The 59,257-nt window shown below is 37.9% G+C and overlaps 3 protein-coding genes across 3 annotated transcripts; all 3 read left to right on the top strand.

The window, feature by feature from the left end:
* The first annotated feature begins 4,000 nt into the window (after positions 1-4,000).
* mrs2 (magnesium transporter MRS2) lies at positions 4,001-12,954 on the top strand. The gene is made up of 11 exons (XM_053630869.1): positions 4,001-5,082; positions 5,326-5,399; positions 7,275-7,311; positions 7,412-7,524; positions 8,159-8,332; positions 8,544-8,674; positions 10,865-10,981; positions 11,153-11,305; positions 11,477-11,594; positions 11,775-11,888; positions 12,487-12,954. Exons 1-11 carry the CDS (start codon positions 4,887-4,889, stop codon positions 12,556-12,558), a joined length of 1,299 nt encoding a protein of 432 aa, XP_053486844.1. The 5' UTR covers positions 4,001-4,886; the 3' UTR covers positions 12,559-12,954.
* Positions 12,955-13,999: 1,045 nt separating this feature from the next.
* On the top strand, positions 14,000-28,519 carry LOC128611405 (syndecan-2-like). The gene is made up of 5 exons (XM_053630882.1): positions 14,000-14,327; positions 22,580-22,691; positions 24,618-24,784; positions 25,347-25,467; positions 26,507-28,519. The coding sequence occupies exons 1-5, from the start codon at positions 14,271-14,273 to the stop codon at positions 26,668-26,670; spliced, it is 621 nt and encodes a 206-aa protein (XP_053486857.1). The 5' UTR covers positions 14,000-14,270; the 3' UTR covers positions 26,671-28,519.
* Positions 28,520-32,173: 3,654 nt separating this feature from the next.
* Positions 32,174-58,995, top strand: LOC128611392 (carboxypeptidase Q-like). Its single transcript, XM_053630856.1, has 8 exons — positions 32,174-32,264; positions 32,812-33,250; positions 33,453-33,660; positions 33,769-33,976; positions 47,453-47,564; positions 49,315-49,406; positions 50,449-50,650; positions 55,207-58,995. The coding sequence occupies exons 1-8, from the start codon at positions 32,238-32,240 to the stop codon at positions 55,365-55,367; spliced, it is 1,449 nt and encodes a 482-aa protein (XP_053486831.1). The 5' UTR covers positions 32,174-32,237; the 3' UTR covers positions 55,368-58,995.
* The last annotated feature ends 262 nt before the right edge of the window (positions 58,996-59,257 follow it).

Here is a 59,257-nt window from a genome sequence, read left to right as displayed (position 1 = left end):
AGTGAAAATACAAGAAAGACGGCGCCCTCGCCTCGCTACCAACTTCCCACACCAAGGTCTTGGTAGAGTTTGCCAAATGACATACAGACACAAAGTTCAGGGGGGGGGGTGTTATCTCTCTCTCTCTCTCTCACTCACACACACACACACACACAGGATGTATGCACTTCAATATCCAGTCTAGAGAACTCTATAACACTACGAAATAACTTGCCTTTCATGCTTGGTATGGACTTCAAATTTCTCCACTTTGAGCAGGAGTGTGTGCGCAGACTCATCACTGGGATCCAGCGTCGAGTACACGCTCAGCTTTTACATTCAAAACAGTGCGCTCAGATTACAACGCAGTCCATGCAGCATCCGAACATCATGTTTCTGTCAGACTTAATGTGAATGTGTTTACCTGGAGTCGCGGTTTAGCAGTGAGATAAGATGTAACACAGTCGTCACCTTTAGCGCTGTCACAGGCTTTAGTGTGCACGAAGCCGTATAAGGCCCAACACGTATGAAGCACATAAACCACCAACACCCCAAACAACACTTTCGTGTACGACATCTTAAACTGAGAGCCATTCTTGGGCTTAGAATAGCACGAAGGAAACATTTTTCAGTCAAATAAACAAACAAATGAATCCAAATGAATTAAAGTCGAAGATGGGTAGTAGGCGGATGCAGGTGCAGGACTTCACACACTAATGCTCACAAATAACGTCGCCGGATCTGTCTCATCCCCCGGGGCAGGCTTTTGGTGTCAGGTAGAAGACTAAGCTCCATTATTTCTCATCGTCAGTGTTCCGAGCTCTGTGAGTAAATCTTGAGGGAATGACAGGACGATGCGCTATCAGTGCGCCAAGAAGAAATAAAAACGCACTGGATGGATAAAGCAATGAGAATTTTCTTACTCTTTTAATCTATGCAAGGAAACGTGAGTTCAATTTTCAGCTGTCATCACTCCCTCTGTTATATATATAGATATATATATATATATATATTTTTTACCGGTTTCCAGATGCTAGCTGAACGTGATAACCTGAGAACGCCATTTTGCAGGTTTCGGTCACTCAGTAAATCTGGGCCAATAACGTTTATAGCATCAGCAGATCGCGTGCACTGAGAGCCCGCCCACCTCCTAGTCACCCTAATGTAGCCTAGCAACATTCCTACAGCACAGAGTGCTGAGGCTAAGCTACAGAGTACACACCGTGGTCCTGACTTCCTTTTAAATATCATTTATTGAGAATATTTCAAAATATAATACAGTTGTCAGCAGTATATACAAGCATCAACACAGAGGTTCACCTTGTACATATACAAATACAAAATCTGTCAACAGTATATATACATTATCACAAGCTTCAAAACAGAGGCTCTCCATTTGCAAATACACAAAGTTTCATGCAGCATTAACAGGTCTTAAGAAATATTTCTGTCTTAAGAAATATGACCTGTCTTAAGAAAGGGGGGGGGGTTGTCAAAATTCATTATTTTTTCAGCGTTTCACGTATGTCCAAGGGTACTGCTTCCTTTAAAAAAAATAAATCTTTGGTTTTGAGTCTTTTCAAACGATTTACAGTCTGAGACTAATTTTGAGAATCCTAAAAGATTCCTATAATCCTAGGCCAAAATCTGTAATCTTTGATCGCTAGTTTGACATGTTCTCTGACAGCCGATTAATTTGTTGTTGCGATCAAATATTTCCTATGAGTAAATTCTGGCAGTGTCAGAAGATTTTGTGCACAGTCCTGTAGCGTGGCTTCTCCTACTCAATACGAGTCTTATTGTGTGCGTCAATTTTTCATGTCTTGACTGTCGAACAGTCTGACATTAATGACAACTGAGATCATACAGTGTGACATGGTTTACAGCAGGGATCATGTTCTCACAGTCTGACAGGCAACAGTTGCAAAGGACTCTTAAAAATCGCACAGTGTGCACCCAGCTTTAGGGATGCTAATCAGCCTACAACACATCTTTGGACTTGGGGAGGAAACTGGAGTACCCGGTGGAAACCCCCAAGGCACGGGGAGAGCATGCAAACTTCATGCACCCAACACCCAACCCCCGAGGTGCGAAGCAAGTGTGCTAACAATTAAGCCGCCATGGCCCCCCATTTTACATCTTGTTCTCCAAATTTTACAACTAACAGTACAAACAACTAATCAGTATAATAAGTTTTGTGGTACACTATCAAATATTCCATGCATAACTTTCTTCATTGTAATGTCTATGTTTAATTCTATTTTTGAACTTATTTCCATATGTCTACAGATCTACACATAACATTAGTAGGTGTTCTATTGTTTCATCATGATGAGAGTTAGGTATGGTCCTGACTTCCCTACTCTGGGGTAGCCTACTCCAGGACCAGGGTTGGGAACCTGTGGGTTAGGCACACAAAATGTGAACCACCTATAAAAAAAATAGCCATTAAAACATAAACAGTGTATTATATACATATTAAATGGACAATCATTCAATTATCAAGTTACAAATATCTGCCAAAATGCTTCAGTGCTTAACTTCTACATTATCAACTTCCAAGTTAAAACTTTCAGTTGCTTAGCTTACAGATTACAAGCTTTACTAACACAAGGCTTCTAATACACATTCACTTTTTATAAGTACTAAGTCTTCTTTGTGCGCACATAGACTACTAATTTCTCACTGTTAATGTTCAGCAAGTCATCAGAAGGTGGCAGGGTGCATATGAATATGGACAAGCCATTGGCAGAATGAGCCATTTATTTAAAATTCTGAATAGAAAAACACAAACATTGGATGTTTTGGACATCTACTAAAATAAGCACCTCTTCATGGGTGAGCTGATGTCATGGTTATGGCACTCGTGTCTACATCCAACATTTAAAACAAAATAAATTATGCTAGCAGTATACTAAACTATGGGTACTGATTATATATTTCTTTAAAATAAAATCTCCCTAGTTACCCTTGAAGGCTTTGTAAAAAAAAAAAAAAAAAAAAAAATGCATTGAGGTATACTCTAGAATTAAAACATTTTTTTCTACAGCTATGGGCTTCTATGTGGAAGACACCATCACTGCAGCTACAGGATGCTGATTGGCTTCCCAGCTGAATGACACAATAAGAACACTGATTCAACATCCCAAAAGTGGAATTTAAAATCGCCAATATGATTTTGTCAGTTATTGTGTCAGTTTGTGTTGATGGTGGCACAGATGACTTAGTGGTTAACACGTTTGCCAGGCAACTCCAGGGTTGTGGGCTTGAATCCTGCCTCCCCCTGTGTGTGTAGTGTGCATGTTCTCCCTGTGCTTTGGGGACTCTTCTGGGTATGCTGGTTTCCTCCCCTAGTCCAAAGACATGTGTTGTAGTCTGTTGTATTGGCATTTCCAAATTGTCCATAGTGTATGAATGTGTGTGCCCTGTGATAGTTTGGAACCCTGTCTAGAGTATCCCCTGCCTTGTCCCTTGTGAAGGACAAGCAGCATGGAAAATGGATGGATGGATTTTGTGTTGAGAAAAGAAGTGAAACTATTTGTTTAAAAGGTCTTTGCAAATTACATTTTAGTGCATCTCCTATTCATTTTCAAACCTTTCGCGCCAGCGCCCTCTAGCAGAAAAACAAAACCCGGAAGTATTAACAGTGGCGAATCTCTGGATTTAAAAATAGGTGTGTTCGACTTGGGCTGCGGCTGGATGTAACCAATCGGGGAGGGTTAACATTTGCAGTTGGGGGAGGAGTTGAAAACGGAGCCGTTAACTCGGATACGTTCTGCTGCCCGTAGTGACGCTCGCGCGGTGTTTGTTTTCTTTATCACAGACGAAGTGGATTAGATTGGATTGTAATATTTCTCAGATAAACAGACGTCTGAATTTGACATGTAGTAAACAGAAACATTTTTCACTGAATAGGTTAAGTTAATGCCTGTATGTATAAGAAGAAAGTTCAACATAAGCCTGAATGATTAAAAATAATAATAATAATAATAAATTGTGCTGTATAGTTTTTAAAAAATCAGTTTTATTTTGATAAACATGACACAATATAACATTAAGATTACGTGTAAAGGGTTTTTATAAAAATACGGATTTGTGAGCCTTAGCGGAACGGAAGCTGTCAGAACAAACATGTAAAGCACGTCATCGTTGTCGTCTCTGTGTCTGGCCAATTAGAGTTCGTGCAGCCGCTCTGGAGAAGCTGTGCTGCCTGAAAGAGCTGGCTGATCTCGTATCGCTATCGCGATACTTTGATGCTATACGTCACTGTGACGTGGCGTTTCAAGTCGGAGAAAAATTCTAACCGGCATGCACTGCTTCAAGTCAGCCTCGGACCGTTCCGCGCAGCGCCGCGTGAAGTCGAACACACCTATTGTTTCTCGCACCACGTGCTGAAAGCACCGGCAATTGCCCCAGTGCATGCTGGTTATTTTGGTCATAACCTACAACCGAAAACATTTACAGCTTTCTGGCTTTATACACGTATTGACACGTTCCGGAAAGATTTAGATTTTAAAAATAAGAATAAAAATACATTTATAAATGTGGTAGTGAGGCGATGAACAGGAGTTTATGAAGAGCCGTTCTTCTCCATTCGTCCATACAGCTTAGCAAGAGAGCTGAAGATTTGGCTTACTGTTTGTTTTTAGAATCAAGATTAAGTCGTTTTGTTCGTCCCTGATGCCATTTTGTCCAGTGCTGGTTAGTTTACAAATAAAATAAGCAAACCACGAAGGATTTATACCAAGTCAAAACTTTTTTTTACTTTTTCTTAAAAAAAAAAAATAAAGCCACTTGGACTTACACAAGGCTGTCTGGATACATATGGAGGACGCAGCTCTGTTTAAAGTGACTGATATGTCATAGAAAAGGCACTTTTAACAGGGTCTTGGCCTTGTTCGGTTAAAATGGAGGCATGTGTGAGATTTTTATATCGAGAGGGTCCGCGGATAGTCTCTACAAGATGTTGGATTCGTGGGATATTGAAGGGGTCGAGATCACCTCTGGGGCGTCCTCTCAGTGCTCATCGTTCAGCAGCTGTGTGGACATACAGACATGTTCCTCCAGACACAACACGCCTCACATGCACACCCGGCCACAGCAGTAAGTGTAGGAGACCCTTCAAACTCTAACACATTTGGGAAGTAAAGCAGGTACTAGACTTTTTAAAGGGTCTTGCTCACTTAGCAGTAAAGTGAATTTTGCTGTCTCATTGTTATTCTTATGAAAATCTAACTGCAAATGCAAAACATGTAATAACACCCCTTGTCACCCAAATAACACCCAAAATATAATCACACGCATGTAAATGCATATGCACTTACCCTGATTGTCCCCCCCCATCAGCCCTCCTCTGTCGTGGCAGTGTTACAGACTCTTCACATGCAGCTCTGTCCAGTGTGGCTCCTGTCTTCATCGTGGTAAGTTCACAAAACATGACAAATATGTTATCCCAGGAAAACTCCACCCCGAAACACATTAAATACATTTATATTCTAATACTTCTGACTGTGTGATTCCGGTGCTGATTTGTTGGTTGGTGCTGTAGATTTCTTAATCCCATCAGAAGTTAGTGATTGCGTGTCACGTGACATGACAGGGGGACATTGCTGGTGCAGAGTTACAATGGAGGAAAAAAATGTCAGTAATCCCAAACCTAAGGGATATCAGTCAGTGTCTGGTATTGGCCCCTAAAAGCAAAAGAGCAAGAGGTTCTTTTCTCAATATTCTAGTCATGTTCAATGACATAATGATGACAACCCAACAATGTCAAATAAATAAATATATATATGTATGTGTGTGTGTGTGTGTGTGTGTGTGTATGTGTATATATATATATATATATATATATATATATATATATATATATATATATATATATATATGTGTGTGTGTGTGTGTATATATATATATATATATATATATATATATATATATATATATATATATATATATATATGGCAAATGGTCTGCACTTAGTTATTTTTTTTATATTATATAAGCTTTTTTTTTTTTAACCTTAGTGGTTTTACGTTGTGTCTCATTCACCCACTCTCGCACATACACACACCAATGGTAGCAGAGCTGCCATGCAAGGCGCTAGGGAGCAACTTGGGGTTGGCTTGTTAGTGATGGACAAGATGACATTTGAGGACACTTCGGCATGTGGAGTCACGTGGGCCGGGAATTGAACCGCCAACCCTATGATTAGTGGACAACCCACTCCACCACCTGAGCCACAGCCGCCCCATAGATGACACAGTGTTTCACTGATGGATCCTCGGCTTGGCTCGCTAGTGATGTACACAGTGGCACAGATGGATCCTCGGCTTGGCTCGTTAGTGATGTACAAGATGACAAGCACAAAGGTGCTTATTGGTTCAATATTGGTGTGAAAGTTGAAGCTTTGGAAACCTTTGTATTTGATCAGAGAATACAGATTAGGAGGTGAAAGAGCTGGAAAGAGTAAAGGACCAAAGCTCTGCTGCATTGCTCGTGTTCGGTAAAGGTGAATTTCCATAGTTTTCAGTCCTACTGTCAGTTTGAAGTTGAAAGGCATAACGCGTAATTTAGGAAAACGTTAGCCGAAATAAAAGCAGACCAACACGTTGATCCATCCATCCATTTTCTATACCACTTATCCTGCACATGGTCACTGGAAGCTCGGAACCTACCCCAGGGGACTCGTGGCACAATGTGGGGGACACTCAACGGGGTGCCAATCCATCGCAGGGCACAATTGCACACCCATTCACACTCTACGGACAATTTAGAGATGCCATTCGGCCTACAACGCATGTCTTTGGACTGGGGGAGGAAACCAGAGTAACTGGAGGAAGCCCTCAAAGCATGAGGAGAACACGCAAACTTCACACACCCTGGGCAGAGGCGGGAAACGATTCCCTGACCCTGGAGGTGCGAGGCAAATGTGCTAACCCCTAAGCCACAGTGCCCCTTACCAACATGTTGATGAAACTTTAAACCATATTTAAATAAAATAAATTTTTTGCACAATTAAAAGTCATGTGGATTATAAATATTGTGCATGTCATTCAGGGTTGGTTTTGCAAACCTAATCCTAGTTGTTTTCAGTAAACACATAACTATGTAATACCTGTGTTGGTATATCAACAATGATGTTTGTAGTTCTGCATATTACCATGTCACCAGTTACAGCGAGAGTGAGAACAGAACCAGCACGCATCATTATACTCTTAAAGAGCATGATTAAGGACAACACGTCTCTGTAACTCTTTGTCTCAGTAATCATATCTCACTTGTCTTTTGCTTAACAGATGAAATTCGATCCTGAGGGGAATGTCACGTCATTTGGTAAGTTTCATGATTCACTTATGATCAAGAAATGTAACCGGAGTATTATTGGAAATGAAAAATAATGCATTGTCTCATATAGCTTTTTTCTTTTTTTCAGAGAAAAAGAAAACAGAGCTTTATCAGGAACTTGGGTTGCAGGCAAGAGACCTGAGATTCCAACACCTCACCAGCATCACATCACGAAATAAAGCAATCATCATACGCATGGAGGTAATTTCCTTTTTTAACCACATTTAGATATTGTTCTCATTGGATAAAGGCCATTATACCACAGCGTAGTTGAATGCTCAAATCTGATTGGTCAGAAGGTGTGCATTATTTTCGTATAACAGCACAAGTAGTTCTAATACATTATTGTTTCTATAGTAACAGCTCAAACACAGGGACTTGTACAGTGGACACTCCACATAATCTAAGACTAATCATTAACAGGTTTGAAATGGGTTGTTCTTTAACAAAATAATTCTTAGTCATTGATGCGAAGTTTTTTTGTTAGGAGGCATGTATTTAACATTTATGGAACGAGTCTCGGTTCCTGTTTTCTCTGAGTATTCCGCTTGTGTGTCATGTAACAACCAGCGTGTGTTATTTTCATATAATAGCACAGACTGTTGTTTTTTATTCCTTATTTATCATTTGCGGAAGAAACATACTGCTTTACAATACAGATGCAATACAAGACACTGCTTTGAATTGTCACGTAACATGATAGATGTTGTAAAAAGGACTACAACTGGCTGCTTAACCTCATCGTTTCTGCTCATCATTTGTTGCCTTTGCTTGATGGTCTATATTAAAAGAATATGCAAATTTGTATTTTTTAACCAAACCCATCTGTCTTCAGTCCCTAAAAGCAGTAGTAACTCCAGAGTGCCTGCTGGTGTTGGATTTCCGTGGGCTTGGTTTGGAGAAGTGGCTGGTTTTGGAGCTGGGGCCACAGTTAGCAGGAGATGGTGCTCTGGCCACCTATTCACTACCTTTCGAGTTTAGAGCCTTGGAGGCCATTCTACAGCACAGGGTAAATGCTGGATCTTTAGTGATGTTCACATTACACTTCATTTCGGTGCTAACAAGCAAGTAAGCAAATTGTTTTAGTGAAATGTTTTTGTCAAAAGAGAATTACTTATTTGTCATAGATTTATAGCATATCACTATATTATCTTTCCATCAGTGTAACATCAGAATAAGGTTCAAGAAGTAGTCATTTGGGCCTGTGTGTTTACATGCAGATAAACACCCTCCAGGCAAGGCTAAATGAGGTTCAGCCCCAGATTTTAGATTGCCTCGAATCATTAGTGGATCCCAAGCTTCTGTCTGCAGATCGTAGTAAACTACACATGCTTCTCCTCAACAGTAAGAGGTAAGCGTTTGGTGAGGAATATCAACTGTCTTACACTCTATATGTCATAAGTGTTATTTATTTTCTTGAATCAAATTTGGATGTAGTTATTGCCTTAGGTTGGAATAAATTGTATTTACAGTTGCAATCACAATGATTCAACCCCCATTGCAAATCAGATTTATTGTCAAAATTTACAGACTTTCAGCTGTTTGCAATGAACAAATCAAACAAAAGCAACTGAAATAGTTCAACACAACGAATGCTTCAAGTGGTTTCCCCAAATTCAACTGAAAATGTAACTTATAATGACTTCTCCAGTTTCAAATTATTCAACCCCTTTATGGCAAACATCTTTAGTACTTAGTAGAGCACCCTTTTTCTGTTATGACCTGCTGCAAACGAGATGCATAGCTTCTGGCAGCGTTCCTGACGAATCTTAGCCCATTCCTCATGAGCAATGGCCAGTTCAGTAATAATCTTGGGTTTGCGTGCTGCAACCGCTTTCTTCCGTGTTCTTTCTTCATTCTTCTTCCTCCAGACATACTGCTGATCCATCATGCAGAAAAGTTCCAGTTTTGTTTCATCGCTGCACAGAACAGAATCCCAAAACTTCTATGGCTTATTTATATGATTATAAATCATATAAATTATTATATAAATATAAAGACCCCCCCCCCCCACGGCAGCAATAACCTCATCCAGGTGCTTCCTTTAGCTGTGGATCAGACCTGCACATCATTCAGGAGGAATTTTAGCCCATTCTTCCTGGCAGAACTGCTTTAGCTCTGTCATATTCTTTGGATGTCTCATGTGTATGGCTCTCTTCAAGTCAATCCATAGCATCTCTATTGGGTTGAGGTCTGGGCTCTGACTTGGCCCCTCCAGAAGGTGGATTTTGTTTTTCTGAAGCCGTTCTGTTGTGGACTTGCTCCGGTGTTTTGGGTCGTTGTCCTGTTGCATCACCCAACTTCTACACAGTTTCAGCTGATGTACAGACATTCTCACATTATCCTGAAGAATTGTCTGATATACAAGGGAATTAATCTTCAGCTCAGTGATTGCAAGCTGGCCAGGCCCTGATGCAGCAAAGCAGGCCCAAATCATGATGTTTCCTCCACCATACTTTACGGTTGGGATGATGTTTTCATGATGATATGCCGGGCCCTTTCTACACCAGATGTAGTGCTATGTGGTTTTTCCAAATAGTTCAATCTTAGTTTCATCAGTCCACAAAACATTTTGCCAATACCGCTGTGGAGTGTCAGTATGCTCTTTTGCAAACTTCAGGCATGCAGCAATGTTCTTTTTAGTAAGCAGTGGCTTCCTTCGTGGTGTCCTGCAGTAGATACCCTGCTTGTTCAATGTTTTACGTATTGTAGGCTCATGAACAGAGATGTTAGCCAGTTCCAATGATGCCTTCAAATCTTTGGCTGTCATTCGGGGTTGTTTCTTTACCTCATTGATGAGTCTTCGATGTGCTCTTGGTGTCATTTTGACTAGGTGCCCACTTCTTGGTAGAGTAGCAACTGTCCCATGTGTCTCCATTTGTAAAATGTTTGCCTAACTGTAGACTGGTGAATTTCTAAAGTCTTTGAAATCCCTTTGTAATCCTTGCCAGCATTATGTAAATCAACAATTCTTGATCATAGATCCTCTGAAAGCTCCTTTTGGCGAGGCATGGCTCACATAAGCGTGTGCTTCTTGTGCAGAGCAAACTCCAAAAGTTTGAGGGGTTTTTATCAGTCAAAGTAGCTGTAGTCCACAGCTCAAAACTCATTTTCTTAACAAGACTCCAATTAGCTTTTTTGAGGTCATTAGCTCAAGCGTTCACATACTTTTTCCACAAGCACTATGAGGTTTTTTTGGTTGTTCTCAATAAAGACATGAGGGATCAGAATTTTTTTTGTGTTATTATTTTAGACACATTATATTTGTCAATACCCTTGACTTAGATGAAGATCAGATCACATTTTATGACCAAATTATTCAGAAAACCGTGAAATTCCAAAAGATTCACATACTTTTTCTTGCCACTGTATTTCAATTTCTTTTGTTTGATTTGTTCATTGCAAACATCTGAAAGTCTGTCCATTTTGACAATAAACCTGATTTGCAATGGGGATTGAATAATTCTGATGTGCATAATGCACATGGGATCTGATCTTTCTACTTTCAATGGCATATAACACCAATTGTATTTTCCTGTAGTCTCTCTGAACTGGAGACTGACATTAAAGTATTTAAGGATAGCCTGCTGAAGATTCTGGATGAGGACGAGCTGATCGAGGAACTGTGTCTCACCAAATGGACTGACCCCCGTGTTTTGTAGGTGAAATGCTTGCAATTTTATTGTAGTTTTGGTAATCTACTGAATTAAATACCTATAACAGTGATATGTCTAACCATTGATAAAATAACCAGTGTGTGTTTTCAGCTTATTTCCATTTGCTTTTATGTGCTTGTGGGTGTGCATGTGTTGTTTGTGTGTGGAGGCAGTGAGGAGAGTAGTTTGGGGATAGATCATGCTCACGAGATGGAGTTACTCTTGGAGAACTATTTCATGCAGGCAGAGGAGCTGGGAAACAAAGCTCGAGAGCTGAAGGGGCTCATTGATGACTCAGAGAGTGTCATCTTCATCAACCTGGACAGGTACAGGAATGTAAATGCCACCCACCATAAAATAAAAATAACAATGACAGACAGTTCTGGATGCTGGAGCATTCCATTTACACTCACTTAGGATTTTAGTATTTTTCTTTCAGTCTTGACATTAAGAACGAATAGTCACTTACTGTGTCTCTGTTGCTATATTTGCACTAGTCATCGAAATGTGATGATGCGCCTGAACCTCCAGCTTACCATGGGAACCTTCTCCCTTTCCTTATTTGGTTTGATGGGAGTGGCCTTTGGCATGAATCTGATGTCTTCATTTGAAGAGGTATATAGATTTGCTAGCTTACAGGTTCATGTGCTTAGAATGGCAGCAGTATGACACTGCCTAATTCATAGAACTGAATAACTATAGGTGTAAGGCAGCACATTTATAATTAATGCATTTTTACAGTAGTGGTTGTTTTTTGGACGATAATGGACTCATTTTGCTTGTGTGTGTGTGTAGGATCCACGTGCATTCTGGTTAGTGACAGGAGTCATGTTCTTAGGCAGTGGACTCATCTGGAGGCGACTGCTTTCTTTCCTGGGACGACACTTAGAGCCCAGCTCTCCTCCTCCGGTAATTACAGAACTACAAAACACAATTCACATTCTCGACCATAATTTTGATTACTCCTTTACAGCACTGCACCCCCTTCTTATTCTCCATAATAACTTGAAATTCTGTGCTCTCAAGAAGTATTAGCACACTGTTATCTTGAGCTGTAGTGTGCTTCAGATTTTCTTCTCCAGATTGCATTAACAATGTTGTTCTTGATCAGTGAATTACTATGTGGTTTGCTGTGCCCATGTAAATCAGTTATTTTCATAATTGTGTACATCACCTATGCCAGAAAGTGCCTAGTTTCCAAAATGTTCAGACAATAAAATCAGCACCTATGTAGATCAATATCAAGTAACAACCATTAACTTTTAATGAAATGTTTTATGCAAATTTAGGGTTAATTAAAAAAATAAAATAAACCTATGTTTATTGTATTTGTCCATTTTGCCTCATTATCACATCAATTACAACAATTACCATATGTTAGTAAATCCATTAAAGTTTATTTGTTTTCTATGCTTGTAATACATTATGATAAAGTCAAATTTGTTGATGTAAAATAGAAAGCTTTTGATTCTGTTATGATCATTCTCTTATTATCTTCCTTTCACAGATCCCACCTGTTTGGAGGAAAAGCCAACTCAGCACATTAAAAGGCACAGACCTAAAACCTGGAGTTAGATGATAGTGTGACCCCATGTTGTTCCCTCTGTTTTTCTGTGTGCAGTAAATCTATTCTAAACTGATATATTGTGCTTTTAATTGTAGTAAATACTTAAAAAGCAACCGGCAATAGAATTGACATATTTTCCTCTTCGTGTCTGTTACAACATCTTAAGCATTGAAGACAGAAAGCAATCTGATTTTTACCCACTATATTTGTAACCAGGGATTTTAACTTTTTCAGTTTACTTGTTGGTAAGTCACTGATTGATGTGATGTTATGAACACACCTCTTGTTGGTTTTAAGCTGTTAATCTTAATTAGGTTAGCCCTTAAATACCTATGTTACGGGTTCCATATGCTTTAAATAATAGATCATCCATACTGATGGGTACATAACTTAAAATAAAGAGTTTCAATATAAGTTACTTCCTTGGGGTTTGTGACTGCTAAACGATTTGAATATACACTTATATTCTTACACTTACACAGATTAGTTAACTGCGTGAATGTACAGGTGTTCCCAACAAAGTGCACGGTGCGTGTACAGTACATTGTCAGTTCATATTTTCACGTTACATCGAGTATGTATATAGCAATGCACAGTTAGTCCAGCAGAGGGAGACATACCCCATTCGACAAGTTTCATTTCTGCGTGCATAGTTGAGTAAAACATGTTAAAAGTGTCAGCGTTGTATTGCAAATACACTGAGGTTTACAGTATGTCATTGTGGCTTCAACTGTTGTAACAGTGTTATTGAATTATTTAATCTCTTATTTATTCAGCTGGTGTATTTGAATGGCATGTTAGAAGGGTGATTCCTTTTACAGTCATGTAAAGAGATATTCCTGATTGCTGAAGTCGCAGTGCTTATGATGGACTCTGCTTTAAAAAAAAAAAAAAAAACTGTTCCAACTACCACTGTAAAGGTTTGCGATATGTCTGTCTGAGGGAAACCCTAAAGGTGCTATGTAGAACAATACAACACAGGGGTTTCATTCAGCAAAGGCACCGTTTAAAAGAAAGGTTAGAACTATTAGGCTAACTGTTTAACTATCACTACGAATTTCGGTGAAGGATTTCCAGAAATCAAGGGTTTTCGTTAAAACTAAAAAAAGAAACTACATATTTTGGTGAGGATTTGCTTAATTACAATAACTTATCAACGCGTTAGGCTACGTACAGAAAACATTTACATTTCTTGTTTAATACTGAATTCTGGCTCCACACAAGCGCTTGTGTCCTGCCCTTGAGCCTGAATGAACCTCTACAGGAGAGCTTTTCCTCTTCATCTTCAACGTTTTACAGTCCAGTGTAAGACTTGCACTGCGGCTCACTTATAGCCGAAATAAAAGAAAAAAAGAACTGCGCGCTTCAGCCTCCGCACGCGCTCACCCGCTGTATTGACGTCACCATCGCCAGGCGCGCGCGTGCTCGCACACACCGCCCACGGTTCAGTTCAGCCTCATCCCGCTGAGCCACATCTACTGAGACACAAACACACACGCACTACAGCAGATCCTCTGCCATGGCCTCCTTCTAGCATCTCACCAATTGGAAAAGGAAAGTGGAGGAGATCCTCGAAGACGTCATTCAACACTTAACGGTCCGGACATCACTGAGATTCAAATCTGAAAAGGAGAGAATCCTGTAATAAAGAAAAAGAAAGCGAAATAACGAGTGCGATCCGAGATTCCTTTACAAAAAGCCCAGCAGACTTGTGAACAGGAATAATGAGGAACGGCTGGGTGTTGCTCGCGCTTTCAGCACTTTGCCTTCTGGGAAAAAGGGTGAGTTTGATCAGATCTGTAAAACTTAATGTCACTCCTAACTACTGCTGTTATCGCAGAATAAAATAATGTTTGGTCCACTGACGATTTCAACGTTTGAAGTGTTGAAGTCCTCATGTCTAATTTCTGTAAAATCATTTTTAGAGAAGCTGAACATGTTCACAGTGTAGAGTGTGTACACTGTGTGTGCACTGGTAAAACTTCTTCAGTGCCCAAAGTCTGATTAACCCCGGGGTGATGATGATTTCTGAAGCTGTCCTGTTAACACTCGGACTGATGTTCATGGGGATGTGTACTTTTATTTTTCCTTTGCTTTTGCGGTTACCTCGCTGAACACAGTCCCACGCAGTTTAGTGATTCATTACCAGAAATGGTCTTGGAAAACAAATAACTCGAGCTCCTTTACTGTAAGCTCCATGACATCTCTTGTGGGGAAAAAGAAATATAAAATGACACATACAGAATGTAGAATAGATAATAACACACACACACACACAAAGTCTTACTTTTATTCGTGGTATGTTTGATACTGGTCCCAAATGAAACTCTCATTTGTGTTCATTTAACATTAAAGTTTTTCCAGTGTATCTTCTACATACAGCCAACTAGTTTCATCATCAAAGTCATTTAAACAGTTTTATATAAAGATTATTATATTTAGATACCCTGAACTTAAATAAAGACAGAAAAAGAGAATCTTTTATAGTGGTCACATAATTACTATGTGTTTAGATGTGTATCTTTAGCTTTAAGTGATGTCACAGTTTGTGTCTGACCCTAAGCAAGTTACAGCACCATTATTGGCTTGCTAATCATTTATGTTGAATAAATAGTCTCTATTTCAACGTTCAGAAGTCCAAGAATATGCCCCCCCATCACCCCTACGGTAAACACCCAGGGTAGACACATAACTCTATAACTGGTCTTTAGCTTTGGGTGTCCTGGTTTGTTGCGTCTCTAAAATACGTTAAGACTTTTATAAGTTTTGAGTAGCATTAATTAAAGATTTTTTAAAAATATGGTTTAACCCCTCAACATGTGTTGGTTCTGGCTTATCCATTTTTTTTTATAATTGTGCAATAAAAAGAAAAGTAGATATATAAGAAAACACATCAATTTCTTCTGGTTCTTTTTTTGTGCTTATTAATATTTCCTCTATTTTATTTGAATATGTTATTGTTTATGCTTTCATTTCTCATCCCACATTCTTTTCTTCTGGATGAGTAGTTCAGTAGAGCATGAACTCTAACCTAAAGCAACTAGTTAAATAAAACCAATAGAAATGTAACTAATTAATTGAACCTTCAAGGAGCATCTGAGGACAGCAGCATCACCCAGGTTAATCATTCAACCCCACAGAAGAATATTGCATAACCAATAAGCGCTAAAGACTGAATTTGCTCCTATTTACAAATATTGGTATAATGTTTGGTTGATGTGGAATTTGAACCATATTGACAAGTTTGCATATGTGACACTGTTTAGCCCTGGCACTTTAACCTCGGTCTGTCTTTTTCATATTTACTTAGCAACGGTTTACCAAAATTATGAATGAAATTGTTTTGATTCTTAGATTTAAGTAAGAAATAAAACAATAGGGTGATGTGATGCCTTTTGCACCCCAAAGTTGATTATTTTCCAGTAAGAGCATACCCTAAATTGTCCTCTTATCCCACAGCAATTTGTCATTGATTAAAGTTTTTATACTTATATTTAATACTGTGGAACACAAGATAAGTTTGTTTCTGTTATTACTTATAACAGAGGTAAACAGTTGTTCGTTCAACAGTTTCTATTTTTTTTTGAAGAAAAAAAATGCTTGTCATGTTACTGAGAAACCATGAAGTCCTCCATCCTAAAGACTTTCCTGTGTCAGAAAACTTTGCTTGTTAAAAATGACACTTTATATGCCTTTCATAGTTACAAAGCACTGACACTGGTCTCCAAAATGCTACATAAAGTCTCTTGGAGCTTCAGCTATACCTGTCACTGTGTAGGTTATTACTATAGAAAGGCATTAAAAACGTATTTAAAAAGAGCAAAGCATTAATAGAAACCTGTGATTTGCCATGCCACCGAAACCATTGTCTGAGCTGTTTTGTTATAGAAAATTAATGCTCACCGTCTGACTAGTTAGATTTGAAAATTCAGGGCTGTGGTATAACAGTTATCAATACATTTGAAGACATAGCTAACACTCTTTATATGATCCTTATGCTGTATGTCTTTTTTCATTCTTCAATGTGAAACAGGTAGTTTAAATATTATAAAGATTACATTCTCTTTAGTATTTTATATAAGTGTGCTTGAAAAATAAAAATAAAATAAAAAAGCTTAAAAAAATAGGCTTGTTTATTTGCCCCAGTATTACCACACCACTCCATCACTTTATCTGTTGTCTCACTTTGTTCTGGGAATCATTGGAAAATTCTTCCAAACTGACATCACAGTAAGAAAAAAACATACTAATTTGTGATTTTAAAAAAAGAAGAAAAAAAAAGAAAAAAAGGAATGTACCATCAGTGTCATTCAGTTTACACTTATTCCTGAGTGGAATGTAATAGACACCCATACACTTATATGCAACATCTTTCATAAACAGAAAATGAGCCTTATTAGCCTTTTCCTAAACATATTCCACTGAGGCAAGCATCTGGAAAAGGGTGACAACATACACAAAGCATGATGGAGAGTGCTGTGAAATGGAGATGTTGGGAAATGGAAGGATTTTTTATGGTGAAAACAGTAGTACAGAGCAAATTCTTAAGCTCCCAGGCTTTTGCTCCTCTAGCCACTTGGTTAGATGAGCAAATGGAAAGTTCTTTAGGGATGTTTTGGGGTCTGGATGTCTGTGAGTTCAGTGGTGAGCAGGACTACAATAAAAGTGCTCTTGAGAAGTAAATGTGCTGTCTGCTTTTTGCGTTCACTCAACCCAACTCTGGGTTCATTTCATAAGGATTTTTATTAGAGCTGTATTTGAGTGAGAAAAGAGTGAGGCAGTGCAGTATCCCGATGAGGTGTGCTCAGTTTAGAGCAGAATGTGGTTAACATTGTGTTGGTGATGAAATTACAGCTCTGAGCCTCTATTGAGCACACAATAAATTCTAGCAGAGGTAGCATCATTGTAGAAAAGAACCCAAGAAGGGCTTGTTTATATTCCAATAATTGGGATAATTGGGATATATTCCATAACTTGGCTTTAGATGAAAGTGTAGGCTCAGCTATTTAAAAAAAATATATAATTAGAAACAGGCAAGAAACCTTATTTGTAAAAATGTAATGTGTGGTATTTGACACCTAAGCACATCTTTCAGCTTGTTATTTCTAGAATAAGTGGACACTGGTAATACGCTTCCCTAGTTTGTTTGGGTATATTTGCTGTATTGCTTCCAGGAAGTGATTTATAGTTCCATAAGTTTACCAGGAAACATTATGCAAGCATGTTGACGTAGTGGAACTTTTGTGGACATGGTTGGGGAAGTGTTGATATGTGACTCCCCAGGCCATCTCCAAGCCCTTATATGGACATACTTTTTTTTCCTCCAGACCACAGACACCTCCACACCAGATGTTTTTTGTACAGTGCAGATGTTCATCCTCCTCTGTCACAGTAGCATGTGTTCCCAGATATCCAGCATGATAGTAAGCTAAGAGCAGAGTAACATCAGAGTTTCATCTATTTCATCAACGTGTTTCATCTACCCTAAGATAGCAAATGCTCTTAATTGGTCTATGTGTGTTATCAGTGTTCAGACGAATCTCATGAGAACAAATCTCATTCTCTCTATATTAATATTATTATTTTTTTATTTGTTCTTATCAACATGCCTTTTTTACTTTTCAGTATGTTAGTATGGGGTACTGCATGTTTCTTAATGTTCCTGAAAACACATTTACATCATTCCAGCCTTGACTAGGAATGAACAGGGACGATGTTGACCCTCTTAGTACAGTGATGAAAATGATTAATGATGAGTTGGTGTCTAAATGATTTACATTTCTTCTAGATGTGTTGACAAACCGTACCTCATTACAAGCCACAGATTTTACTGCTTACTGTAGGATTTTGATTGATATTATCACTGACAAAATGAATCCTTCTCAAGGTTGTTATATTTGTTTTGTAGCTTTGTCTTGTTGCTTTACCATATTATTGGGACAGTGTGTCATTCTACCTCAGTGGAAACGTCTGCTTTTGTGTCCCAGCAGTTCTTCTTTTCAGTTCTTTGATTAATGTTTGTGCACAGGTGTGTAGTGACCTCAAGTGGGTTCAGTGTTTTGCCATAACCAGGTGTGCTCTGTATGAGCCATTGTGGCACCCAGGCTCCCTTATACATGCCTCAGGTACTAACATGAATAACAACGCACACACACATGATGTAAGACATTCTGTATGTGATATACTATGCATAGATCAGCAGACTGAAAATGTTTTGCTGTATCCATGCAAGTTGTTTATTTTGTTTACTTAAATGCCACAATGACTGTGGGGAAAATGTGGATTTTGCAATTCAGCTAAGCTTTCTAAAACATGAGCTCAGACCATCAGGGGCATAAATCTGGAATAAATTTGTCCTGCTATTTCTTGTCAAGATGTGTGTGTGTGTGTGTATTCACCTGCTCCACCTTTCCGTTTAAGAAAACCCCAGTCTTCCATTTAACAATGTTTTAAACATGGCTCATGACCATATAAAGTATTATTGTAGCTGCCTGCACCTCCAACCCTATCCTATCCTTTCTCTTACTGCCTCGCCTGTCTCTTTTCTTCTCCTCTACCCACCTCTCTATGCAGCGCAGCACCTGTGTGTAAGCAGACATATTAAGAATACCTTGCGTGCCTGCGGTTTGAATGGGCTGTATTCATCACTGCTGTCATTCTCAGGAGATCACTCTGGCTGTGTGTGGGTGTGTGTGTGTGTGTGTGTGTGTGTATGTGTGTGTGTGCACGCATGCTAAATCACACGGATGCGTGTGTGTTTGTGTGTGTTTGTGCATGGATGATCATCAGTGACTGGTTTCGCTCTTTATATCCACTGCATTAAAATCTCAGCCAGCTTCATATCACAGGCACATCTGCGTTCTCACACTTGGCCTGTTCTTCACACATTATAACTACTGCACAAACAGGAAAGAGACACTTGGCTCTGCTGTAATACAGATGGGGTTCTAAGTTAATTATTGCACTTTTATTAGGCATGATGTGTGTGTGTGTGTATGTGTGTGTCTTTCTCAGTTAGTAATGGCTGAGTATTTGTTAAAGAACTGTTATTTTTATGTCAACATTTTAGCATCACCATTTCTTGTTGTTACTTTTCACCTTAGTAGGTAGAGTACAAAAGTAAGTTATAAAAGCATTGGACATCACTTTTGGTAAGTAAATCAGAACTTGCCTATAGAAATCAGACCCTGAAGTGTTTTATTTGCCCAGTGTACAGGGTGGGCAAATCAGTGGAAATATCTAGGAGGTGTGCAGCAACACACCTCCTAGATATAGCATACCTAGCAATACACAACCTAAGCAAGAAATTTCTTTGCCTCAGATATTGAGCTTAGATCACTCCAAAATCTCGACTGCCATTTTCTTCTCCTGTAGTTGGTGTGGTATTGTGATAATTATTGATTTCATTGCATTCAAAATGACAGTGTATGGTAAATCTTCTCTGAATGATTGAAAAAAATGCTTTCAAGAAATTGATTTAAAAAGCCCAAGAGACAAGCTCAGCCTTTGTGTGCCTGGTGCACATGTAAAGCATGCCCTTCCTTTTCTCTCTCATATATTGATATTGAATTCTACTGAAGTCTTTTTAATTCTGAGTATTGTATATCAGCCTACTCTTTCAGAATGGACCAAAAATGGATTTTATAATGGTGAAGTATGAATTGATTTTATAGTGGTTTTCCATGAATCCCAGCCTTGTGTTTCTTTCCAAAGTTGGTAAGGTTTTCCCAGCTGCTTTATGGACTTTGACTCTGGTTTGGTAACACTTGGTAGCTTTAACACATTGTATAATATGCGTATGAATGTGAGGAAAGATCCCCAGTATTAGTCCAGGGCTGTGAAACAATAGAGCTTTTAGGTTTTGAGAGTACACGTAACAGTACAGTTCACTTTGTGCATATATTAAGAGTGGCAAAAGAAGCCTGGAATGTGTGAAGGGAACGTCTGGAGTGTGATAATCATATTACAGGAGCCTGTGTGGTGGCCTAGAGCTAAAAAACATTGCACTGTTTCTACAGCTTGGTTCTGTAGACACCCATGTGGTTTTGATGTTTGAGTTTTTGGCTTAATCCTGTCAGACCTGTGTCTGTGTTGTACCACATCTGGAGGAGTAATTATAATAGATCTGCCCCAACCAGACTTAGATATGAGCCCTTTTATCTGACAGTGAATGCTGTGACCATAACCCAGAGTCACAACTAGTACAAGGATGAACAGTATATTTATGTGGTTTTAGTTAATGTGTTCTTACAGCAACAGTTTATGAACTTTGTGGAATAGAGACAATACCAAATGCATGTTAGCAATGCATGTTGCTCTTTAACAAGATTCAGTGCCATCCTAATCATGGTATCAGTGTGACATTATGTCCTGTATATTGTTAGAGCATTATGAGCAAACATGGAGCACATTCTCTCCGTCACATGCGCTGGGGAAGTAAATTTTTTTGTGAAAATGAGGACTGGCACCCTGTCCAGGGTGTACCCCACCTTGTGCCCGATGCTCCCTGTGATAGGCTCCAGGTTCCCTGTGACAATGAAAAGGAGTAAGCGGTAGAAGATGGATGGATGGATGGATGTCCACATAGAGATCCACCAGGTCATTTCAAACTGGCCACACTAGAGCTGCCATTTAGTTTGATGTCTAGCAAACCCTTTGCACATATATTTAAAAGTACTCCTTGAGCAGGCTTTGGCAGGGCTTGAAAAAAACTTCTAAGTCTTGCATAATGGGTTTCAACGTTGACTACTATTTTATTTACTTTATTTTTTATTTACCTTGTGGTTGGCACCCATATTTTGCACCACTTTTCCTTTTTTATTTATTTGTGTGTGGCTGGACTAATCCATCCTGTGGGTCTACTTTGTTCTGCATGTGCTGTGGGACATGCAGCAGACTTGATCCTTTCCGTCTGTCTGTGTACTGTATGTGTGCATACTGGGCCAGCGGTGAAGCACTGAATCCATGTGTTAAAGAGTTGGAGAGCGAGAAATGGAGAAGGAAGAAGGGAGAGAAGGGGGAGGTGTTTGACTCGGTTTGGCCAGGCTGTTTGGAGCAGAGAAGAGAGTGAGTGGCTTGTGAGATTTAGAGTTTCCTGTCCAGCTGTAGCGCTGGCACATGCTGAAAGAAAGTGACTCAGACCATCACACAATACCTTACTTGTGCTGTAGCCAGGAACTCAGGAATGCCACTCTCACTTTCATATGGCTGACAGGAGTTTGTTTTGGAATCAGACATATTATTCAACACACTCCAAGCAGCACATTCTTACCCTCCTGCTATCCAACTCGCTCTCTGCAAATAGGACTGATCCTCCTCCACACCTACTAAAATCTCAACGTTAAATCTAATACCTAACTCATTCAAATGGTGTGAACAGCAGCAAATATTCATTTGTTGCTTTTATGTTTAGCTTTAGAACTTGAATTGTGCTGAGCTTATTTTATTGAGTACAGGGTTGGTTTTGTCACGCACATGCTCACTTTTGTCACTATAGTGAGTAGCGTTTGATTACCTGCTCTTTCAGATATCCTGAGGTGTTATATTGTTAAAAAGAAGACCAGCTGAGTGTGATTGACTGTGAAAGTCTAAACTCTGTAGCACAACGGTGTCACATGGACAAAAAGAAAGCAAAAAGATCAAATAGGAACAGCCTCTGTATTTAGAGCCACTGTAGAGAATACAGAACTAGCTCACACACTTTTTTCATTACTATCTCTAATACAATGCAAAGATTATGTCGGTGTTTGTGTATTTTAATGTGTTTTTTTTGTCCTCCTCCATTCCTCCCAGATTTATTTTTCAAGAATCAGCTTGGTGAATTTTCACTTGTGCTTATTTCATTTGCAACTTCAAGCGTGAATCCAGTGCATACAATATTGTGCTTTACCCAGTAGGCTAAGACAGGACATCTGGGTGGTTGTTAGTAAATTAGGAACTATTTTGCACCTTTGTATCAGATCTTCATAACAGTAGTGAGAGCTCTTTATTTTCAACTTTAACTGAGGCTTTTTGTGTGCATTTACTTCTGCAGGTCCTGGTGACAGGTCAGCACACCCTAGCCACAGTGATGTACCTGGATGATCAGCCGTCCGGTGATTACTCTATCGATAATGATGATGAATTCAACTCTGGCTCAGGATCAGGTAGGCGAAATTCAGGTTAACTATCAATGTTTAATTGCTCATAATTGGTTAGATTTTCTCTTCAGTATGATTAGTTATGACTTGTTAAATATAATAAAATGGGAGTTATGTGTGTGTAACCTTCACAACAGCATCCTCTGTTAAATAGATAAACCTTGACTTTATCCTCATTATTAGTTGATCTTCAGGTCTGAAATCAGAAGGCAGTCAACCACTGCCTGAAACATTGTGAATGTTACATAAATAATAGTAGCTACCTATTACCTAGTACCTATTACCTAGTAGATATATGTAATATCTGTTATATAACTGGGGATGAGTCAATAATTTTCAATATTTGGAAGACTCTAAAAGATTTGAAGGTAAATCAATAATAATCAGATTACCTGCAGAGTGAGTATTTGTTAATTTAAGAACCAACTGTCAGAACCCCATAATCCCCAGGGATGGGAAGGCATTTCTGTTCATTCTATACATTCAGCCTTTGATATAGGTGGTTATTTTAGTCTATGTAAGTGTTTTCCTAATCTAAAGCATAATGAAGTGATTTTATATTTTATTAGAAAATGCTAGGTTTTGTGCTGCACATGTCCTTTCTGTGTGTGCAGGAGAAGTACAGTATTAATATTGGTAGCCTTGGTAAATATGAGCAGAGCACTGTATCTAAATGTTATTCAAATAATTCCTTGAAAATGTGAAAAAAACATTCCTGTTCTATATATATATATATATATATATATATATATATATATATATATACTGCTCGGTGCAATGTATTGTACACAATGGTTCATTTTCTTCAGTCTTGGGTATAATAGCCAAGACAAGCTTCAGAGTGTGGTTACTTTGATGCAGCTCATTAAGCCTGTAACAGTGAGTCTGTGGATACCGGTGTGACTTTGCTAGGCTGCTGTAAACAGAAGGGAAGCTTGTTGGCTCCTAGACCATGGCAGCAGTTTGATGAGAGCGCAGATGTTTCACCTGCGGTCAAACACGGTCAGCCAAGACCACCAGGCTCTTTCAGAAGACATCTGCTCCAAACATGATCCCTGCATTATTAATATATCAGCCCTCCCACCTCTCATAATAGTCAAACTACACCTTACACTAACACTTACAGTATGAACACTGAATTGTACATAAGGATGTGTTGACTATCGAGTATTGACTCTAAATTTCTGTACTGTTACACCTAGCTCAAAGATGCAACATAAAGGGAAGACAACACAACTGGGTAAACTAAGGCAACCATTTATTAACACACACAAAAAAACCTTGAATAACGAAATCATAACGTCAGTACTCAGAAATATCTGTCAGTCATGAATGCAAATGTATGAACCTGAAATATTATACTGGCCAATGTGTGAATGCACCAGATAAAAATAAACAATAACCACAACTAAAACAAAGAAATGGCAACACTTGCTAGGGGAAGTGGTACCTAACAAGGCTCAGGTGCGTACAAACCACACCCCAATCACGTCAACCGCACCAAAGCGAGAACAAAAAGAAAACACATAGACACAGCACTAACTGGGTCATAACAGCACACAGATTATTATAAAATGTGCACAAGTTTGATGTGCAGTAAATTCAGAGCAACATAACTGATAAAGGTATTCAGGCCAGTAGTGTCTCAGTGCTTAAGGTTCTGGGTTACCAATCAGAAGACCTGTTAAGTCCATGTGCAAGGTCCTTATTTCTCAACTGCTTCAAGGGGCACCTATCATGTCTGACCCCAGCTTCCAACAACTTGAGACAATCAAAAAATATATTGTAAAAATATACTTTCACTATACTGTAATTGTATATTCAACAGTAAAGGCTGTCTTATTCTTTAAATATTTTTCTGCTTCAAAGTATACCAATACAATAGTGTAGTTTGATACAGTACTGTACATGTGCTCTCTTTATTACCTTCAGGTTTGGATGAAAGTGATGATGAAGATGTGTGGACAAATGGAAAAATGCAAAACATAAAGCCTACACAGCTTTCCACCCAGACAAGCAGCCCAGACCTGGAGATCACCTCATTTACTGTGCCAGACACACGGCTGGCCTCCACAGATGCAGGAGAGCAGGTCACAAAGGTAAAATTCTTTTCCATTCCATTTCTGAAAACATATTTATTCATGTTATTGTAGCTTATCATAGTCTGATACTGCATGTCAAAGTAAGAAAACATATAAAGCTCACAAAAAGTGATGTGTCACCCTTTGCATTGCACTTGTTTAGAATCTGAATATTTCACCTCAGTAAACAGTCTGCTTGAGCGTGTATGGTATTATATGAGCAATTTCAAATTCAAATTTAGTTTCATTTTGCATGTATACATCCTACCATATTGGTATTTTGAATCAAAGTTAAAATGTAGAACATCACTTTTAATTCAAATATTTTGACACCTGCTTGTTTATAGGTTTATAGTCCCTTTAAAGACCTATGAATAAAAAGGGCTATATTTTGCTTTATGATACACCCATAGATGTAGATGTAAAACTTTACAAATCAGATGTGGACTTTAACCACATAGTCACTGTTTCATTTCAATCCAGTGTGCAGCAACACAATTACTGGAATGCATATCAAACGAAACATTTTTCATACTCAATCCTTCGATCCCTGTGTCCTCCACACATATTTTCTTGTTAGATGGAAAAGCCCCAGGGCAGTGACGTAGCCACTAGCAGGTCTCCAGAGCTGGGATTGGAATTTGACAAGCAAAATGAGGTGCAATCCGAAAATCTCTTCCAGAGGACTGAAGTGCTGGCAGGTACGTTCAGATTAGAATAAAAAAAAAAATCAGATTTTTCTGCCATGATCAATCAAAACTAAAAAATATTAAGCTACATATTTTCTGTCATTACATCCTTGCAATTTTTACAAGTCACAAATACAACATGTTTCAAGTTCAAGCACGATTTAATCCTAACAGCTTCAAACATACACTGCAAAAAATGATATCATGTGATGACATCTTGAATGTAGACAAATTTCTGTAATATTTCTCATTACCATTTTTAAAAATAGAACACATGTGATTATTACTTCTACTTTTAGCTGAACTACTCTTACTTACTATCAGTAACTGTGTCAGGGACGTGTTGGTTTTATCCCGGGAACACTGGGCATGAGGCTTTAATAGTCCATGAATGGGACACCAGTTTATTACAGGGCATTAATTTTAACTAACTTATGATTATATATCTATATAATATATAATAGTAAAACAATAATTAATTTGTGCTAGTGTCATCAAACATTAATTGGAAAACCTTTATTAGTGTAACTGTTTGAAAATAATCCTAATATAAACAGAAAATGATTCCGGCTGACAGCTTTGTCAGATGACATTAAAATACATAAACATGAGTCATGCCTTTTCTGTAGCTGAATCAAGCTTGTGACTGTTATTTTCCAGCATCTTTCTTACTTGACTAAATTGATTAAAAGATGTTTGAGAGAAAGCACTCGCACTGTAGATCTCTGATAAGCCTATTTCTAGACATTTTGAACTTACACTTACACTGTTGGTAGATAATTTAGCTTCTTTCTAGAAATAAATGCAAAATTATCTGCCAACAGAGAAAAAGAGTTTAAAGCCTGAATTTATTAAAATATCCAGCCTTGTTATAATTTATCATAAGCAGTGTTTAGCTTGACGCTTATGCAATACAGAATTTGCTCAAACTGTCAATTGTCAAATAGCTATTTATTGTAGTCATTTATTACTATTGTAGTCAATTTTCTAAACACATTTCACTGATTTTTATATTGTGTTAGCACCTGACTGAATTTCTCTTTATCTGTAGCTGTTATAGCTGGTGGTGTGATTGGCTTCCTGTTTGCGATCTTCCTCATTCTCCTATTGGTGTACCGCATGAGGAAGAAGGATGAGGGCAGTTATGATCTGGGAGAGCGCAAACTACCAAGTACAGCTTATCAGAAAGCCCCAACCAAGGAGTTCTATGCCTAAATGAGCGATTACACTCAACATTCTTCCCATATCACATATGACAAACATTTCCTCAGTCATCAAAAACAAAAGCTGGAATTATAAAAGACTGAGGAGGTTTTTATTGGTAACTTATTTAATAACAAAGGTACAGTATTTTTGCTTCATAAAGCCAATCAGATATTATGTTTTTGTTATGGACCATGACTTATTTCTCATGTGGTTTTTAAAAATTGTTGGAGAAAATAATGTAATATAAAACAATAAATGTCATGATTTATTTCATCCATAGACTACTTTGTGACTATAGCGGTACATATTTGTATTTTTTAAATATACAAAAGGTCTGAAATCTGGATTGTAAATGTACTTTATCTTTTATGCTATAATAATTACCCTGATCACATTTCAGCATCTCCATATTGATATCAATATTGATCTCATTCTTAATTTAGGTACTATAGAAAGTGCTGATTTTTTTGATTTTTTTTTTTTTTATAAACCATTTTCTATTTTAAACAGTTCTATCTGTTTGGGCTTGTAAATTTTTAGTGCTGTCAACACAAATTTGTATATTTTGTCAATTCAGTATCAAAATATGGGGAAAATTTGTTCAGATTTTTTTTATATCAAGCCAAGAACAAATCCTGATCTCTCTCTCTCTTTCTCTCTCTCATATTGCCATGCCAGGTAAAGTAAATTCACTGTAAATCACTGTCATTATGTCTTGTCATTTATTCCCTCTGGTTCCCAAGCCCAAAATGCTTTTTTTTATCCTAGGTCATGACAGTTAAAGAGCAATTGAATTTTCCTCTTTAAACAGTCTGAGTCTTCAAAATTTTCCCAATTGTAGTACTACATATAATGGCATTATCATCCTTAGTTATTTATACTAAACAACTTCCTGTATTAAAATTATTGCACCAATTACATTTGATACTGACCATCTAGTCATGAAACGCTGGTCTTGGTAAACTGAGCCAGCATCACACGAGTGCATAAATATTCAGTAATGAGCCCTAATCCTTCCCTTTCCATGCTCATCACAGCTATATGTTTGGGAGCCTGAAAGCATTTCACTTCTCAGAATCTTTATGCAGAGCTAACCACATACATTATTCTTCATCTGATGTCTGTATTTGTGTAAGAGTAGGTTGTTTACATGCTTTAGTCAGATTGGGAAACAAATGCTAATGGTGAAATTGCAGCTTCTGAAAAGCATTCAGTCTTAATGCAGATAGCTGTGGGGACTCAGATTGTGTAATGATAAAAATTCCATTAGGCTAGAATGATTAGACAGATAGCATCCATGTGTTATCTAAAATTATTGAGTGCTTCATGACGCATGGAGATTCCAAGCATAAGTGCACTTCATTTACATGTTTAGGGTTTTTACTGATATTTTACACATTTTAAAATGTCGTGATCTTGATTCCTGTTAAGTATTAATAACTGTCATCATTTTCCAAAGCCTGTCCTGATTACTGTCATGATGATTCTGATTACATATGTACATTCTTTTTCCTTTTCCTATTTCCTTTTTGCTTAATTTCCTTTAAGAATATGGCCGTTTTATTCAATGATTTATTTGTATATGTTAATATACAATAATTTATAGAATATAACTATTTATATACAACATATTAAATGTAATATGTTCAATACAAAACAATCTAGCAAAATGTATATTCACATTTAAACGCCCTTGAAGTGCCTACTGTTTTGAAAGATTGCCATTTTGGGGCTTTTGAAGACATGTGTACAAAAGAATGAAGGATGGAGTTTCATAAGCATGGCTGATAATGGAATGGTTATAGAGTTATAAAAACAGTGTTGTAATAAACACTACTGAATAAACAGTTTCTCAGTTTGTGGTTATTACCTTCTGATTTCAAAATGCTTGCTATGCTCTTAGTGAATATTGGCTTTCTGATATAAACCTGTGATAATTTTTTCTCCCAGTAGCAATGTGTGTTTTGGCCAGGGGGGGAAATAACTTAGAATGTCATCAGAGCTAGGTTTAATCACGGCATAGAAACTCACAATCTGTCAAGTGTCCCTCCAAGATATTTACCCATACGTGCAAAGAATACGTAAGACTTCCAGAGATTGCTCTTGGATGTACATTGCTTAGAAAACATAAAACAAGGCAGTGACCCAAGCAGAGGAGATGGGTTGGGTTAACTGTGACAACTGTCAACTATCAAATACAGTGGGGAAAATAAGTACTCAACGTGTCAACATTCTTTTCAATAAATATATTTCCAATAAGGCTATTCATATGAAATGTCCACCAGACATCAGTATTAACTAAAGAAGTCTGGCAATATAAAGAAGTCACAACATTCAAGTCCATAAATAAAGTTATGTGTAATAAAGTGGAATGACACAGGAAAAAAGTATTGAACACATTAAGAAAAAGCAGTTCTCCAAGGCAAGGTAAGGAACCAGCTGAAATCTGTAAGTGACTATACCCCTATCTGTGCAAATTAATATCAGCTGGGTTAGTAAATTGATGGTTTTTTGTTACCAAGGTGTCATACAGGAAACATCTCATGATATGTAAAATCAAAGAGCTCTCCCAAGACCTTTGCAACCTTATTGTTGCGAAACATATTGATGGAATCAGATACAGACGTATTTCAAAACTTCTGAATCCTCCAGTAAGCAACATTGGGGCCATTATCCACAAGTGGAAGCAACATCACTCCATTATCAACCAGCCACGCACAGGAGCTCTTCATAAGATTTCTGACTAGGGAGTCAGAAGAATAGTCAGAAGAGTAGCCCAAGAGCCAAGGACCACTCAGAAAGAGCTCCAGAAACACTTGGAGGCAGCAGGTACCATCATCACAGAGAAAACAATAGGCAATGCACTCCACTGCTCACACTCACCCCGCAAAACTCCATTACTAAAGAAAGTCATGTCAAAGCTCGTTTAAAGTTTGCTACAACTCATCTGGAGAAGTCTATGAAATACTGGGAGAGTGTAGTCTGGTCAGACGAGAGCAAAATTTAACTTTTTGGCTGTCATACTACACACCATGTTTGGAGAAAAATGGCACTGCACAACACCCTAAAAACACTATACCAACAGTGAAGTTTGGAGCTGGAAGCATCATGGTGTGGGGCTGTTTTTCATCGCATGGTTCTGGCAGACTTCATATAATTGAAGGAACGATGAATGGAGCCATTTACTGGGAGATTCTTCAGAAGAATCTGCTGCCATCCACCAGGATGATGAAGATGAGACGTGGGTGGACCTTCCAGCAGGACAATGATCCAAAGTATACAGCAAAGGAAACTCTCAATTGGTTTCATAGAAAAAAAATCACGGCGTTAAAATGGCCTAGTCAATCACTTGACTTGAATCCAATTGAACAAGATTTAAAGACGATATGTTTAGAAGATTTGGCCGAAATCACACCTGAATACTGCAACCAATTAATTTCTTTATACAGAAATCACCTTGAAGCTTTCTATACAAACAAAGGCTTCTCCACCGAGTATTAAATAAATTTCAGTTAGAGTGTTCAATACTTTTTTCCTGTGTCATTCCTCTTCATTACACATAACTTAATTTATGGACTTTAATGTTCTGAATTCTTTATATTTCCAGATTTCTTGAGTTAATACTGATGTCTGGTGAAAATTTCATGTGAATAACCTCATAGGAAATATATTTACTGACAAAAATGTTGACGCATCCAATACTTATTTCCCCCACTGTAAGTTGTAACTGTCAAATATACACTGTACATATACTATACACAGATGTACAGTTGTTTCATGATCAATTCATTCAGTCATTGATCTTCAGTAACCACTTTATTCTGGTCAGGGTCACAATGGCGTTGTAGTTTATCCTGGGAACATTAACTCAAGGCAGGAATACACCCTGTATGGGACTCCAATCTACAGAATCACATGATATCTCTCTCTCTCTCTCTCTCTCTCTCTCTCTCTCTCTCTCACACACACACACACACACAATACTACAAGTAATGTAGTGTTGCCAATTCACCTATACCAGCATGTATTTGTGAGGTGGGGAACGAGAAAACCCAGAGAAAATCTTGAACAATCTTTCTCATGAAGTTTGATATATTATATATTCAACTTCAATATTATATTTAATATAATGTCCAATCAAGACTGATTAGCTGGAATAAACACCCAAGTGGAAATATTTGCATGGGAGAACAAAGTAAAATGTTTAAACAATTATAATATATTTATATAATATTCATTATATAGCTATATTCCTTTATACAACATTTATCACATTTATACTTCATTTTTTGTACATTATTTGACCATTTTACATTACTAACGTTACCATTTCCTATCACAATAAATGTCTTGCTATTATAAATGACATTTTTATGTCTTCATTTTGGTTTCGCACTATAGACCACAAAACTCCAGTTAGTCCAGAATGCAGCTGCTAGAGTCTTAACTAGAACCAGATGATACGACCACATCACCCCGATTTTATCAACACTGCATTGGCTCCCAGTGAAATCTCGCATTGATTATAAAATACTATTATTAACCTATAAAGCACTAAACGGTCTCGCGCCACAGTATCTAAGCGACCTTTTGGTTTTCTATGATCCACCACGCCTACTTAGATCAAAAGATGCAGGCTATCTGACGGTACCTCGAATAGCGAAGGCTACATCAGGGGGAAGAGCTTTCTCTTATAGAGCCCCACAGTTATGGAACAGTCTTCCAATTAGTGTTCGGGACTCAGACACAGTCTCAGTGTCTAAGTCTAGGCTTAAAACGTATTTGTTTACTCAAGCCTACCCTGACTAGACTTTCTATTATGCTAAGCACAGTCCTAACAGTCTCTTCTCTCCCTCTCTCCTTCTGCCGAGCCACACACAATTTTATGGAGATACTAGAGATCCTGATCCTTTCTGCTCTCAGGACCTGCGTGATTTGTTTCGGATGTCCTACGTCTGGATGGAGCTCTCATCTACTCCAATTCCAGATTGCTGGGACTACGGCTGCTTCTAAGGCCAAACAGACTTCACATAAATCCATAATGAACTTTTTCACACTATCTGTTGTTACCCAGATGAGGATGGGTTCCCTTCTGAGTCTGGTTCCTCTCAAGGTTTCTTCCTCTTAAAACATCTTAGGGAGTTTTTCCTTGCCACCGTCACCATTCAGTGGCTTGCTCAGTTGGGATAAATTCGCACCTTTAATATCTGTATGCCGTGTTGATATTTCTGTAAAGCTGCTTTGAGACTATGTCTGTTGTAAAAAGCGCTATACAAATAAAATTTAATTGAATTGAATAGATTGTGAGATCCGCAGCTTTGTACGGTTTCAGGGTTTCCCCAACATTTATCCAGCTAACGAAGGACGTAATTATTAGCTAACGAGCTGAATCAGTCGTATTTGATGGTTTAAAAAGAAGAAAAGAAAAGAAAAGGAAAATAAATACTTTCACCTACAGCGGTTACTGAAACTGAGTGAGTGAGAAACACACATGTCCCAACGGCTTGCCGTAACAGCGCGCGCGCTCGGCGCTGGGAAAGAAAGCGGAAGTGCGACTATTGCATGAAGTTGGTCATATGATCTTCCTGTCTGATATTAAAAAGGTTCGTAAAATTGAACATTTCAGAAAAGGGAACAGAAAGAAACACGCTTTCCCCTTTTTTTATTTTTATCTTTTATTTTTTAATTATTATTAAAGAAATGTAATAGTAATGTCTGGCTAGGTGACTTTCCGGAGTAAGCAGACTTTCCGGCACTGCTGTTTACTATAGACTTTAACCTACAGCTTTCTATACTAATGGCTGGTTGTACTGTATGTAAACGCGCCTCTGGATGAAGTAGAACTGAGCTATTTCATATGACACGTAAATAAACAAAATAAAAACCAACACTTAATAGGTTCAGTAGCTTTTAAAAAAAAAAAAGCTTTGTTGTTTTAAGGACGTACAAAAGTTTCAGAATATTTTATATGACCACTTCCTTCTATTGTATGTATTTACAAGCTTTTTATATTAAGACACTATCATACAGATGTTAACCCATGCACCAGTATCAGACTGATTTTAGTTTAATACCTGATTTAATCTACATTTAAAATTCTGTTTGATATTTGGATGCCAAGTAACATATTGTTTCCGTTCCTGCCTTCAGATGAAAGATAGGGGATACAACAGTGGCCTTTTGACTTTTCTCATTCTGATTGGTAGTTTATTACAGTGTCATTGTAAGCCACATGGCTACAGGAGTAAATCACTTGAAGAAGTATCCAAGGAATTATCCGGTTATTCTGGCATTGCCCAGAAAATCATAGACCTGGCAGTGTATGGCAAGGCTCAGAACCGCTCATATGAACGGCTTGCATCTTTCACGGATACAGTCGGAAACAGAGTAAGCGGGTCTAGGAATCTGGACCTGGCTATCAAGTACATGTACAATGCATTGAGGCTGGATGGACTGGATAATGTACATCTAGAACCCGTGAAGATCCCTCACTGGGTGAGGGGACAGGAAAGTGCAGTGATGGTTCTTCCACGAAATCACACTTTGTCGATCCTCGGGTTGGGGAGCAGTGTTGGAACTCCCAAAGGAGGTTTGTAGCTTGTGACTTGTTCAAGCAATTAGTTGCATAATTGCAGCCATAAGCATTGCTCTTTCAATGAAGTAAACATGCCGCTTCACAATCTTTCAAATATTAGTTCTTTGTTTTTCTTGCCTAAACAAAGACTTCTTATGATTAATGTGTCATGCATCCCTTATATATATGATTCTTTCTCATGCTCTCTTTCTGGCAGGTATTGAAGCTGAAGTGTTGGTGGTGGAGTCTTTTGATGAGTTGAAAAGTCGGGCGAGTGAGGCTAAGGGGAAGATTGTGGTGTATAATCAGCCTTTTGTTAGCTATGGGGAGACGGTGGCATACCGTGCTTCAGGAGCTTCAGAGGCAGCTAAAGTGGGAGCAGTGGCTTCACTCATTCGCTCCATCACTCCATTTTCCATCAACAGGTCTGTTCCATTTAGATATCATAAGTGTCTCTCCATGAATAACAATCACTTTATCTCTAACAGATTAACAAAAAATAATATTAAACTCATTGTATGTACATGTTACAGCCCACACACTGGGTGGCAGTGGTACCAGTCTGGTGTGCCTCAGATCCCCACAGCCTGTATCACAGTGGAAGATGCCCAGATGATGGCACGGATGGCGCGCCAAGGCACAAAAATTGTGGTGCACTTAACTTTGGGGGCGCAGACTCTCGAAGATGTGGACTCCTTCAACACAGTGGCTGAGATAACAGGAAGTGAGCACCCAGAGCAAGTAAGTTCTTAAAGGCTACAAACCCATCCTTGGATACTGCTGTGTTCCATAACTGGCCAGTTAGTGACCATTCTCCCGTGTGTATGACGTACACTTTTGCATTACTCAACAACATCCTAGGGGGCCAATTAGAGAGTGCTGGCAGAAGTTGCCCTTTGATTGCTCATCTGAAGTCAGTTCTGTCTGGGGTTAGAATTGTTTCAGAATTCCAAATAAATAGATTATGATCCACAAATAAATGTAGTGAGATTTACAAAAATTAAACAAATTTACAAATGCATTGAATGAGATCCACAAATATATGTTAGTAGTTTCACAAAAATAAATAAAATTGACTAAATAAATATAATAAATAAAATAATAGTTGCAAATAAAACTATGTTTTTATATTACAAATACAACTCTGCCTTGCAGTCATTTATGGATCGTGTCCTGTGCAGTTGTGGATTTTGCTGCACACATTTGTGGATTTTGAAACATTTCTAGCGTCAAGAGTGCACACAAATCCACAAATAGTTGGACCCTGCCCACCGTCCACTGAAGCCAGTCGGATAATCGCCACATTGCACTGACCAATCGTATCATTGTCTCGCTCCAACCAATCATGTTTTGTTTTATAATCAGGACAGGAACAGAGTCATATTGCACCACACTCTCATATTATGAAGGCTTTCCAATGTGGTCGATCAGGAGGAATGACAACAGGAGTGTGGTTCTAACCATCTAACAGCATGACTGTAACAACATCTAAAAGAAAACAAGCAACATTATGGGTCATAAATTCTTTATTTTAAAGAATGTATGTGTTTTCACCAGTGTTTCCTGCATCACTACTGAATCCACAGCGAAACCCGAGTTGTGATTTTACAATAAATTGAGTGTGGTAAGATTAAAAGACTGTGTATCGGGAAAAGATGACATTGGCAAGAAAATATTGTTCTCACGGTCAGCCTGCCAAAACACAGCACGACCAGTGTTATCCAATTCACTGGTTAATCATTACATTCTCTAAATGAACTGTGCTAAAAGACTCAGGAACCTTAGGAGTTACCAGTTTGAATCAGTCTAACGAATCCTTACTGAATCAGTGACTCAATCATTACTAATCCATAAGACCACTCATCTATAATAACAGTGCATTTATGACCCATAACGTTGCTGGTTTTCTTTTAGATGTTGTTACAATGAAGGCGTATGGTGGCTTAGTGGTTAGCATGTTCGCCTTACACCTCCAGGGTTCGATTCCCGCCGGCGATTCCCGATCGTGTGTGTGCGGAGTTTGCATGTTCTCTCCGTGCTGCGGAGGTTTCCTCCGGGTACTCCGGTTTCCTCCCCCAGTCCAAAGACATGCATGGTAGGCTGATTGGCATGTGGAAAGTGTTCTGCTTGCAACCAGTGTAGTATAGCTCCAGATTGCCCACCATGCATAGACATTTTTGACAGTGAACATGACAGAACTCCCCATGAGTCTGTCTCCCACTGTTGTTTAGCTTCCAGTGAGTAACTTGTTAGTAAAGGTTCTAGTGTGATGGTTGTTTCAAGGTCATAATACAACGTGTTGAACAGTCCTGTTAAATTGTGTTAAATCCAAAACCATTAAAGCGCTATTTTCTTACACACAGTACTGAAACTCTTGAAGGTTCTGGAAGTTCCAGGAGAGCTTTTGTGTTTCTTGTGATGTAGAGAATTACCTGACTATAATGTTTAATTATCTTTTAATTCAATGTCTGTATAAAAATTAGCTATTTTTAAAATAATATTTAGTAATATTTATCTAATATTTAGTCATATTTGTCTAATTGTCTAAACTGTTAAATCTCTGTTCTCTCCAATGGTGTTTTATGCAAATAGTGAGATATGCTGTTACATTATGTTAAGGTGGAAAGACGTGTTCATGCATAACTGATATATTGTAGACCTTAGTATGGGCTTTTCTGAACCATTGTGCTCCGTGCCCTTATACATGAAAGCACATACACACTCATGTGTACACAAGTACACAACCACGGATTATGAAAGTTATACTGAATGTCCATTTCAGTTGCTGCTTCTGTAACACACTGTCTGAAGGTTAAAATTAATACTATTAGTACAAATGCTGGAACAAAATCTTCCTCAATGTTGCATGATAACCAATGATGACAGGCTAGTCCTGATTTTTCACATTCAACTCTTTTTGGTTTTCTTTTATCATCAAAAGTGACTGAATGATCTTCCTTTCTTCCATCTGAATGTGTTAAGGTGTGTTTAACTTGTCATCCACTTTTTTCTTATTTTGTTTTGCTTTTGACCACCAAGCCTTTTTACTTTATAGTTCACAAGTACTGACTGACAGTTTTTGTCATAATTTAGCTTAAACTGTAATGCATCAGCAGTAATGTGGTTAGTGCTTGTTTCCTGCATTTGCCTCAGAGTCATGAGACTAAATGTTAGAGGTCATTTTATGAATGTAATGTACAAGCATGTGCATAATCATAGAGCACATGAAACTGCTTTGTTTTTTCCTCTAAAAGGATATTCTTAGAAAACCCATAATGACAATGAATCATCTCAGAGATGTCATCCTGGGCAATGACCGTACTCCACGAGTGGCATGTACGGACTTGCCATCTTGTTATTTTGATAGTTCTTCCATGTCATACAAGAACACATCAGTGTTCTCCAAGTATTATTGGAGAGACACTCCAGTAGGAGGGTGTGTATTGTGGTCACCCTACAGGCCTCACACCTTTCTTTCCCTGTATTTGGAGTTGCTTAAAGTTCAGTCTCCTTGTTCTCAACATGATTATTAAGGTTTTCAGTCATCCAGGTCATGTTTTGGTGACGTAGCTTGTGTTTTAGTCATGATGACCAAATGGCAATTTTTTGATATTGCAGTTTACCAGAACCCATCTGACCTTTGCTATTTGGCTCCCTGTTTCACAAAAATGTGGCTGAAAATCTGCTGAACATCTGAAACCAAGGGCAAGGAGTGCAAATATCTGGGAAATGCCTGAAAGAGTTGTGGTCATCCAAACTGGGATTTTGTCAAATCAGCAATATGGTCCAACAGGAACATCAGACTGACCAGACAAGGAAGAACTGAACAGGGCAAACCCAAAAACATTGTTATCCCATATGTGGTGGGTGTCTGTAAATACTGTATTCCACATTAGACAACAATCCAGAAATGAGACAGCTTGGTGTATGCAGTCTAGTGCAGGTGAAGCACAACCACTTTATAAGTGCATATCCCTGCTGTATACCCATACCTGAAAGAGGTGTATGGACACATTCTGGCAGAGGAAATTAGTAATATAGGAAATAAGGACATCAGGGAGAAATCACACCACCTAAGACCAACTTTATTATTTAAAGTCACTTTATTATTATTTTTAGTCAAGTGACCTTGATTCCTAAAATTACTGCTGCACCTTATATACAATTTTACCAGCCCAGCAGATAATACAATGCAATTCAGTGTGAGTGACACTAATATCTTTCTTGTGCTTGATGGTCCTCTGGTCCCTTTTCACTGATGGACTAGGCAGAAGGGGGCTGACAAATTGTACAGAGCCACAGATGGTCTCACAAAGCCAGTCTTCTAGCTGTCACTGGTTACTTTGGTACTCTTTGTCATCAAAATTGGCCAGGAATTGTCTACTTTCACAGGAACTGGCCATCTGTGTGACCACTTATTCCATAACATAGTTATAATGCATCAGCAAGATCTATCTAGTTTGATTGCAAGTGACTGCTTCAACAAAACTTTGACATAAATTTTAAAGATGTGTTGCTGTATGTTTTCCAATCCAGTGACTATTTCTTGCTCTGTAGTCATATTATATCACAGTGTTTAAGGTTTTGCTTTTCCACTCTGCACATGGTGTGAAGTGTGAATAGCCAATCAGATAACAACTAGAAGTAACCCACTGAATATTGTAGATAGGCCCAAACCATATCACAACACTATAATTAAAAAAAAGTCTTGAATCAGGCATTGTAAGGTAGCTTTTAGAGGCTTTAACATCTTCAGACCTCTGGTTCCCATTTGAGCTATTGCAAAAGAAAAAATCCATACATTACTGAAACCTAAATGTGTTTTGTGTAACATGTGACCTGTTAAATGAGTGCACAAAGATGCAAACTCGCTAAGAATAATATGTGCGTGTACCTGTGTGTGCGTGTGTGTGTGTGCAGCATGGCATCATCTTCCTTTCATTCCTGGATGTAAATAAGAAAGATGCCTGTTTGTGGAGCCCCAGTGTGGTGTTTGCTGTTCTTTTTATAACCATAGTGACTGTTTGCAGTGTTTTTATTGCATGGAAAACTTTAGCTCTCTGTCACAGACCTGCTGTCAGTTTGCCCTGATGATTGAAGAAGCTTTTCTTTCATGATCCCTCCCATCTAATTTTTTATTATTATTATTCATTTGGAAAGGTTATTTTTATTTAGTATTTTATCCGAATTAATGTACAATGGCAAGATCTAGATGCTTTTTTCTGGTTTTAATTTCTTTCCTCTTCTGCTGAACGCAGAACCTCTATAGCACTAATTATTGGGAGGACATTTGGAATGCCTATTGGGTAATGGTTGCTATTCTGTAAGTGTCATAAGCTGTAATATATTTTCCATTAATGGTGGTATAATGCTGCATCACACAGATTAAGGGAAAAGCAATGATTCACATTTCTTGCGGATGCTTTTTACTCTCTGGGTCAAAATCCCCATTGTCATGTGTTGTAGCTCAGTCCATGTTAAATCACTCATGCTTTGAATTTACTTTATGAGGATAAAAGTGATGTTTGAGCAGATTATTTCTATTATTTCTAGGTTACATTTACATTGACTACCTATTCGTAGTGTAACTCTATTATACACTTGACAATTGTGGCCACAGTAATAGGAGTTCTAGTGGTGTTGAAAGGTTAGTTGTGACATAATTTTTTAGATATTATGTGTTTAATGAACTGCAGTATATTCACATTACTGTTTTGTTTTTTTTACTGGTTTATTCTACTTCTCTTTTTTTGTTGGATTTTCCTCTATTTTCTAGTTTTAGTCATGACCAATTCCCACCCACCAGTCGGGTCTCCCCAGTCACACGACCGGTATCAACTGGGGTAGATGGAAGTTAACACTCCTAGACATCAGGCACTTAATGCCAGCCAACCCCATCTTTTCGAGCTGCTACTCGTGCTGCGTAACAGGGTGGTGCAACACTCTTAGAGGAAAGTGCTATGTGCCCCTTCCACATGCATGAGCTCACAGACGGCCACGATTGGCTAGTGTCGCTATGATTGACAGGGAAGAGTGTGTATCCCACCCCTCCCACCTAGAGAGCACAGGCAGTTTTTCTCTCTTGGACTCCCAGTCATTGATGGTTGTGGCATTGTTGAGAATCAAACTTGTGATCTCTGAATGATAGGTCAAATGCTTTCCTGACGCACCACTCAGGAGCTTAATCTAATTTCTGATGCCATATTTCTCAAATAGAAATCACTGATTTAAATCAGTCATTGAGAAGTTATAGACAAAAATTGAACATGAAAAATTTTGATTGTGCACTAATATTTGCACTAATATTGGCACCATTGGTAAATATGAGCAAAGAAGGCTGTGAAAAATGGTCTTTATTGTGTAAACTTTTGATCTTTTCTTTAAAAAAATAAATAAAAAATACTCTGTTCTCATGGATACCAAACAATTGCAAACAAAACACAGGTTTATAAAAACAAAAATCTTTGTTAAATATAGGTCTGCAACCTATAGGTGGCACCCTTTTAAATCACCACATGTTGTATGGAAGGGTTTCAAGAAAAAAGCCTCCAAAAACAAACTCGAGCACCTTCAGTTTGCCAGACACTACTGGAACTTCAAATGGGATCGGGTTCTATGGTCAGATGAAACCAAAATAGAGCTTTTTGTTAATAAACACCAGAGGTGGTTTTGGCGCACACAGAGAGGTAGCCATATGGAAAAGTACCTCATGCCCACGGTTAAGTATGATGGTGGCTCGTTAATTGGAGTTTTGGAGCTGCTTTTCTGCCAGAGGACCTTGACATTTTGTTAGGATACATGGCATCATGGACTCTATCAAATATCAACAGATATTAAATGAAAACCTGACTGCCTCTGCCAGAAAGCTTCAAATGGGCCGTGGTTGGATCTTCCAGCAGGTCAGTGATCCAAATTAAACATCAAAATCGACACAGAAATGGTTTACTGACCACAAAATCAAGGTCCTGCCATGGCCTTCCAATCCCCTGACTTAAAACCCATAGAAAACCTGTGGGATGAACTGAAGAGGAGAGTCCACCAGCATGGACCTCGAAATATGAAGGATCTGGAGAGATTCTGTATGGAGGAACGGTCTCAGATCCCTTGCCATGTATTCTCCAACCTTAACCGGCATTATAGGAGAAGACTCAGAGCTGTTATCTTGGCAAAGTGAGGTACCACAAAGTATTGACTAAAAGGGTGCCAATAATCGTTGCACACCTAAATGTAAAAAAAATTTTTTTTTGATAAACCTGTGTTGTGTTTGCAATTGTTTGGTATCCATGAGAGCAGAGTATTTTTTTTAAACAAAATATCAAAAGGTTAAACAATAAAGACAATTTTTCACAGCCTTCTTTGCTCATATTTACCAAGGGTGCCAATATTAGTGGAGGGCACTGTAGCTTTATCTTTCTGTCTGTCAGAGTGGGGTTTTTTGTCGAAACATTTCAGAAGTCTTTGAAGTCTTGTAAGGTGGCTCTTGAGTTTTGACATCATTTGGGAAAGAAAAACTCTACGCTTCAGGTGATTTGACATGGAATGGCCCCTGTGCTTTGTGGTGCTGTGCTATCCTATATTACCCCGTGTGGTGCCGGTTGGGTTGTAGTTGGATATGTGTGACAGACATTCTGGCCCAGTCTGCAGTAATTACAGATCCACAGACAGTTCCTCCCCCACAGTGATGGAGCTGAAGCCCTGCTGGAGAGGACACAGCTAGTTGATTAAACATAGACATGGTCTGGAAAGTTCAGTGCACACACACACACACACTGAGAGCCTAAATCATCAGGAATCTGGAGTCTTAGGATGGAGGGTGGTGTCTCAGCACAGGAGTTTTGCCAGCAATACTGGATCCAGATGTTTTTTAATGCAGTTTCTGTTATGGCCAAAGAATAGAGAATTTCAATTGTTGAGGAATGTTTAAAATGTTAATTTTGGCACAATTTACGATACATTTGCATTCTTTAGTATCATTCTCATTGAACCTGTCTAAATAGCTCTCATTAACATCCCACAGATGGCCTTCCCCTACAGCATGGAAGCACGAATTGCATTCTTTCAGGAGTTAAGACATCTGTGTACTGTATCCACAGATTCATGTTCTTGGCTGAGAAGACTGGAACTTGATGTTGGTGGTCTTCTGCTGATGTAGCCCATCCACCTCAAAGTTCAGGATGTTGTATCTTCTAAGATGCTTCTCTGCTCACCTTGGTTGTGAAGAGTTGGTATTTGAGTTACCGAAGCCTTATGTTGGCTCAAACCAATCTGGCCATTCTCACCTGACCTTTCTCATCAATTAGATGTTTTTTGTTTTGTTTTCCCCCCAGCACTATTCTGTGTAAACTCTAGATACCTGTGCATGAAAATAACAACAGATCAACAGTTTCTGAAAACTAGCCTATCTGGCACCAACAACTGTGCCATGGTCAAAGTCACTTCAATCACATTTTTCCCCATTCTGATTTTTGATGTAAACATTAACTGATGTTAACCTGAATTTGTATGATTATTAATTACAGGTCCTGGAGAAGTAAAGCTTAAAATCAGATGACACATCAGATTTTAGATCAGATTTTAAATCAGATGACGCTCAGGCCTGGTAATTATTAAATTAACTAATGAATTATTAATGAGATAAAAAAAATATGGTTAAGGCACTTTGTATTCCTTGCACAAACAGTTTTAGGGCTGTTTGTCTATAATGAAAGTTTGTTATCAGTGACTTTGGAGGATTGGGCTGCAAGCTTGCACTGCCACAATGTCTTGTGAGGTTTGACATGTCCATTTATTTCTTCAGGCAGACCTATGTCCTGTAAATAATGCATAGAGCAATAATAAAGCATTGTGACACCAATGGCCATCTTCATGACCACCAGGGAAGATAGGTAGCTTCAAGAACATCAGGATTTCTCAAGCCTGCTGGCATCCATCATTTCAGTCTTTTTAGGTTTGAAGTACTGACAGTGTGTCATAGATATCCCGGAGGGAAATCTGGACTACAGTTCCCAGCAACCACTGCACCACACCATCATGTCACATGACCACCTGCACCTGAACTTCATTCTTGTTAACTAGCACTTACGGGTATTTATAGCCACAGTTTGCACTACACTGGTTGTCTTGTATTTGTCTTTTTCTCTCATTGTTTCGGTCATAGGGTTCATGGTCTTTGTTTCATGTTTTTTCTTTGCCTTAGTGTTTTGCCACATGTTCATAGCTTTTTTTGTGTTTGTTTTCATTGTTATTAAACTCTTTATATGCACTTGCATTCATCTCTGCCTCTAAACCGTGACACAGTTGTGTATAATATGTCTGGAAGTGGTGTACAATATGTATTGTTTTGTTTTGCTTGTCTGATTTAATAAGAGATTTAAGGCAGCAAGGTTTGTAAGTAAAAGACAGCTTAAAAGATTTGAATAATGGAAAGTTATGAATGAGGGGAAAGCTATATTCAGGTATTGCCTGTGTATACTGTAGATATAAAGAGTTGCTATCTGTTGCAGCTGAACGGGTAACATACCCTCACAAGAATAGATTTATATGCACACAAGAATCTCTTTATTAAGACACATACACTAAAAATAATTGGCTTAAGTGTTAATTTTTAATTGGAAAGAATAACCTCTAGAGAAGAAATGTGAATGTTCTGAGAGTCTGCTTACACAGAGGGCAGTGGTCTGTGAGTGTCCCAATATAGCTGCTTGTTAAGCTGAAAAATAAAAGAATGTTGTACCCAGACACATGCATTGACCTTTCCCAGTACAAGTAGTACATGCCCAGTGACAGCAGCAGTCAGACCCTGGTTAGTTTGTGCTCAGTAGTGTCTAGGTCATCTGGATTCAAGTACAGATGAATCATTGTTTTGTCTTGAATCATTTGTTTTATCGGCATATACATGTTTTCCAGCATATTCCAGCTTCTTCTATTTCTGGACTCGTATGTCAGTATTGTCCCCACAAAATGAGGTTGCATGGTTTACTCTAACAGCATAGTGTAATGTATTAACCAGCTTGGGTTGAGTAATGCTGGGAATTCATGAAAGAATACCCACAGTTTTAAATGCGTCTCCACACTTCATTAGTTTCCACAGTATGGTGGGACATAATAATTACCTTTTAGAGTGTGACGTTGGATTTTATACCATACTGAAGGTACACAGTTATTAGATGCTAGTTTCTTTGCCTCATGAGTCTGTATCTATATCATTTCAGATTAACAAATGCCTACTCTGGCATCCAGTTTCAGCAGTGATGATGGTAATTCTCATGACTGTACTTTGCCTTAGTTAATGTGACACTGCTTGTGTAAGACATAAGTACACTTGTCTTAAGAACAAACAATAACGTCAAGCTCAATATTTCCTCACTGACTATCTCAAATTGTATTTTCATTGCCATATGACAGCCTTGGGATGATCTGTGATTTTTTTTGTTTTTTGGTTAATGCAGTGAGGCTCTGCATGCTGGTTTGAGCTGTACAATCTGTTCATGCATTTTGTAGTTTGAGAAGAGATCATTTAAAACGAGTCTGGCTTTAGGCATAGCTTTAAGTGAGATAGTTGGGTTTATATCTTTATTTAGATTTAGAAAGCTTGCACACTACAGAGAGATGTGGTGTTTTATATGTGTCTGTCCACAGGCATATTTTTGATGGCTTTTTCCATAGTTGCAGATTCCTGTAAACATGTACTATGTCAATATGTGAGGAAATGGACTGTCTGCTGTATGTTTATATATGTCCACCAAAAGCTTTTTTGGTCTTTTTATGTTTATTTGCTTTCTGACAGACCAGAAATCCCTCCCACACTGCGGTTACGTGTGAAATGTAAACCAGTTTGGACAAATTTGTGGATGTTGTTTTCTGTGTAGTGTGGATAACTTGATGGGTGTGATTAGATGAAACGTTTAGCTTAATAAAGCTTAAAGTTTAATTGAGTGAGTTCATTGAGCCATTCACCAATGCGTTTCATAATAAACAATTGTCTCATCCAACTAATTTTATGTTGTGTTACTCCTCATCCATCTATGTTTTGTGCATATAAGCAAATCTGCATCTGGTATGAAAAGTGTTTTTCGATTCATATACAGTGAGTAAATAAGTGTCTTTATAACAACCATGTGTTTCAGAAAAATTAAATGCTGCAATGGGAGGTGTTATACTATTTTAACTTCAGACAGTAAGTGTAACGCAGTGATGTAGGGACATGAATAGCATTGTAGTCAGTAATAAAGTTAACTCATAGGATTGCCATTTTTGTTTACATTTGTGACAGCTGTGATCAGTTCACACAACAGGCTTTGTTTTGGAAACACACAGGGAGTAAATTATTTGTTTTATAATGAGACCATTACTGTAAGTCTTATATTAACAATTATTTCTGCTTAGACAGAATGTCTGGAAAATCACTGGTAACTTTTGTGAACATTTGCTTTCTGGCATGCAAATAGCTAACTAACTTACAGACAAAGGTGAAGAAATGGAAACAAATTTCCACATTTCTCTTGCTTGTTCAGAGTGTTCACTTGCCGCCATTTCAGACAGGTTATAGCGGAAGATGTCTTCACCATGTTGTCATGTTTATATTGTTTACTGCAACAATGTGATGCATCATTCTGTCTGAGTCCTTTTTTTTGCTCTGAAGACTTTACTCACCCTTTACATTCATAATCTGAGTGTAATTAATTGATATGGTTTATGAATTTCTCTTTCTAACAACACCAGAATTGCAGTTAAATTTGTTTGTTTTCTTTCATACATCAAAGCATATTTAACTTCATGGTCCAGTTCCACATTTAGAAAGCACATGGAAGCAGGGTGGTCTATCTGGCAAGTAGGGATGTATGCCATGTTCGGCAAATATAAGTCTGGGACGAATTCTGGTCTACATGTGTCAATGTTTGGCTTTAAAAATGGAAAAAATATTTTGTGTTTACTTTGAAGTGTTTTCCCACCTGATAAAAAGGTTGGGAGCAACATGAGTGAGTTGTTGACCTTCCACGTTCCGATTTTGTTAGAGTTTAATCAAGTTTACGTTTTTTAAAATAGCGTTTTTCTTTCAGACATGGTATTAAGAGTTCTGCCAGAATACCTTAAATAGTCCAACCACAGTTGCAGAAAAGTTCTAATATAATATATAATAAAATCATTCTCAGGCAGTTCACCTCACTGCATGCTTCATTAATCTGCCTTAGTAGTGTTTGTGCAACAGTCCCAGCAGTGTCTGATTTATGCACTTTCTGTTTCCTGGCTAGAAAACCCCAAGGGAAGTTTAGCTTTAATAAGATTTTTCCCTCCAGTGATTGTCTTGCATCTCTGATTATAAAAAAAAATCATGAAACTAGGATGCCCCATAGGAATTGAAATCAAGGAATCTTTTTCGTGATTGCCCCAGCAACTCATAATAAGATGAATATGTCAGAAAAATTGTTTCCCCTAGGTATACTTGGGACAAACACCAAGGGCAAAGTTAGTATTAGAGACTCATAAATTAGAAAACTGAACTTTGAGACACATAGCATGGAAGTGATGCATCGGGTTGTGTAAATGTCAGTGATTAATGCTTTTATTTCCTCATAGTTGAATCATTGCAATTCACTCAACTCTTGTTTAAAGTGAGGATGTGAATTATATTTCAAATTATATAACAGCACATTGTTGTACATTGTTGAATTCTCAAATCTGATTGGTCAGAAAGTGTTGATTAATTTTCTGTAACAGTTAATATAAACACTGGTTTATATTAATGCACTTGATGTAATGTGTAGTTGTAATGTGCAGACATGCCACATTGTCTGAACCAAATAATAAATGGATTTAAAAAAGTGTGTAATTGTTGATATAGTGAGTTTTTTGTAAGGGGATGTTTATTTAGCATTTTTGGAAGGACTCTTCAGTGTCAGCACTTTGTAACAGTAAGGGGTAAAGCTGTTTTTTTTAAGCCTTCTGTTTTCTGAGGAATTTCTATTTTTCAGTTTCTCACTTACATGCCGCTGCATTTTCTTTTGTCTTAGCTTCAAGAGAGAGTAAAAGAGAGGGTGACTGTTTATAGCTCTTATAACAGGAACTAAGTGATAACAGGAACTTGTCTCATGTCTGTTCCACATCACTAAATGTAACTAAAGGAATAAAAAGATATTAAAATTGGTATAAAAGGAATAAAAAGGTATAAAAATTGTTCATGTTGGCAAATTTAAAACAATTTGGGAATTTGGGATCCCAACACCTTGGGATGTGTTGTAGGAAAAGAAAGAACTTTGGGGTGGTAACATCACAGTACCTTGTTGTTGATTATTCTCTTATAACAGCATGCCTCTTCATGTTTTATTCCTTACTTAGAGCACTGTAGCGTCAGAACCTTTATGGCAAGCCTACAGACAGTTTTTCATGGTTGTACTTTTATATTCATGCATTTTGGAAATTGTTCGTGTGATTACAGTTTTTGTTAAACAAGTCTGATCTTCTTTGCTTTATTGTGTTCATGTCCACTTCTGTAGACATCCAACCATCTGTCACAGGAGTTTCTTAGTTCTCCTTTAGACTGAAATAATCATTCCAAAGGACAATTGTGAATATAGAAAGTTTAGTATCTACAACCAAATTAAAAAAAAAAAACAACTAAAAATAAGACCAGAAGTTGACATTTTGTTTGTCCGGTGTTGACAGCAGAGAGAAAGACTCTTGGTTTTAACATCATCTCATTTTTAGTCTTTAGAGTCTTGAGGTGACCTGTAAAGCCTTGAAAATCCTCACTCCCTTAGTGGAGCTTTTAGAGCTTTGTTTTAATGATTCCTGTGCCCTCAGAAAGAGAGTTTTAAAGAATGTACTTGCATGCATTACTGTCTGTCTGCATGGTGATATGATTTTTATGTAAATCATGAGCATCCTTCAGTAGAGAGTACAGAGCTTTTCATAGGTTATTTTACTTGTAGAGTGAGAGGATCTTTCACTAGCAGTACAAAGCTGCCATAACCTTTGCTACCAATTATAACATAAATATTTGCTTAAGGAAAAACAAGTAATTGTTTGTAAGAGTAAAAAAAAATAATCGTGTTAAATAAAAAAATAATCATAAACAGCATTTTCATACTATCTGGATTTAAACAGTACCTAGGTGATTGTGGATGGAACAGCTAAACTCTTTTCAATAATTAATCATTTATAACAAAGTAATTCCCATCAAAAATCATACTAGTAATGTATTTTTTATTTTCTCTTCAGGTTGTTTTGCTGAGTGGTCATCTGGACAGTTGGGATGTAGGACAGGGGGCTATGGATGATGGAGGTGGCGTGGCTATTTCTTGGGAAGCCTTGTCTCTCATCAAAGACCTGGGTAAGAGTCTGCTAGCAAAGCATTGCAGTGCGGGGACTCAAGATTGAAGTTGGAGAATGAGGAATTGTGTGTAATTTGGACTATCGTATGTACAGGAACGTGGTTGTGTAGATGTGCTCTTTCTCAAGTGAGTGTGTATTTTATTTGTGATCGCAAATTTTGGCTTCACTCTTAATCAAAGGTAATAGCTTACAATATTGGTTACTTTAAAAAAAAAATTAATTACAGCAGTTAGTAAAAAAATATTTAAATGAACTATTTTTGAATTATCGAGCTGGTTTTGTGGAAATAGTTTTTTTATTTTATTTTGTGGAATAGTCTTTCCTTCTGAAAGAATTCTTTTTCCAGACAAAAATCATGCATACTTCTAGTGAACTTGTTAATTTACACTTCATGACAGCTTGCATGTCAGTCAATGTTCTTTTACAGTGCTTAAAGAAATATAATAGCATATTGTTACTTTCATGAAATAGTAGAGGAAATGAGTCCTATGTAGTCTACAGAGGGGTTTATATTTGCTACGTGGCTATTTTTATTTTTAAGTGCAGCAGCAGCCTCACAAGAAAGAATCAAATATCATTGCATTCACTGCTGATAATGCTTAAAGAGGAATGATAATGAAGCATGAACTAAATACACTAAATATGTCAAAAGAAGAGATTTAGTAGACTAAAATGTATAACTATAGTATAACCATATTTCTAAAGCAATACATGCTCCAAAGCAATATGTGTTCTATATAATGAAAGAAATCTTATTCATTAGTGTTAAAAGTTGATGCATATGAAAGCCTCCTTATCCAAAGCTATTTACAAAAATGTTACATAATTGGTTTAGAGAAAGACATCTACAAAGTTAAAACTACACCCTTTATCTTCTGTTTTGTACATTTTCTTTCTCAGTGGAGATTTAATTTAATATCAGGACTGTTTGTACTACTGTATGTAGTCCTAAACATGTTTTCATTATCTTCTACGTCACGAACAAAGTCTGCAGTTTAAAATTTTCCAACAGAATTTTCTCAAATTTCGAATCCATCGTGTAATGTTCATCCAAGATGAAGACTTTGGCAAAATGTCTTAGCAGCTATGTATGTGCGTGCATGTACAGTTGGCAGCACTCTTTGTGAAAGTTTTTTTTAGAGCTATTAGGACTAGTATTTGAATCCATAAGTGCCACTAGAAAACTACACTATAGACTAAAGCTTACTACATATAGCATGCTTAAACTAGAGGCACTTGAACACCACTTTCACTATAAGTAACCATTAAACATTACATCTTACTTTTAAACTATAAGGCCATACCATTGTACTAGACTGAAATTCTGCCTATTTTGAGTGAGACCAGAGATATAGGGTTGGTAGATTTGATCTGAATGCTCCAGCTGCTGGAGGTTGCATGTTCTAGCCTGTTTTTCTGCCATAGAGACATTCTTGGACTTTAAGCAAAATGATCCAGAAAGCTTGTCCTTTGAGTAAAAAATGGGCATTGTCATATTATACAAACATTGACTGTATCATTTTGTGGGTTTTCTGGTAGAGGTATTTTTGTACATGATTATGTCTCATCATTTCTGTGCATAATCAATAGATAGTATGAGATAATATACAACACAGTTTCTGCGCATTTTACTATTCATTTTAGACTTCACTGACCAATTTGAATAACTTTGACCTATTCAACATTTAGTTGAATGAAAAGTGAAATTATCTGTAGTTGCTTCATAGTATATATTTCTTTGTCTATAGGGCTGCGTCCTAAGAGGACACTGAGGGCTGTGCTGTGGTCTGCTGAGGAAGCAGGGGGAGTGGGAGCCATGCAATACTACCAACAGCACAAAGTATTCACATTTCGCTTTTAGTATTACTTATATGATGTGCGTCATAATTATACTCACCATTGATCTATGACCTATTCTTGTTTTGTTCTTGTTTTTATGGAAAAAGAGTTTCAGTTTGTTCTTGCTAAATTCCCACTCACTAACTAACTCTCCCCTATCACATGACAACTTCCAAACTGGGGAGGATGAAGGCAAAAACATGATTTCTTCAAGACATGTGAAGCCAACCTCATCTTTTGAAAATCCACTGCTGATGCTGCATCACATGTCAGTGTAACACACTGATGAAAGCGCTATCTGCCCTTTTCTGCATACAGTAGCTCATAGATGCCCACAATTGGCAAGTGTGGCAAGATTGACAGGGAAGAGAGACTAACGGCATTTCTCCCACACAGAGAGCATGGACAACTTTGCTCTTCTGACTCCCAGCTACGGATAGTTGTGGAATTGTCTCTATTGATTCATCTTCTGTTTGGTCATCCTCCACACCCACCTTTTTTTAAATCCTTTACTACATGTACATGTTTTCACTTGAAGTAGCACTTCACAAGTACATTCACCTTCATTTGATCTTTCCCTATAGATGTTTTAGATTTGAAGCTGTTTGTATAATTTTTTTGTGTGTGTCAACCTGGACAGTTAATCAAACATTAGTTTGCATAACTTTTTCCAATTTCTTGCAAACAGACCCTCAGTCAGAAGTACATTTTGAAGGTCAATAACTGAATGTGCAGCACGTGCTAAAGTGTGAGACCTTGAGCTGCCTATTGCACAGCAGTAACTTGAAAGAATTCTCTTGGCTTGTTTGAAAAATGTGAATATATTCATGAAGACAGCATGTGGCCTCTCTGTTGCTGTCCTGTGGTCTTAAAGACTAACTTACTTTCTGGATTATAGCTCATACTAGCACACTGTCCATTGGGTTGTTTTTTTTAAGACTAGTAGATGTGATCAATTCAAAGACCTAATAAAGGCTTTGGTATTATACCAAAAATCTGACCTTCCCCTCACAGTTCACAATCTAAATTTCATCCCTCTGCAGGCAAACATTTCAAACTTTAACCTGGTGATGGAGTCTGATATGGGCACTTTTGCCCCTGTTGGACTACAGTTCACTGGCAGTGACAAAGCTAGAGCCATCATGAAGGAAGTAATGAAACTGCTGGCACCCATCAATGTAACATCCCTGGAGAAACATGGAGAAGGAACTGATATAAACATGTGGATGCAGGCTGGAGTACCAGGTCAGTTTGTGAACAGTTGTTCACATGATCAGTAATTATGCAATGTAATTGTGCAGGGTCTTGGTCTATTCCGAATTTTAACATGACCTTACTTAAATTTATTTTAAGTATATTCAAAGTCTCTCAGCTTATGCCACTGCAAGATCATTCTACCACAGTTTGACTTTGCTCTATTATAATTTAATGCTTCTCTGGTGTATGACACTGCCTGTTAATTTTTTATATATACAGTATGTACTATTTTCATTTTTGCTATTCACACATCAGCAGTTGGCTACTGAGTTCATAATTAATTATGTTCCTTAATTCAAAATCCAATCCCCTAAACCAGTGGTCACCAACCCTGTTCCTTGAGATCTACCTTCCTGCAAGCTTCATCTCCAACCATAATCTAACACACCTGTTTTAGTTGATCAAGAACTTCTTAAGACAATGATTAGATGGTCAGGTAGGCACGATTATGGTTTGATTCTTCAGGAAGGTAAATCTCCAGGAACAGGGTTAGTGACCACTGCTCTAAACCATAATTTTTTTTTTAACATAAATTAACACTGATTCAAGAGAAACATTAATTTCTGCATACTTTCTTTTGCATGAATTTCTACTGCATACTGAGTAAAAGTACAAGTAATGATCTTTTCCGTGTCACTGATAATCTTGCATGTTTATGGTCTACATATGCTAGACATTTTATTATCTTATCTGTGTGAAGAAACTATTGTGCTTCAGTCAGTCATCATCTCAGGGACTTTGTTCTAATTTATTGACCAGAGAACTAAAATTAATTGAGTTTAGGCAAGGAGCCATAAAATTACCTTCATAAAATGCTTTAAATACTTGGGGAGAATCTGAGCTCTTTTCAGATTCACATGGATGCTGTTAGACCAACATATTGAAGGGCCTTTATTAGAGGTCCAAGTACATTTATACCCACAGACACAGTGGAAGCACTTTTCAGAGCTGCACCAGTGCTCTCATTTCTGTCATTAATGAAGTTGGAAGTGTTGGGATTTGAGGCAGCCATCTAATAAAATGTGTGTTTCAAGTTATATTAGAACTAACCCTGGGGTTTTATTATGGTTACATATTTGGTTTAGCCACTGGGTTCTACTTTCTTAATGTGGTGTGGTGCCAGTAAAATATTTTCCTCATATCACCAGGAAAGTGCTGTGCTAGCCTAATAACCTTCAACACAAACAATATAAAAATAGGATTTTCCCCTATTTTCATCCCAATTTGGTCACTTGCCTATTCCCTCCCACTAGTCAGCAATCCCCTATCACACAGCAGCTACCAGCTGGGAAGGGGAAAGGTGAAGGCCAACACATGCTTCCCAACATGTGAAGCCAGTGAGCGCCATCTTTTCTGCTGCTCATGCTATGTCACAGGGCAACATAACTCACTCAGAGGAAAACTATCCTCTTCTGCATACATGAGCTCATAGATATTCGTGATTGGATATTGACACTGTGATTGACTGGCGTAAAAGTATGAAGCCCCCTACCGGAAAGCACCCTGGTCTCGGGCACGGATGGCTGTGACATTGTCAGAATTTTAACTTGCGATCTCCTAAAGATTTTTCTGTTGTGCCACTCAGGCACTCTAAAACGTCAAATTTTAAATGTTTATGTTTAAGCATTTGAATCTGTATTGTTCCTGGAAACATTAAATAGCACATAAGTTTCAACCCTTTTCATATGATTTGTATTCTGCTGCTTTTTTGTTATACATCCTGAGTGTGTTTAATCTTTAAATAATATTTCTGATAGTGTTCAATAAATATTTGCATCCTTTGTATTTTGCTGTGGTGTTTTTCTCTGTAGCTTTCCCCATGCTGATGGAAATTGTCTCCTTTTTTCCCTGTTCTTATCATTTGTGTTGCCATGACTGCAAATTAACTTGTGTTTGGCTTGTTGGATTTGCTTTTGTTCTGTTTGACTGTAGTCATGGCACTGAAGTCCTGTCTGTGAAGTACAGTACAAGTATTCTGAAAGCTGGTAGTTAATGAACTGTTACAAAAGGCACAACCTTTTCTTTGCTGTACAAAATGTCATTCTACTGGTAGCAGATAGATAGCCTTGACATCAGTCAGTGTCTTTGGAAAATGTGAAGCATACAAGGTCAATGAAGAAATGTATAGAGACAACTCTGCAGTGGTTTCAAACCAAAATGTTTAAACAAATGAGTCATGCCAACATCCAGCTGTCCAAACATGCACAGCTCTATAGAGTGACTGAGTTGAGATGGATTTTTGCTTATTCTCAATGAATATATTTTGCAGTATTTCAAGCATACTCGAGTTTTTTTTTTCCTTCAACAGGCAACAGCTTCTCCTGCTTTGCTTTAGTGAATAAGGATTGATTAAGTTAGATATATTGTACAAGCGCCTGAAGATTTGATGTCCATAATCTCCCTTCCTAATAAGCCCAACAATTTATTCCACTGCTGTACTATTTAAAGATTATCTTAATCAGTGGCTCAACATTCTATTCTAAGTGGTGTTTTTAAAGCCATTGACTGTTTGCTGCATTTCCTCAAGAATAGCTGAGGGATAGCTGAGAGTTCTGGATGAAGAGATTCCCATCTGGAAACAGTACAGAAACTGGAGAACACTTTAACTACAAACACATGTGCTTTTGATGGCGGTTCTTCCATTTTCCCATCCATTCTTGAAATGGAAACAATTGAGTGAAGAATGGAAAATGTACCTCAAACAACTTTTATCAGGACGTGTGTGAGTGAGTGTGTGAGTGTGTGTGTGAGTGTGCGTGCGAATGTGCGTGCGAGTGTGCATGCGAGTGTGCATGCGAGTGTGCGTGTGAGTGTGTGTGTGTCAGTGTGTGTGTGTGTGTGTGTGTGTGTGTGTGAGATTGAGAGACCATGTTATGTGTAACGTTTGGTTCTAAAACAAGCATATGACTAAGGCAGCACATATCAGAAACCTTTTGATGGTTGTTGACATTTCAGTCATCAAATCCTTTAAGTGAGAGCTTCAGGCACATGACATGCAGCTCAGTGACTCAAGCGGTTCTGAGTAAGAACACTGAAACAAGCAGATACAGCCCCCTCTGAAAGTACTGGAACAGCAAGGTCAATTTGTTCTTTTTGCTATACTATGAAAGCATTTGGGTTTGAGATCAAAAGATGAATATGAAACGATAGGTCAGAATTTGAGCTTTCATTTCTTGATATTTACATCTAGATGTGTTAAACAACTTGGAACATAGCACCTTTTGTTTGAACCCACCAGTTTTTATGTGATCAGATATACTGGAACATGTGCCTGCCAAATGTTGCCCAGGTGTGCCGTGTTAGACTGATTGTTTAAACAATTCATGAATATCTACTCTTGGTTTGAGCCCTAGGTTTCACCTGTGAAAAAGAAAAAATTGGAATGTCCTAAAAAAGAAAGAAACCACTGGTGTACTAACAACTAGACATGGAACACGTCAGCCAAACAACAATAGTTGATGACAGAAACATTGTGAGAGCTGTGAAGAAAAACCTAAAACATCTACATCGACCTCCACAGGGCAGGGGTGAAGGTATCACAATCAACTGTCAGATTGGAAATCTGATACAGAAATACAGAGATGAGCCTCAAAAGTTTGGAACCAATATTAACTTCTACCAAAGTGATGCAAAGGCCAAAATGTGGAGAAAGAAAGGATCTGCTCATGATCCAAAACATATGAGCTCATTGGTCAATCACAGTGGAGGTAGTGTCATGGCTTGGGCTTGCATGGCTACTTCTGGAAAGGCTCACTAATCTTTATTGATGATATAACTCATGATGGTAGCAGCAGAATGCATTCAGAAGTCTACAGAAACATTCGGTTCATCCAGTCTATTTGGGAGAAAGGCAATGACCCAAAGAGCATTGCCAATACAACAATGGACTTCATCAGGGGGAAAAAATGGAAGGTTTTAGACTGGCCAAGTCAATCACCAGTCCTAAACCCAATTGAGCATACATTTCACCTCCTGAAGATGAGGCTGAAGAGAGAAACCCTCTAAAACAAACAACAAGTGACAGAATCTGCAGTACAATCCTGGAAAAGCATCACAAAAGAGGAATGCAACACTTTGGTGATGTCAGTGGGTCACCGGCTTGATGCAGTGATTGCACGCCAGAGATATACAGTACAACCAAATATTAAGTGTTATTAACATTAAGACTATCTGTTTCCAATACTTTTGCTCACCTAAAAATTGGGTCGTCTGTCACCATGTCCAACACTTCTAGATGTAAATATCAGGAAATGAGAACTGAAATTCTGATCAGCCTTCTCATATTCATCATTTGATCTCAAACCCAAATGTCTTCAGTGTACAGTGAAAACAAAAGAATTGGCCTTGCTGTTCCAGTACGTTTGGAGGGGACTGTACATTCACTGCTACTGAAAGGCATAAAGTGATATAAACCATAATATTTGTGGTTGTGTGCTTTTTGCTATTGGTATGATTTCAAACCATACTTTATTTAGTTTTCTCAGCACTGCAACTTAAAATCGATTACTTTAATTCTGTTTTTGGATCTTGTTTCTTTTGCCTAGGTGCCAGCCTGCATACAGCAGACAGCAAGTACTTCTGGTTCCACCACACTGAGGGTGACACGATGACCGTGCAGAACCCAGCAGAGATGAATCTGTGTTCAGCTGTGTGGGCCGTGGTGTCGTATGTTGTGGCAGACCTTGACGAAATGCTTCCCAGATAACAGTTTCTCAACTTTATCATTGAGCACTCCCTCTTGCCCACCATAAACGAAAGAATCTGACCAAAAGGAACGAGTTCATGTAGGCTTTTGGAATTTACATTTAATTTTCTCAACACAGATTTTATCTTCAGGCACTTCTCTATGAATGATTTGTTGAAAACATAATGCATGTTAAAATCAGTATGTACCACTATGCCTCCCATAAGCCACACCATTCGACCTAATCAGTTTGTTTGACCAATTAATTTTGAGCAGTATGGGTTTGTTAATTCCTGTAAATATTTAGCATAATAAAAATGACACAAATCTAGCCTGTCTATGGCTTATGTGAGGTAAAGTGCAGTTATGTCTCATATGCTATGAAAAGCACTACGGGTTTCTGCTAGAGACATGAATTGCATCAATTTATTGAATTTTACATGAAAATATAGAGAAAATTTGGTTTGTTGACCACAGGAGGCGAATAATTCTACGAACTGCGCTTTACTTTTCTACTGGGAAAAAACGACAACAATTTTACAATTCACAATTCCATATTTAGACCTATAATTATGTTGGTTGTCATCAGGGCTGGTATACATTGAAATATGCGATTTCTCGGATTAAGTTGATGCTTCTGTTTCTTACTAGGTTTGGTTACAGGAAACCACCTTTCAAAACAAGTCAAGCTAATTGGGAAGAGATTGAACTGCCATTACTCGTGTGTTCATACATCCAGAACTACATTTAGAAGTATCCTAATTTAGTTTGTTTATAGTCCCCAATGTTAACATGATAGATTTCAGAAGGTGTGTTTTTTGTATTTCACTCATTCACATCCAGTAACCGCTTTATCCTGATCAGGGTTGCGGTTGGTCCAAAGCCTATCGCAGTAACATTGGATGCAAGGTGGAAACATTCACCCCAGATGGTAAGCTAGTCAATTGCAGGGCACCCTTCTTTCTCTCTCTCTCTCTCTCTCACACACACACACACACACACACACATTCACATTCACATTTGCAATTCTTTTCACTGTGCCACCATGCTGAGCACAATCTGTTTTGATAGGGTTTATTAATCATATCTTTTCCTGGTTTCTCTGGGTCTGTAGCACAAGGTGTCAGTTTGATGACTTTGGGTTATGCTTGTTAGTTGCAGGCATTCTGCGAGAGGCATGGCTTGTTTTCACCCGTGTTCACTGTTTCACATTTCACTGTTTGTATCACTCCGCTTGTTTGTGTTCGCTACATAAAATTCCATTTCTAGTAATAGTTCATTACACTGAAACCATTATTACACTTACTATGGGCTGTCACTCTGTGTGTTGGCATAGCAACACACAAGTCAATCCAGCTGTGGTTTCTTTGGGAACTATTTTTGTTGATGGAGCAAAAAGAATAAATGTATTTTGGCTATAATTATGTCTGAAATGTCAGTTACTCTATCTTTATTTTTGTTTATAGAACTGTTGTAGAATAGCAATATCACACTTGCAGTTGATTTCAACCCCAAAAAAGAAACTTGCTCTTGACCACTATAAGAAAGAGAAGCAGCAGCAGTTCATTTTAAAACTGAACCTATGTTTTATGGCACAGTTTTCAGTCTGAATTAGAAACAATGCTAACACATTTGTTGAAAATCAAATTCTTATACACAGTGCATGTTTGAGCCCACCTTCTGTTAGTGAAAATCCCTAATTGTTGCAGATTAGAAAATTTCACTCTTTATTGTTTCTCCTACACTACAGAGGGCGACATGTAGATGCCAGATGTTAGTTTCATTCACTTTGCCCGAATTGAATCATACTTGTTCCTAACAGTGTTATGTTCTGTTGACATTCCCAGCCAATCCAAGTGAAAGAAAGCATGAACGTACTTTCAGTTTCTAATCCTAAAAGCACTGGATATATTGTTTGTAAATCCAGCAGTAACACTGTAATTACAATGAGACTGTTCACAAAGAACAAGGAACGATTCGTTGGGTTTGAAGAGTACTGATCATACACACCTGTTAAGTGGTGCTTGGGAAATGGGATAAAAAGGAGCAGTGTAACTTCAGTGAGAGTGAAGACCAAACTGCAAGATCTTGTATATTTCAGACTGTTGACTTCATTTGGATCTAAAGGTCAGTTAAACTTTGTGTAAAAGCGTCTGAATATCAGTAAATCTTTACTGGTCTGTTTAGTTTATAGTCCCATCCCACATGTGGTGTATACTGTACTTCTGTGTAGTCCATCGGGCCATTTCTATTCATGCAGTAAATGTCAGTGTGTTTACATGTGCAGCGAATATCAAAGAACAAAGTTAACTGAAGATGGCAAAAATACTTTCAACCATTAAATAACTTCCTTGAAGTTAGACATTTGCTTTCACATGCCCCTATTGTTCTATGTGAGAACTCCAGGAGAATTACATCATCTGGTCAATCGTACATTGCCTTAGATATTAAAGTATAAAGTTTTATTTCCATCAATAAATCGTAACCTTCTCTCCAATGCACACTTCTGGGCCATCTGGAAAAAACGACAAATGTAAATGTAATATTTCTGGTATTTAGAGACAATGAAAATAGTTCAAATGTGCCTAAGAAGACGACTGTCTTTAGGCCAAATAATGGAGTAAACTGCTCTCTGATCAAAAAGCCATTTCTCTTACTACATAGTTGTGCCTTTTTGTGTGTTTCTTCTATCATCACACTGGATTACAATGAGAAGTGTATATTGCATAAATAGTATGTTAGTTATAGCATTGTGGTTTCACATGATGTATTTATAGTTGACGTCCTGTAAAACACATTTATTAGTATGGTTTGTGGAAAATGAATCCCATAAGGCCAAGTTTTAAACTTGCCTTGAGATCCACACATTTTATTATCCTTCATGTTGACAAAAGCAGAAGTGTTTTGAGGCAGCAAACAGGAATTGAACCGTTCAGAATGGCTATTAAAGAAAGCATCGATTGGATTAGGTTTCCACTCTGAGTGCTGTGAATGTGCAACTCGCTATGAGGGTTCTGGCCCTCAGATAAAATATCCCAGCTTCAGTGTTTTGACATGGTGGTGTGGAGAGAAGAAACAAAATTGTACACTGCAGTCAGGCTGCCTAGATAAAATGTTTTAATGCTGTAGATCAAAAGCACCGACTAATACTAATAAGTTTAAACAGTGGATGTGGAGCAGCCTTAGAGCCCCATTCAGAGCAAATGAAAATGAAAGAGGCTTTCAAGGCTGAAAAAGCAGAATGAATAGAGATCAAATCCCCCGTTTCGACTTCACTGGAGTCAAGATTCAGTAGGCACCAGTAGTTTAGACTCGGTAAAAACCCAGCTTATCTGACTCAAATACTATTGTCAGACACAACAGAAAATAATTAAAAAGCTTTTATTATAGAGGACATTTCATGACTGACTTTACTTATCAAAAATGTTGTATATTTATACTCTTAAACAAGTTGATTTTGTGCATTAATAATTTACCTTCATATACATTTCCATGTACCTAACCCTGACCTTGATGCATGCTATTTTTGATAAACTGCAAGCAACAATACTATAGTATTGACATTTAAGGTAAAATTAGTTATTGTCTAACATTGGGAAGAAAGTGTGGACTGAAAAAAAAAAATGAATAAAAATGCTCACTACTTTCCCAGCATGCTATTTCTTTTTCAATATGCTCAGAGTTTCCTAATGAAAGGTTGCCCACACCATTCATTTTCAACATAAATATTACTGTTAAACACAAGCAGTCTTTGTTCATGTACACCAGAGGCTTAGCTGTTATTTCACTACTTTATTATATACCTACTATATCCATTATATCCAAATAATACAGTGGGCATTTCATTTCAATTGAAAATGTTTCCACCAAGCCAAAGTTCATTTCAGAAGTATTGCTATCATGTGTGGTCA

The sequence above is a fragment of the Ictalurus furcatus genome, chromosome 1 (assembly GCF_023375685.1).
Source record: "Ictalurus furcatus strain D&B chromosome 1, Billie_1.0, whole genome shotgun sequence".
Classification (NCBI taxonomy): Eukaryota; Metazoa; Chordata; class Actinopteri; order Siluriformes; family Ictaluridae; genus Ictalurus; species Ictalurus furcatus.
This window is presented reverse-complemented; position numbering and strand designations above follow the sequence as displayed.

Excerpts from the sequence above, each read along its gene's own strand:
- mrs2 (XM_053630869.1), top strand. The coding sequence starts at position 4,887 with ATGGAGGCATGTGTGAGATTTTTATATCGAGAGGGTCCGCGGATAGTC. Across the intron at positions 5,400-7,274 it reads TGGCTCCTGTCTTCATCGTG|ATGAAATTCGATCCTGAGGG; the intron begins GTAAGTTCACAA and ends TTTGCTTAACAG. Across the intron at positions 11,595-11,774 it reads TGATGTCTTCATTTGAAGAG|GATCCACGTGCATTCTGGTT; the intron begins GTATATAGATTT and ends GTGTGTGTGTAG.
- LOC128611392 (XM_053630856.1), top strand. The coding sequence starts at position 32,238 with ATGATCTTCCTGTCTGATATTAAAAAG. Across the intron at positions 33,251-33,452 it reads TGTTGGAACTCCCAAAGGAG|GTATTGAAGCTGAAGTGTTG; the intron begins GTTTGTAGCTTG and ends TCTTTCTGGCAG. Across the intron at positions 47,565-49,314 it reads GTCTCTCATCAAAGACCTGG|GGCTGCGTCCTAAGAGGACA; the intron begins GTAAGAGTCTGC and ends CTTTGTCTATAG.
- LOC128611405 (XM_053630882.1), top strand. The coding sequence starts at position 14,271 with ATGAGGAACGGCTGGGTGTTGCTCGCGCTTTCAGCACTTTGCCTTCTG. Across the intron at positions 24,785-25,346 it reads CAGGAGAGCAGGTCACAAAG|ATGGAAAAGCCCCAGGGCAG; the intron begins GTAAAATTCTTT and ends TTTTCTTGTTAG. Across the intron at positions 25,468-26,506 it reads GAGGACTGAAGTGCTGGCAG|CTGTTATAGCTGGTGGTGTG; the intron begins GTACGTTCAGAT and ends CTTTATCTGTAG.